Genomic DNA, 72,089 nt, shown 5'->3' with positions numbered 1-72,089 from the left:
TGGACAGAGATGTCCAGGATGACAGCAATGGCTGCCTTCCATCCCCTGATATTATCATCATATCTTCTTCACAGTTTCATAGTTGGTCGGGTCAGAAGGGACCTGAGCAGATCATCGAGTCCGACCCCCCGCCATGGCAGGAAAGAGTACTGGGGTCACATGACCCCGGAGAGGTGTACATCCAGCCTCCTCTTAAAGCCCCCAGGGTAGGAGCCAGCACCACTTCTCTTGGAAGCTGGTTCCAGACCCTAGCCGCCCTGACCGTGAAGTCGCGCCTCCTGATGTCTCGTCTGAATCTCCCCTCTGCCAGCTTGTGACCGTTATTCCTGGTCACTCCTGGCGGTGCTCGGGGGAACAGGGACTCCCCCAGTGCCTGCTGGTCCCCCCTGACTAGTTTGTAACAGGCCACTAGATCCCCCTCAGCTTCTCTTGTGGAGGCTGAACAGGTCCAGGTCCCGTCGCCTCTCCTCGTAGGGCCTGCCCTGCTGCCCCTGACCATGCGAGTGGCCTCCTCTGGACCCTCTCCAGGCTGCCCACATCCCTCCTGCAGTGCGGCGCCCAGACCTGGATGCAGTACTCCAGCTGCGGCCTGACCAGTGCCGCACAGAGGGGGAGGATCACCTCCCTGGACCTGCTCGAGATGCATCTGTGGATGCAGGACAAGGTGCGGTTGGCCTTCCTGACCGCGTCCCCACACTGCCGGCCCGTGTTCATCTTGGAGTCAATGATGACCCCCAGATCCCTTTCTGCCTCCGTGCTGACGAGAAGGGAGTTCCCCAGCCTGTAGGTGTGGTGCTGGTTCCTCCTCCCCAGGTGCAGCACCTTGCACTTATCTGCACCGATAAATGCAAGGTTCTCCACCTTGGGAGGAAAAACCTGCAGCACCCTTATAGGCTCGGCAGTGCTACGTTGGTTAGCACTACAGAAGAAAGAGACTTGGGGGTCATCATTGACCACAAGATGAACATGAGCCTCCAATGCGATGCTGCAGCCAGTAAAGCGACCAAAACGCTGGCTTGCATCCATAGATGCTTCTCGAGCAAATCCCAGGACGTCATTCTCCCCTTGTACTCGGCCTTGGTGAGGCCGCAGCTGGAGTACTGCCTCCAGTTTTGGGCTCCACAATTCAAAAAGGATGTGGAGAAGCTGGAGAGAGTCCAGAGGAGAGCCACGCGCATGATCAGAGGTCAGGAAAACAGATCTTACGACCACAGGCTGAGAGCCATGGGACTCTTTAGCCTGGAAAAGCGCAGGCTCAGGGGTGATCTGATGGCCACCTATAAGTTTCTCAGGGGTGACCACCAGGATCTGGGGGAACGTCTGTTCACCAGAGCACCCCAAGGGATGACGAGGTCGAACGGTCACAAACTCCTGCAAGACCGTTTCAGGCTGGACATAAGGAAGAATTTCTTTCCTGTCCGAGCCCCCAAGGTCTGGAGCAGTCTGCCAGCGGAGGTGGTTCAAGCACCTACATTGAACACCTTCAAGAGCAAATTGGATGCTTATCTTGCTGGGATCCTATGCCCCCAGCTGACTTCCTGCCCTGTGGGCAGGGGGCTGGACTCGATGATCTCCCGAGGTCCCTTCCAGCCCTGATGTCTATGAAATCTATGAAATCTATGTGCTGAATCCCATCCTGTTCTCATCCACCCACCCCTGTAACCTGTCTAGGTCTGATTGTAGCCTGTTGCATCTTTCCAGTGTGCCCACATCCCCCCACATCTTAGTGTCATCAGCAAACTTGAACTGGTGCTTTTAACCCCCTCATCCAAATCACTGATGAAGATGTTGAGCAGTGCGGGCCCGAGGACCGAGCCCTGGGGGACCCCACTGCCCACGTCCCTCCAGGTCAAACATGCCCCGCCACCACCGCTCTCTGGGTGCAGCCCTCCCGCCAGTTGGTGACACATCTGACCGTGTGGGTGTCGACACCACAGCCCCCAGTTTCTTAATGAGAACGGGGTGAGAGACCGTGCCGAAGGCCTCCGAAAGTGCAGGAAGACGATGTCCACTGCTCCCCCTGCGTCTAAGGATTTGGTGACCTGGTCGTAGAAGGCCACCGGGTTGGTCTGACAGGACCTGCCTCTTATGAACCTCCTCATCATCATCATTTAGATTTATATCCCGTAAAACAAGGACATCCACTGCATCATTCTAAATTCCAACAAAAGAAATGCAAAAGGCATGAGGTATTTGTCATTAATTATCACAATCCAGCCTACACTGCCCTACCTCACCTTGCTCATACAGGTCTCTATCCAGTGACTAGTTGCTTTGACCAACATACATGGAAGGGAGCCAGAGTCTCGACTGTTTGCTTCTGTTCAACATTGGTCCATATCACGCTCTTTGCCTAGTGACACTGGTGGGAGGTATGCTATGGGAGGAAAGGAACGTATCACCAAAGCACCCTGGGATATTATGGAGGATACTGCCAAAGTGCACGGCACATTGGATTGCATTCTTACATGCCTATGTTGTCATTCATGTCTTGGCATGGCACAAAATAGCTACTGCCAGCTCACCCGGAAGCAACTGTACAGTAACAGTTTGCATGGACCATAAGTGTAAAAACAACAACTTTCTTTGGTTGATATCATTCATCTGTTGGCCTTGTCAGATCATTAGGAAAAAATGTTGACTACTGTCATTTAAAAAAAAAAGAATTTCTATGTAGGGCTGCTCTGCCCTTAAATGTTGTACCTCTGTTATTATGGTAGGATTTCTTTACTGGTATAAGCTACGTATTTTTGGTATAAAAGTGCCTTATACTAATATGGTTGATCCCTTTTCCTTACCTAACATAAGCTACAACAGTAGTTTTCAACCTGTGGTCCGTGCACCCCACAGACTATGCCTAAGTGACCCATGAAAGATGGCTATGATCAGCCAAAAGTATGTGAATACCCACACTTATCATTCAAAGGGGTCCACACCTCCATTTGAATTTTTTTAGCGGTCCGCAAATGACAAGATGTTGAAAACCACTGAGCTATAATAGTATAACCACTGTTATAGCAACCTAATTGTGCACACACTGCTGGGTGAAAGGGGCTGCATTTGAACCATACCATTGCAAAATGGTCAAATATCCCAGGGTGGACCAGTCCTTACATGCTACAGGTTTGAGGGACAAGAATTGTATTTTTGTTCTGAGTTTGTACAGCACCTAGCACAGAAGCTGCAGCTCCAACTAACTTTCCAGCAGTTCCCAAAGCCAACATGGTTTATTTCTGTATCTTGAGATAGGGCCATGGGCCTGGAAGAAGCCTGCTGGATCCCCAAGTCCAGCCCTTTGCTGTCAACCAAACAGATTTATCGAGAGGCAGGGCTGGAAGGGACCTCCAGAGGTCATCTAGTCCAACCCCCCGCCAGAGGCAGGATCATCTTAAGCCAAATGATCCTATACATTGTCTACCCTTGTAACAACACTACACACTACATGGTCAACACCAGCACAACACAGGACCTAAGACATGAACTTGCCACAGAAAAAGCAGGGGACTGCAGTGGGCAACATACTGGTGCTGCAAAGGTCGTGAATACATGCGTGAGAGCTCCTTGGTAGAGAGCCATTCCTGCCACCACAGAGGAAGACAAAGATCCCGCAGTCCATACAGGAAGGGGTAAAATTCCTTCCTGACCCCAAATACGATGACCACTCTGACCCTGGGTGGAGGGGCAAGACCCCCTAGCCAGGAGCATCTGAGTTGAACTCCCAGCAGGAGCATTGGCTCACCCCAGTCAAAATCCACAGCCTTGGCTGCAGTCAACAACCGGTGCCTTTGAGGAAAGCTTAGAAAAAAACCCTGACACATGTAGTAGCAAGGCCAATGTTATATGCCAATGTCGTGTGCTCAGTTAAGTACCTCTTCTTCTCCTTTCCAGGTGGGATGCACAGACTGCAATCCTAGCCCCTCTCAGCCTCCATTTTGCTAGGCTTATAAAAGCCAAGCTCCTGTAATCGCCTCTCACCTGATAACTCTTCCATTCCCAGGATAATCCTAGTGCCTCAGCACCTATTCCAGTCTGGGTGCATCTTTCTTGACCCTAGGCGAGCAGTTGTGTACGGTATTCCAGGTGAGGTCTCTCCAGTGCTTTGTACAATGGTATTAATACTTCCCTACCTCTGGGCATGGCACAGAAGCAGCGTCGACAAGTCTAGGCCGTTTTTGTCCTCCAGCATTCACAGCCACCCTCTACCAGTCAATAGTATTATGATTCCTGTGGGGATATATTGATCATGATTATTAAGGGAGAGGTGATTTTTTAGGGAGCAGTCTTACCGAGGGGTCTGACTGGCGTCATAAGAGTACAGGAGTGATGACCTAGGAGGCCCCTTCTAGTCCTAGGTGTTCCTGGTGGTGTATTACTAAGTCAAGGGGGCTTCTGTGTTTTGTTGCAACTAGACATTATCATAGAGGTGTGACTTCTTTGTTGTAACTCTTGTAAAATATCATATGAGTTGCAATAAGCAAGCCTGGAGGTCGTGGATAAAGAATGACGTGGAGCTCAGCCTGAGGGCTATATTACGACACAGTGGGTGCTTCTACATGTGTGCATTTACTGCACAGTAACTGAAATTACTGTGCAGTATAGGCACACATCTATACATGCACGCCTGCACTGTGCAGTAAATATGGCAACTTACACCAACTGGAACATAAATTTGATTATGCAGATATAAAATTTACACCCGCATAGTTACTGCACAGTAACGCACATGTAGACACTTTACTGCTCAGTAACACTCTGTGTGTGGACTGCCTTGGGACTAACTTTAGTCCCCAGTCAGTTCACACACAGTGTTAATGCACTTTAGTGCCTGCACCTGTAGACCTACCTATTCCCACTCACTGAGCAGTAACCTACTGCGCAGTAAATTTAAGCCAGCGTAAATGCACATGTAGACATGTCAGGTGACTATCTGGATATTAAATAAAGGGGCTCAGGCCAAAAGGGCCCCCCAAAGCTATGGCTTATCTGATGCAGATCCACTTCGTATCAGGAGGATATAGTAGAAGAGGGAAGTTCTCTGCAAAGTTTCCCTCCTCCTAGGCAGGAATCAAGCCGGTGTCACTTGGGTTCATCTTTATCTGCCTGTTTTTCACCAGGTGCTGACGCAAATATGCCACTGCTAAATTCGGAAGGCTATTCTTGTGGAGTGAGATGGAGCTGCCTCCATGATCCAGGCTGTGCAGTTCTCACTAACGGCCCTGTTAATAAAGTGATTTCCCTTGCCATGAATCACGCAGGCTGTCTATATTCACATCTGTCATAATTACCTGCTATTACCACTCGCTCTAATGATGGCTTGGCAGAAGTTGACGATGAGAGTGAATAAAGCCAAACACTAATGTCATTTATTCCATCTTTCTTGTGCAGCTAAGGGATGCATTTTTATTCCAAGCCGACTCTGTATCAAGGATTTAATAGCTTATTGTAGCAAAAGGTGGAGGCACTTTCAACTGACCTTTCTACTGTGCCTTCATTTTTTTGCTCTGCCCCAAACACTATATAATGCATGTACACATCATCTGCTAAGAGTATCTCTGATTGAGTAAGCTTTGGATCAGCCACAGCTATAGCAGAGGGCGTTATAAACTTGAGACCGGGAGATTCATCCTGATTTAGAAAAAAGAATCTCTCTTTTATCCTGTATAAATCGTATAGCATTTTCCCTTTTTTAAATAGACGGCGGCAAGATACTGAAATCGTGTGACTTGGCTCTGAACATCCAAAAATCCCTAATTTCATCTCAAACATCTTTTGCATTAGATGACCTTCAAAACAAATCAGAAGGTAAAACCCAGATGGCATATTGGTTTCATTGACTCCATCAAGAGCTGAATGGCTTTAGAAATACATTATCAGTCAACAGCAGTTTTTGATTTTTCCCCAGTGTGGAATTGTCGACATGGCCTTCATAGCAAACCAGAATCTGCTCATATTCCAACCGCTGACAGCTACATTTATATTAAGTTGATTCCCTTCTGAAATTATTACAAGTTTAAAGAATTATCTTTCTGAGGGGAAAAAAAATAGTACACGCCATTGCTGGCTGCACGGTATGCTGGTCTGGGTTTGGAAATTCACACGTATTTAAGTCAATAAATGGGTTTGGGGAGGAGAGCAGAGGAAAGGTAGGGTCTATAATTCTTAATCATAGCTTTGCAGAGCTTAGCTGTGCTCCCACTGTTGAAAAATGTTTCAAAAAGCAAAATAAATGATCTTCTAGTTACAAAAGTATTGATTTTGCCTACATCCAGTAATAAAGAGCAAGTCACCTGTAGGTAAAACTCTTGTAAAATATATTTTATACTATAATAGTCTGGAGATAGAGTTATATGCAGCTGAGAGAAAGAGAGGGATGACAAATCTTTTCTAATAAGGTATTTGCTCAACATATTTCATGTCATGCGTTACCTACCTAAACTTGTTTTTATTCCCTCCCACCCCGCTCTCTTGTAGAAAGAAACTTCAGTGGCGAAAGTTTATGGGGATTGGGACATTAGGTTTTTGTTTCGTGAATGCTGGTTGGTTGTGTCCTGAAGCCCACGGAAACTTCCCACTGACTTTTTGGGTGGAATAATCCTGCTCTAGAGGCTGAAAACCACCTGTGCCGTGGAGCCTCTGTGTTAAGGCAGCTCTGGCAGCCGTTTCAGGGACACCTAGGAAAGGGTCCCCCAGGCTGGCCCCTCATGACCCAGTGTGGACCGCAGCCATGCTGATAAGCCAGGGGGAAGAACCACATTTCCCGGTGGTTGTACACAAGGACTGGAGCCACTGCTCAGACTCGTATAACAGTAATAGGGGCTAAGCTACAAACCTGTGCCATTGCCCTGAGTTACAGCCTAGTTTTCATCTTCCCCGGCCCACCCGAGTCCCCCACACTTCCCCTGTATCCAGCCCAATTTCTCAGACTTTGTTCGTGCAAAATGGATTTTACCCAAAGGAAATATATCTCATATTTTGCTTGGGCCTAGATGCAGCCCAGCTACAAGCACTGGAACTATTTGCCAGTGATGGATTCGAATAGGAGCTAGCAAAGGGACTGCTGGAATTCTCCCTGGCCCGGGCATAAATCCAGGCCAGTTTCACTGGTTTTGATTAAATTGTTTTGGATTTGCACCAGAGCAACAGAGCAGAATTGGGTCCTACCAGCCTCTAGGAAGTCCGAAGCTGAACTTTTCTTGAGGTGAAAAGAGACTGAAGGCCTGATATAGACTAGATTAAGGCTGGTATAAGGCACACCAGTTTTTTTAAAGTGAGGTTACATGTTACGCTTAGAGGACTCTAAATCTGTGCAGCGTTAGGTGGTGTTAAAGGTAGAACATGCTGTAAGCAGTTGCACATTAAAGGTTCATGTTGTTTCTTGCCTGCATGGCTCTGACTTGCCACTAGAGGGTGGGACAGCAGGGAGCCAGGACACCTGGCCTCTAGCCCTCTTCTGGGGACAGGAAGAGGCTGGGAGAAGTGCATCCTGGGATGCTGTAGGGCTACTGGCAGTCTGAAGTTACCCTAATATGACCTAGGTAGCACAACCCTGGGTTAGTCCTCGCCTGAAGTGGTGTAACTTTGAGATGCTCAGAATGCACTTAGCATGGGTTAATGAGCTTTAAAGTGTGGACACTCATGCTTTAAGTGCCCTTAGTGTGGTCTAAATGTAACGTGTAACTTTACCCTTACATAAATGCAAATTGCAGAGGACGACCTGCTCTTCCAGAGTGTGCTATCACAGAGTCTTATCACGAGGGAGCAGGTGAGTGGGCAATAGCCTGTTTGTATCAAACAAAAGCCTGCCCCAGGGGAGAAGCAGACGCAGAGCACCAGCGGAGTTTTACCCGTTTTCCCCCCCAGGGAGAGTCTATGCTGGACTGAATCCAATTAAACCAGTACAGGGCTATGCATTGTGGATCCACCCCCTTTCTACACTGGTAAAAGGCTGTAGACATGTCATGGAGCCAAGCTCCGTGACATGTTTACCTAATCAGGAAATAACTTCAAAACGTGATAAAGCTCCGTGATTCCAAATCTGAAAAATTATGGAAGTTGGGCCAATTCCACATGTGGTCTGGCCATTAAGGGTCAATTCTTGTGAAGTCAGTGACGAAATTGCCTTTGCTTTAGTGAGAGTACCTTTGAGGGGGCCTTGGATATACTGCAATAGTTAGACATTCCCCTGAAGCCAGCTTCCCTCATCATTTTTACTATGTCGAGAAGGTGATAGCCTACAGGTGATGGCCCAAAGTGATAGCCAACAGGTGCTCAACCAAGGAACCAAAGCTCCCCTCCACTTCCCTGGTTACAAAGCTAGGCCTTAGCAGGTGTGCTGGAGAAAGCCATGGCCTGCAAAAGGAGAGGAACTGTAGTGCAATGGTTAAGAGGCTAGTTGGGGATGCAGAAAACCAGTGTTCAAGTCACAGCTCTGCCTCATTGTGATCAAGGGCAATTTATTTAGGCACCTACCTCCCAGTTATAGCAAAATCTGGGACTTAGTGGTTTGGTTCTCATCAGTGACAGGGGGACAATACCACTGCACCCCCTTCCTCCCCCCCTTTCAGGGGGACATTAGGAGGATAAAGACAGCAAAGACCTGAAATATTTGCAGTAAAGGTAGAACCAGCTTAGTGCCTCAGATATAAAAGATAAAGATCTGCTGGTCAAGGTAACTTCCAACTACCACAAATTTAGCAATCCTCGGTCTGTAGATACTACCAGAAAACCTAGACATCTGGAGGGGGGGCTATAACTCTTCACTGGTAAAAAAATGGAAGAATGATTGCAAAACATGACTGACAAGAACCGTTACGTGCCAAATCCTAGAAGCCAGGTTACATTGCATCCTTGGCCGATGAATGTTACAGACCTAAGAAGTCAAAGCCAAAAAGCTATTGAACATCGAGGGTTATTTTTCCCACAGGTACAAACAGAACTGACAATGTCAGTCCAGGAGTGGAAGAGCAATGCTTAAAACAGCACAAACATCTCATCCCTAGGCCTTTCTTCACCCTCATTTTTTCTGCCAAGTCCCTTCAAAGAGTCAATAACAATACTGAAATCATCAGCCATGAGTAGAGCTGCCCACCTTCAAAGGCAGCTGAATCATTTTCTAGGGATGAAATGCTTTTCACAAGCCAGCCCGCCTCCCACAGTGTTTCCAAGGAGTGGGGAGACTACTCAAATCATAGGGAAGATGATGCCTTTAACGAATCCTTGGAAAGTGGATTTGTTCATATGGGGTCTAACGATTAGAAAGCCGGTCGCTCTTTCCCCATCTGAATTAATCCATAGAAGAACATGTTAGAACAAAGGTTCTCCAGCCACGAGACTAGTCCTGGGGACACCGAATCAGGGAATAACTTCAGAACACGGTTAGGTCCATCTTTCTTGAGCAAAGGGTATGTTTAACTTTAAGCATATCCCTTAAATCAGAGCTAGACTGACTGACGTGGCATTTAATAGCAAGGTTGACCAAAAATTACCATATAGGCTGCTTTGCAACAAAAATGTAGGTTTTCGACAGAATCAAAATGTTTGCCTGTTCTGCGGGGTGGGGGCGGGAAATCTGATTTTTCAGGAAAAAGAAAATGGAACAACAGATACATTTGCATTTGGGAAGCTTGCCGTGGTGTCTGCTGTAGTTCCATTATCTTGTGACCCTTGCGCCTTGGAGCAAGCTCTCCAGCCAGACTACATGATGCACCACTTTCCTCCTCTGCCAAGGGAAAGGCCCTGGTGCCTCATGGGAAAGGCAGCCCAACCACAAAACCCAGCCTAAAGAAGAAATGGAATATATTCAGCAACAGAACTACAAGCCCCATGGAGCACCATCCATGTTGAGTTTGGGCTGAAATGTGCAAATTCAAATCTTTCTACATAAATCAAACATTTTCTTTTGGAAAACCCCTGCTTTCGAGCAACCCTGTTTCATGCGACCATCTTAGAATCAATGAGGGCTGAAGGGAGCTCAGGGGGTCACATCTAACCCAACCCCCTGCTCCAAGCGGGATCATCCCAGCCAAGGCTTTGTCAACCTGGGGCTTAAAAACCTCCAAGGATGGAGACTCCCCCACCTGTCTGGGTGACCTGTTCCAGTGCTTTGCCACCCTCCCCATGAGAAGGTCTTTCCTAATATCCACCCTCAACTTCCCTTGCTGCAGCCTGAGCCCATTGCTCCTTGTCCTGTCATCTGCCCCCACTGAGACCAGCCCAGCTCCGTCCTCTTTGCAGCCCCCCTGCAGGGAAGTAAAAGCTGCTATTCAATCCCACCTCGGTCTTCATAACCTTGCATAAGGAAATAAGGACATCTCCAACCAAGCTGTAGACTGAGCAATAAATACAGGTATCATTAATTGATGAGCAGGCCAGAGCATCAAGTGCTCAGAGGTGTGAGGGAAAACCCATCTGGGTCTATGTCAGCCGTGCAAGGGACTTGAGATGAAACCGTAAATCAGCATTCAGGAGTTCGTGAGTGGGAAACCATCCTAGAGGGAATGCACGTATTCTGAACCTCCTAACTTCTATTCCTCCAAAGCAGCCCATTTCTGATCTGCTTGTCTGCAGCCTATAGACGGACGATGCATTAAGCAAGGAAAGGACGCAGTGGAGCTCCCTAAGCAGACTCTTCCCCGAGGTACGTGGAGAGATGTTTGAGGATCTGCCACTGCTGAGCTGGAATCGCTGATATACACGGGCAGGACTTGCCTGGCGCTCATTGCTGAACAGCATTGATTGTACAGACAACCAGTGCTCCCAGCTCCGCTACTGGGCTGCTATGAACCCTTGGTCCAGTTACTTTACTCCTCCGCCTGTCCATTTCAAGACCGATTTCTCACTGTGTTTCTACAGCGCCAAGCACAAATCGAGCCTCAGTCCTCTGAAGAAGACCAGCATGCAGCAAATAAATAGCAGCAGCATCTCCTTATTGTACCCAAACTTGAAATGCCATCCATGCTACAGACTTCCCCTTTACATTTTTTCAGCTAACACCTTTACCAGGAACCAAACAGTGAAAAAAATCAATCTCTTTGCCTATTTTCCCCTAATGCTCTTGGTATATTTGATTCCTACAGGTATTTAAAAAAAATAGGATAAAGTAACAAATGGTCTAGTTCTATTACAGACCAAAGTGAATGGCACAAATCTCCTTGACTTCAGTGGGGAAAAGAGAGGCCCATATTTTGAGCGCTGAATAAAGCGTGTGGGGAGTGGTATTTGAAAACAGAAATGCAATTAGGAAAAGGGAGAGAGAGGCAGAAATGTGGAAAGGAAAACCAAGCTTTCTTGGTGTGTCCTGCCTGACAGTTCACTTAGCACATAAAGATCAAATGATAAGAGTCGTGACATTGTGGGGGAGGCATAAATTTTCTGCAGAGAGACTGAAGATGGGTTCGATCTCTAGCCCTTGCCACAAATAAAAGGATTTGCAAAGACTCAAAAGCAAGAGAGAGAAAGAGAGAGAGAGAGAGAGGCAGAGACAGAGGGTTTGGTCCCTTTAAAGCAGGTACCCAAGTCTGAGTTTTAAAAAAACCTCTTTAAGATGAAGGCTCTGCTAATAACATGTCCAGAAGATGGCTCCTGGCAAATTGCTTTGTTATTCTTGTCAAAAAAAAAAAAAAGTCCCTTGGAAGCAGTCAATTTTAAACCATATATCAAAATGATTAATTGCCCTTAAATGAGCAGATGTTGAAGTACCCTTGAATAGAGGCAAAGAGGCTAAAGCCTTTTTGGATTGCAAACATAATGTATGCATGGCGTTGGAAAAATATCATTAGGGCTATTAATTAGCTATAAGCACCAAAGCTTTAGTGACTCCAAGGTGTTTTGCATTTTTCCCCCCTTTTGAAGGCTTAAGGGGGAACAACTGGTTTGCTTGGCTCAAGGAAGCAGGTATTTGATGCTGTGCCGAGAGCTCGCTTCAGAGTTCAGCCGTTAGAAAACCGCAGCCTAGCCCCGCTTGCCTGCGAGGACGGGGTGCCCAGAGGACGCGGGTTCAGGAAATAGGATGCAGCAAAGAGACATGCAAACTCGAAGGATTCAGGAGTGGAAGAGAAAATAAAGGGCCAAATTCTGCCATGGCACTAGGCTTCTTGCAGCCGTAAACTATGTATTTCTCATTCACAGCCAGTAAAACGCACCACCAGACCCCAAGGAGAAGCAAATCAGCCCAGAGAGTTTAGGGAGGAACTGTTTGGTTGTGTATGCATGCCCCTTTCTCCCACAATTAGGGATTTTTATTCCTGAGTGGACCCTGGGAAAAATATATCTATATGAATTCTCTCTCTCAGTAGTCTTAGCCCTTTCTCCACACCTCCCAGAGGAAAAGAAGAAATACAGCAGCTCTTGACTTTTTAGCAACAGAAACCCCTTAAAATGAGCCTGTTCATGGCTCTTTCAAATACTTCATCAAATATATTTTCAATGAATTCATGGTTAAAAAAAAAAAAAAAAATGGAGGCAGGGAAAGAAAAAAAAACTTTTTAAATCTGTTTAAGTTTATAAACAAGATTAAAGAAACAATGTCAAGGGTCTTATGGAAATGGTGATAGTGGCCCTTTAAGTAACAGCAAGTGGAGATTTTCTATATCACTGTGCAGTTTAAATCTTTCTTGATGGAGTGGACATTAGTCCTTCTTAAATCCTTCAGAAAGCTGCTTTCAGGAAAAAGGCTGAGAGGAATTTCTTCTCGCTTTAATTGCTTAAGAAACGGTTCCCACAATGAGCTGTGGCCTAGATTTGCCTCTCATTTAAGTTCTGATTTTTCAAAGTTCACAAGTTAATCCCCTTTCAGTCTCACACGAATGCAGTTGGCACAGGGGACAAAGTACTGGACAATGTCTGGAACATTTCAAACCAAAAAAAAGGAAGGGGGGGAAATGCCCTCATATGGAAAAAAAAAAATCAAAACAAAACAAAACTAAGTGGCCTTGATTTGGTTAAGTCGCTATTTTAAGACCTTGTTACCATTAGAATTTGGGGTGACAATAAATCATCTTTCCCCCGGCTCTGCCATAGATCCAGGCAGGGAAGAGAGAGCTTGCAACTCTCGGTGCTTTCCAGAGTGAGCCTGAGGATCAAAATGTAAGCGGGGTAGAGTAGATCACATCTGGCTTCCCTGATTAGGATGCATATCGTTTTTAAAATATATAACTGGTGTGTGTGTGCGCACGCATGTGTGTGTTACAATGCACCAACTGTTTCCAACTTAAACAGCTTGGGGTTTCTTTTAATTGGCCTGAATCAGTCACACACTATTTTTGCCCGGTGGGATGTCTAAATGTGATGAGTTTAAAACAAAGCAACGCCCCCCAACCCAAAAAATCCAGGAAAAGGTTGTTGCAATTCCCTGACAAATAAAATGGAGGCAGCAAGGAGCGGGGGTGAGAAATTTCCCTCAATCTTATGCAGTACTTATTTCCCTGGAGTGTTTAAATGCACCAGTTTCCCCAGGAGAAGAATAAGCTGTAGCTCACATTTCATTTTTCAGGTGAGTGCTGGCAGAGATTTACACAGAAAAGAGAGGCAACAATCTAGACCTACTTAGGGAAGATATCAGTCTTTAGAAGTGAATATTATGCAGAAAAAGGCTGGATCCCCTCATGGAAATAAAAATATTTGGGTACATCACAATATGTATAATCAAGTCAATATAGAGATCTATCCATCTGTAATATACATATATATATGTGTAATATCTATCTAGGGAGATAGATCTCCACACACACACACACACACACACACAATATACACACACGTATATATCTCCATACACACACATGTGCACTGTCTATCTATGAACTATTCTTTATAGATAGATGGATAGATAAATCCATCCATCTATTTATCTATCTATCTATGGACATGCACACATACACATACATGTATAAATTTACTAGATAGATAGACAGATGGATAGACAGATAGGTAGGTAGGTAGGTAGGTAGACAGATAGAAAGAAAGGAAAGAAAGAAAGAAAGAAAGAAAGAAAGAAAGAAAGAAAGAAAGAAAAACTATTCTTTCTGCTTGGTGAATTAATCATTCCTCCCCGCTGCTGAGCCAGAGAAGCCGCGGAAGGCTGTGGGGTGTCTTGGCTCGGTGCTGTTTCGGGCCGGGCCGCACACGCGTGCCGTGAGACGTCCCCACACACCTCCGACCCGCTTCTCCCTCCCCGGTCTCCACACCTCGCTGTCTTCCCCGGAAAAGCAGGGCTGCGTCCCACTGATTTGCCAGCTCCAACTTTTTAGAGGAGCGGGGGGGCTGGGTTTCAAGGATTTCCACTAAATCAACCCCCCCCCCGCTCCTCTCTTGTTGTATTTCATTTTGCCGCGCGGAGCGGCAGCCGGGGCGGCGGCGCGTGCGGCTGCAGGGGCCGCTCCCGCGGGCGGGGGTCGGGGCGGGGGGGCGGGTGCCCCGCCGGCCGGGCTCGGGCCGGCTGCTCCGGTGCGGGAAGCCGCGTCGAGCCGGCCCCCTCGGACGTGCGGGGCCGCGCAGCCAGGCCCGGGAAGCAGTGCATTTACCCGTTCTGGTTGCGGGGGGGGTGGGTGTTGATTATTTTATTTCGTTTAATCGGGTGTCGGTCCCGGGCCGGGGCGGGAGGGGCACGAGCCCGTTTCCGCGTCTTTCCCGCGAGCGGCGCCGTGCGCCCCGCTGCAAACTCCCGCCCCGGCGGCGCTCGGGGGGGGGGGGGCGTGCTGGGACCGGGGCACCCTGCTCGGGCACCGCCCCCCGGCCGGGCACCGGCGGGGCCGCCCAGGTGCGGGCTGGCGCCAGGCGGGGCGAGGTCTGGAGGGGGTGAAGCGCGACCCCCGGCCCCGGCCCCTCGGGGCTGCAGCTTGGCCAAGGGGGGGAAGGCGGGGGGGCAACTTCGGGACCGGTCCTGGCCTGGGAAGAGCTCGTGCGAATTACCCGGGGGCGGGAGGCGGGATGCGAAAGACTCCCCTTTCCCCCGCACCCCAAACCCGCTTCCCCTGTTCTCCTGGGGGGGCTGATTCGGGGCAAGCCCCTGCTCTTTCCACCACCCCCCCCGGCGGAGGAGCCCCGGGCCCCCCGGCCCCGTGCTCCGCCGGAGCCGCGCGAAACAGGAAAGAAGAAAATCAAAAACCCCGAAATAAAGACGGTGCGGGAAGGGGGGGGGTGCAATTGCCCCCCCCCCCGTGCGCACACACGCCCCGCTGCAAAGGCCCCGATCCTGCGGCTCAGAACAGCGTTTAGCATTATAGCAATCATTATTATGTGAATATGATATTGAAGCGCACCCCCGCGAAGAGGGGCTCCGTGGCCGGCCGACCCCCGCCCCTCCGCCCGCCGGGAAGGTGCCCCCTTCTCCGGGGCGTCTCCCCGCTTCGCCCCACTGCCCGGGCAACAAAAACCAGACGACCCCCAAAACCCCTTTCGGGGGCAAGTCTATTGCCCTGCCCAGGCGCCCGCTTGCAACCCCCCTCCCTCGAGCCCTCCCCTTTGGGGCTCGGAATTGATACACAATATGCCAGCCCAAATTAAAAGGTTTCCCCCCTCCCCACCACCACCCCCCGCTTTCTTGTTCCCTTAATTCCTGCCTAAACGGTTTTGCTCTGGGAGAAGAAATCTTTTCTATAGGAGGGAGACGGGAGGGAAGGGAAAAAAGCCCCCTTCGAGAAGAGAAGGGTATTATTGTTTTAATCCTCTTACTCGCAGTCATTTTAAACCAGGGTGTTTCGGAGCCTGAAATGGCGTCCCGGCTCCCCGGCCCCGTCCTCCCCCCCCCGGCCGGGGCGAGCCGCCCTCCGCGGGGGCTTGCGCTGCTCCCGCCGGCCGGCCGGACAGACGGCCCGGCGGCCCGGCCCGGGGCAGCGGGCCGAGGGGCCACGGCAGCCGGCAGTAAAGGCAAGAAGTGACGGGAGACGAGCTGCCCCCGACGAGTGCTTGCCCCCGGGACTCGCTTTTCTCCCCCGACTTGCAAAACATGAAAAAGTCAGGGACAACCCCCCCCCCCGCAAGCCCTTCACGCCCTCCCTGACTTGCGGCCGGAGCCCGGTCGCGACCGGGGGGGAGCTGGGCTATTTCCACCCCCGACCCACTCACCCATTCCCCCCGATAGCAAAAGGAAAAAACAAATGTGATTTTCCCGGACGAAGCGCCTTTTTCTGGGCTGCAAAACGTGCCCGGCTTGCCCCGGGACAAGGAGACCCAGCCCCGGTGCAGCAAGCAAGAAGCCCAAGAGGTTTGGGGGGGTGGTGAAGTGTGGGGCTTGATCCTTGACCCCTTACCCACACACCCCCCCATCCCGAGTCAGCCCTATGGTGGGCTGCAGCCCCCCGCCCCAAGCTCTCCCAGGGAAGGAATTAGGCGTTTACACCTGGCTGGACTTGGAGTAAGTGGCTGATCAGGAGTCTTAGGGGAAGGGGGGGGGGAAGGGGGTGTATCTGCGAGCCCTGGTTTGATTGACAGGACGAGGGACCATTGAAAACCGCGCAGGGGAGCTCCTAGGTCTGTGTGAAGCTCCTTTTAAAAATCCTTCCTCAATCCTCTGCCCCCAGCAGATGGCAGCTCCCCCGCACCGGCCTGGAGTAAGGCGCAGGACAGACGTAGAGGCCGGCTCTGACCCGGCGCCTCCCGGCTGCACCCCATCCCATCCCATCCCTCCTCCTCGCCGCCCCGCACCGACCTGCCCAGGTAAGTCCCGCGTCCCCTGGGCCCGAGCCCGTGGGCTCGGGGGGTTGCAGTCAGGGGGGCACCAAGTGCTGCGGGATCTGCCCTGCAAACTCCTCTGCAGGGAGCGCCCCCCCCCCCAAAAAAGGACATAAAACCCCACTAGAAACGTGCGGCTCCGGGCGGGAGGTGGGGGGGCAGGTACCCCCGCTTTCCAGCTGCTCCGGTTTGGAGTCGTTGAGTTTGCTCCGAGGCACGGAGGAAATCCCGTCGAAGAGAAAGCGGGGGCTTTTGCAAACGGCATGGAGGCACCGTGTCAGTCTTAGCAGAGGGGCTAAAAACTCCGGGCTCGGGGCAGGGGGGCGTTAAACGCACCCCCGCTTTTCTTGTCGAGTCCCCTTTTTGTTAACCCCCAAGGGGCAAACCTGGCCTCCCCCTCTCCGCACGGCTGGGGCTCAAAGGGGGCAGAGGGGCGGCAGGACCCAGAGCCCCCGGGGGCTCCAGGCGGGAGCAGAAGGAGGGGGTCGCACCCCCCAGCAGCTCCAGGTGTGTGTTGGGGGGAGGGGGGATAAACTCCGGCCCCGCGCTGTCAGCCGGGGCTGATAGATGAAAGGCTCCGCAGTCGAAACCTATTTGCGCCTCCATTACAGGGACGAGCCGAGTGGGGATCCGCGCGCGTATTTTACCGCCGGAGACCTCATACATCTCAGCCGGAGTCACCCCGGGCCAGGGGAGAGCAGATGCGGCGGGGGGGGGGGGCTGCATCCGTCCAGCCCCGCTGCCCGGGCGGCAGAGTCGCTGTTTAGACAAGTGCCCCCCCCCCCCCCCGAGCCAGCACGGACCCGCTCCCTGCAGGCTCGACACACGCGTGTCGCGATGCAAAATAGAGCGGGGCCGCGGACACACGGGGGGGAACGCGCGCTAGGGCTCGGGCGCGCCGGCGGGGCTGGCGGGGGCACACTCACGCCCACAGATACACGCGCACACGCTTTATTTTTTCAGGTGCAATTCCTGCAAGGAGGAAGGGAGGAAGGAAGGCGCGTGAGAGAGGCAGAGACGGGGCAGGCGTGTGTGTGAGTGTGAGAGGGAGACTGGGACAGGTGCGTGTGGCGGAGGCAGGGGCGGACAGGTGTGTACGTGTAAAGGACGGAGAGACCGGGACAGGTGTGCGTGTGTAGACGAGGCTCTTCGGGTGCTGTCTTGGATTAGACCAGCTAAACCGTTGGGCACAGGTTCTTGGCAAGCTTGCGGGTGAGGGAGTGCGGGACAGGTGCGTGTGCGTGTGCGTGTGCAAGGGAGGGAGAAGGGGACAGCCCGCCAGAACGGCGTGGGCCCCCGCTTCCTAACCCTGAACGGGTCTGAACGACCCTTTATTCCGGCCCCCTTCCAGTTTCCCTCTGCGAAGCCCCCGCGCCCGGGCGGCGGCGGGGGGAGCCCTAAGAAAAGTTCTGCCCTAAAAGCCCGGGGTGGGACCGGCCTCCCCCAGCTCGGGGTCCACGCCGCGGGGTGGCTGGCTGCTTCGTGGTCTGGATCAAAGCCTCGCGACGGGATTGGCGGGGCCCCCCCGTGCCAAAAAAAGCCCCCCTTTTTGTTGCTCTGCGACGCGGTGGCGCGCGGCGCGAACTTGTGTCCGCGCCGGAGTCGGGACGGCTGTCGCGTGATAAGTCCCGCGGACGCGGGATCGGGAGGTGCCCACCCGGCCGGGGGAGGGTGCTGGGGGGGGGTCTCCTCTCCCCTCCCCCCCGCACTGCGTGTTGCTCTCGAAACCGATGTGGGAAGGGGGCTCTCCTCCGGATCCCGTGCCAACCATTTCTGCCCTCTCTTAAATCGACCCATTTGGTAATACGCCCCGTCCCCCCCCCCCGGGGTAGGGGTTTCCTCCTTCAACCCCCCGCCCCCCAGTCTCTCTATACAGGCATATATTCCGGTCACCCGCCCCCCGGGGCTCCTCTCTCCGTCCGGCCTGCGCAGCCCGGCGAGAGCAGCACGAGTAGTAGGAGATTAGGAAAATGTGCCCCCCCCCGGGCCCTGCCCCTGCCCCCCCCCCCGGGCACTGCTCTTCGGACACCCGCGTGCAGATGTTGGCCGGAGAGCACAGCTGCCGGAGCCAGCGGCGGGGGGGGGGGCTTCATCCCGGGGCTCGTGGTCCTGCGGCGGGGGCGCCTCTTCCTGCGCCCCTCCCGCAGCTGACGCTCAACTTTTATTCCCATCTCAGCACTTTTCTGGAGCGGAAAGAGTATTTCCCCGCGCCTGCAGCCCCCCCGGGGCCGCCCCGAGCTGACCTGATGTCTATTGTTTAACCCCCCCCGCCCCGTCTCCTCCCCCTCCCGGTTCCGCTCGGTCGGATCCTCAAGTTTTCCATGTAAATGACAGTAATAAATATCTAATCATGTCCCCCAGCTATAGCCGGCTCTGAACAGCCCTCATTAATGAAACATCAAGCCGATGGGGGGGAGTTTTTAAATTTTATATATATATATATGTGTGTGTGTGTGTGTGTATATGTCATGCATCTGTATATATAAATATATATGTGTATAAACTGCGCGCGGACGGACACACAGATGGACGGATAAATAGACTGGCTGGCTAGGTAGGTAGGTAGGTAGGTGGATCTCCCAGGAACGATTGTGAGGCCTCCCGGGGGGTGTACTCTCCTAGGCCGGGGAGTTACCGGGGAGCCGGAGTTGCCAGCAGCCGACGAAAGGCAGGGGCATTACAGCGTCGCTGGGGCTGGTTTTTTTAAACAGGAAAACACGCGCTGTTTTGGGGGGTTTGTCGTCTTTTTTATCCCCCCCCCCCTTCCGCGGCCGCGAGGGAGCGGCGCGCACTTAACTCCGGCACGGGCCGGGACATCTTTGACTCATTTAGGGCGCGACAAAGCGCCCAGGCTTCCCCGGCCGGGCGCGGAGCAGCTCTGCCCCAGCCGCCGTCGGAGCCGGCGCGGCCCGCGGGCACCACCGCCCCTCAAACCTTGGGGGGATAACGCCTTCCCCCCGCCCCCCTTCTCCCGATAGGTTTTAACTGACGCGCTTCCCTCGTTTTTGGGGCGGGGGAGCTGTGCCAGGCGTCGGGGTGCACACATGGGGTGTGCCAGGCTGCAAAGTTCATGAGCAAAAGAGAAATAATTCACATGGAGGCCGGCCGGGCCGGCGCCGCAGTCCGGCCGGGGGCTTGCCCACGTTTCTCCGGCCCCTGCAGGCTGGGGCCCCCCAGCACCTAGCAGCGCCGGGGAGGGCTTCGGAGCGGCGCTGAGAGGGACGATGAGGCAGAAATTAAACCGTGAGAGTTGGATTTGTTCTCCCAACGCTAAACAAATGGAGTGATTACATTCTTTCCAAACGCATCAGTCACGCTACATTAAGTCGCAGAGAGCTAATTATCCCAATTAGGAGCCTGATTTATAATTAATGGCTTGGACCAAGTGATAATTGGATGTTAATGGATAACAGTTTTGTCTGGGAGTAGCCTCCCCCTTCCCCAAAGGCAGGGCTGGAGGGAAACCTCCCCTCCTGTTTCCCTCTCACTTCTGCTAGCAGCACAAAAGCAAATGAGGAAATAAATCTGTTATTAGCTGAATCAGTGAGAGAGATCATAACGGAAAGGGCTGGGGGGATTTTTCAGGCGGCTGGGTGGTTTGAGAGGCCTCATTTAAATGTAGGGCAGCATGGACCAAGGAGCTGCTCTACCTGGGACAGTCTCCAGAGCTGGGTGAGGTTATTTTAGGCAGTCAAGAGGAAAGGGAAAAGAGGATGCCTCCCCCCGTCCAGTCCTGCAGACGAGATGGTTTGCTGGGCAGTTTTGCACCCTCCTCATTCTTGCATTTATTAAAAAAAAAATTACAGGTGGAGGCAGGAAATGAGTTGAGAAGGTCATCAAAGTTAGGCCTGATTCTTTCATGCTGCTGTACATCTGGAAATGCTCCACTGACGTCCGTCAAGGTGTGTTGGTGGAAAACCGGTACAAGAGGAGAATGGCCCCACGACCTCTATGTGCAAAACTCATTGTAGTGCCAAAGGTACCAGACAGGCGGGCACCACGTCTGGGTGGCACACGCAGACTTTACTTCCCACTTGATAACCCTGCGAGATGCCTTTCCTCTGAAGACACATCTGGGATGCTAAATGGCGCCCTTGTCACCCCTCGAATCGCTCGACTCCCAGTCGAGGAAGACAGTGGGAGTTTAAATGCCAGAGGACCCATGCTGATCTTGCTTGGACTTGTCTTTGCTCTACACTTTACAAGAGGGGGGTTTAACTCGTTAGCTCCCTGCTCGAAAGCCCGCGAATGCAGGTCCGAAGTAGAGGCACAAAGCTGGAGGGCCCGCCGGGTCTGGAGCCTGGCGTGGGGCAGATCCGAATCCGGGGGAGGGCTTCTACGCCATAATAGAGACCAATGCTTCAGGAACCTGTTGTTGAGACTTTTCCCTCCCCTAAGCACCCCCAGGGCCAGATCCTGCTTCCGCTTGCAGTTACTTTCCAATGATATCCATGGAACTGGAGCACCACATCTGGTCCCCAGTTCCCAGGGCCCCAAAATCCGGCCTTTGGTGCTGCTCCATTGACCCATATACTGTGCTGGCCAGTCACATGCTGTACCAGGCAAGTGAGAGGGGATCCATAGCCTGGATCAGGTCCACGAGCTGGATCTAGCCTGTGGATCAGCTCCCCACTCCTCTGGCCCATGAGTTTCACCCCAGAGCTTTCTTCTACCAAAGACTGACATGGTTTTATTTAACGACACACACACAGCCCTACTTTAAAACAAGCTTACGGCAGCCACATAGACGGAGTGGGGCCATTCTCCTCTTGTACCAGTTTTCTACCAGCGCACCTTGACGGACGTCAGTGGAGCATTTCCAGAGGTACAGCAGCATGAAAGAATCAGGCCCAACTTTGATAACCTTCTCAACTCATTTCCTGCCTCCACCTGTCATTTTTTTTTAATAAATGCAAGAATGAGGAGGGTGCAAAACCGCTGGAGAGGACAGAGGGCTGATGGAAGAAGAAGGGCTTTGAACTTGCCTTGTTGGAAGACGTAGCAGCGGGTAATATTCATCTATACCGCTGCACTTTAATATTAAAACGTATCAGGAATTATACGTTACGTCTAGTACCCTGAGAGCATATTAGAGGGCCCCTTTCAAGCTTTTCTAATTCATCTAAATAAATCCAAGTGTCCCAGTGAGAACCTTGCCTTAGGACTTCAGGAAGCCAATTGTTACATTGCAAAACCCAGGGCACCCTGTTGTAGCCAGAAAAATGATGGAGCCTTATTTGTTTTACGTAGTCAATAAAGTTCTCTCTTTTGCTGGCATTTAACTCCTCATCTGCATCAGAAAGGAACAGAACCGTATATTAGCAGACTGGGTAATATAATGGATTTTGTGCCCAATGCCACCCGTCTCTCCTAACCAAATGTGCCCTAACAGAGGAGCTGAGAACAGCGTCCAGACCCAACTGGGATTCCTCCGGTACCTTCAGCTTTGTCTCACCAGACAAACCAAAATCATCACAACCCATAAAACAGCTGCTGGCTTTATATTTCAAACCTCCTGGCTTAAAGTTCAGCTTTTCAATCCACATTTAGGCTCCAAGAAGCACCGACCTACTGTTCAAAGTTGCCAAATTTCCATCAATCTCAACTAGATCTGGAGGTGGTCGGCTACTCTTTAGTAGGAGGACACCCCTACTGAGATGCATAAATACGGGCGTCGGGTTTGAAAAGCTTAGCTTCGGGTGATGAATGAGAGACTTTCAACTGGGAGTGTGCGAAATGGAAGTATTCAAGTGATGTTATTCGATACCTTATTTAAAGCAAAAAAAAAAATCACTGGCAGCATAGAGAAGGCAGAGGGAAAAGAGACTGAACAAAGCCAACACGTTCCTGTTGTGATAGAGGTACTAAAAGGCTGGCCTGCTTTTCTGCAGCACTCGTTGAATCGTGATGGTTGTGAGGATGTGTGGGGGACAGGGTGGGAACATTGCAGCTCTTAAAAGAGGAACATTGCAGCTCTTAAAAGAAATGAACCGTCCACTGAAGGAATTTAACTTTCACATTTTCGTCAGTCCGAACCTGGAGCTTTCCTGCGGAGCCAGCTCAAAGCCTACCGAAAGCTGGGGGAGGTCTTTCCAATGCTTTCATTCAGTTTGGGGTCAGGCATGGCCACTGTATTGAATTGCTACAACCGGGGGTTTCTGGCAGGTTTTGGTCCTTTAGGTAGTGGTGGGGGACAAAAGAATAGGGTTGATAGCTTGATCCTCTTTATAGTCTACGGTGTTACTATCTGGAAGGTCTACGCCGTTCCTTTCAGACCAGCCTAGAGGTTTCCTCTGAAACCATGCAAGGAAAGACAGAATGGGTAGGAAGGGGGATATCCTAACAGATCGATCCGTTAAGATAGAGAGCAGTTTCCTAACAGAAGGGGCAGACGCCTTGCCATCCAAGCCTTTTAACAGGAAACTGTAGGCAGAAGCGGTGCAGAGTCCGATGGCAGCGGAGGACTGAATCTCCGAGGTTTATTCCTTGTCAAATGCACGTGGTGCAAAACCGATCAGAGCAAACATGCCTCTGAGACGGGGGGAAAAAAACCCAGCATCATCTCCTTGCACGATGCGAACGAGGCAGGGCTGGTTATGCTTGTTACAGATGATTTCTTGCGGAGTTACCTGCTGATGGCGAGACCGTACCTGCAGAGCAAGGTATCAAGGCTGCATTCATCAAAATACCCCCGTGCTCCCAGGAATAAGGAAGCATTGGATGCATCTGCTGTTATTTCCAGCTACGATATCGTTATCACATTTTTTCCTGCAAATCGAGACACGCTACTCCTGTAATGGCCTCCATTTTTCCATACTGGTGACTGAGAATTTGCCGTAGAAGAAATAGCTCATTTCATGAGTGGAAGGGAACTAGCATTAATCTAAGCTAAGGTCGAGAAATCAAGCATGGAAGAGTCAGGAAAGTAGTTAAATATGAAAGCTGCTTCTCCCCGGGCATTAAAACGCCCTGGAGTTGTAAGGCTCATTGGATGTGTTACATTCTTGAAACATTAGAGTAAGGTAAAGCATATACCAGCATCCTACTCATTCAAAACCGCGTTAGTCGGAGCAGAAACACCTAGCAGCAAAGTCTATGGTGCATTTATCCTCATTTTTACAGTCATCAGACCAGATCAACACAATTGAAAGCCTGGGATCCTGGGTGGCACATATGAAAAAAACTTTCCTGTGCTCACAAGCTCTCTGTTTCTGGGTCACTGGTTTGGGGGTTTTTTACTTCAAAACTGGCTTAGTGCTCAAATCTCAGTGAGATCTAGAAAATAAGCTCAGCTTAAACAACATTGCTTTGGCTGCGAGCGAGTTGTGCACTCACATTTTCTAACTGGGACGTACATATTATTAAAAGGATATGTTTGTAACATAAATGAGGCCAAGCTAAAATGTTTAAAGGCCAATTCGTATTTCACAAGGAGAGACGGGCTGCTTTTTCTTGCTTGGCAGACACCGGGTTATTGCAGTCATTATTGCTCCAGTGAAATTAGAGACCGGCGCACACTAGTAAAACCTGTCCTTGCCTTGCTGATGCTTTCAGAGAATTAGCCTTTGTCCTGTTCCAGCTGTGAAAACGTCCAGCTTGGTTAATTTATCTGCCAGTGTTATGAACCCCAGTAATAGATGCTACCATATCTACTACTCCACAGTGAATCATGGAGGCTATAGATATAATCACGACAAAACCAGCCCCGAAATAAGGAGCACTGAGGCTCTTTTCCCATGATATCTCTTTGAAACAAAGGTCTTCATTGAAAACTGGTGCCTAATTCATGAGTCTCTTTTCAGGGGGCTCAAATGCCTATTTGAATTATCTTTTAGTCTTTATGGGACACTTATACGGTGTTGTCCTGCCATCCAGGTGACCGTGTCCTCAACACCTGCTCCGAGGATCAAATACTAAGTTAGACCATCATGTTTGATCATCCTGGGACTAGTAGTCAAATGTGCTACAGACCAAACTAAGCCACAGGTATTCTCAAAGAGACTCAACAGATAACATCTAGCCCATTTTCCGTTCCCATCCCAATGGCCTGTTTACAGATGGGTTGGTAGGGAACTGCTTTTAACACCATGAAAAAGGTCCAGCCCCATGCTCCAGGGCATTGAAAGGCAAATGACATTACTTCTGTTTTACTTCTTAATAACAAAAAAAGACTGCTAAAAATACATTGGTGGCTTGTTGAGTTTTTTTTTTTCCTTCTAATAAGCAGCCAGACTAAATGCTTGGTTTCCTCTCCGTTTTGTATCATGGCAAATGAATTTGTAGCAGGCATGAGCAAACTTCCCTATCTCAGCTCTTGGTAAATTTGGTGGTTTGATTGCATGGTGTTTTTAAGACTACTTGGATCACGGTGTGGCTTTCATGTCAGATATGAAACCACAAAGGTGTGATGGTTTCTAGATTAAGGACCTTGAACTTCCTGGCAACATGTTTGTGACTGGCCTGACCACTGGAGTCTGCTGTTCACATCCATTTAACTGGAGAATGAAGCTATAACAAAGCCACGCCGCTGGCATATTATTCAGATGCTCTGGATTGGGGGTATCCAATATCCCGCAGAGCCCCATAATTCAGCCCTTGGTGTTGCCCCATTGATCCATATACCACATTGGCCGGTCACGTGTTGTATCAGATGTGCAAGAGGGGATCCATAGCCTGGATCAGGTCCGTGAGCTGGATCTAGCTGGTGGATCAGCTCCGTGCCACTCCTGCAGCCCGCGGGGCCGGATGGGTTGGACATGCCTGCTCTAGGTTAATCTGACTCCAGCACTGAACTGCCACTTTGGTATTGTTCGTAAGGAAAACATCCTGAAACAATTCGTTTTTACAAGTGGAGCCAACGACGGTTCTGCTGCTGATCTCCACGGCCCTACGTCTGGGGCTGGCGTCGAGTCCATGTTACGTTTAAATTTCCTTTAGCAGATAAACCCCTGCTGCTTAAGTGTAGCATATTACTTCTGGAATAGGATGGCTTCTGTAGTAATATATCTTTCCATTCATGCAGACATCTTTCCAGTAAGAATAAAGGGGGGTATTTTACACACCCGCACTGTATCGGTGGAGTCCGAAGGATGTGTGTCACTCACCAGCAATATGGGCCCGATTAGCAGAAGGGACCAGGACTCAAAGCATCCCTTGGATGCTAGTCTCGCCTGTCAGCAACTTGTTGCACAGAACATGGGCTGGGATGATCGATGTGTTTGGGGCTGGTCCGGCTTGGGGCGGGGGGTGGACTAGAAGTGACCTCCTGAGGTCCCTTTCACCCCTCATTTTTTATGATTTCTATGAACTGTCAGTATCAGCACCATGACCTATTAGCACCGGACCAGATGATCTACTCAGGTCCCTTCCGACCCTAGAAACTATGACCCTGACCAGTTTAAACCAAGCCTTTCAATTATATTTGGAGTTTTTTTATATTTCTGTCCTGTTGGAAAGCCTTCAGAGCCCTCTGATCATATTGGCAAGTGTTTTTCTGCCGCCGTGAGCACTCAAAACTAGCCTTTGTTAATGGAAGCTGAAAGTCTCACCTAATCGCTTGACCCTAGCAGCTGGGGATTTGCAGGGTGGGGAGGGGGAAGGTAACAAATACCACAAGAGTCCTGATAAAATCAAAAGAGTTGACCCAATGCTGGCTCTGTTACTTGGTTCCCTCTCCATTTTGTAACATGGCATATGAATTTGTAGCTGGTATGAGCAATCTTCCCTACCTCATAAGGGTGCTGCAAGGTTTGTTTAATAAGTGACCTCTAGATCCTGAAAATCAGGATTACATATAGACATGCTCCATTATTATTAGGGTGACAGAGGGTCTAAAAATAGTTAAATTACATCGTTAAGCTTCATCTACTTCATATTTTCTTCTGCATTTGTATGCAAGAGATTCATAGTATTGAGCAAATTCTGCAAAATACCATAATTCAAAAGTTGCTTGCTAAAATGCTTATCTGTCTCATCATTTTTAGGGAAAGGGTGGGGAGAGCTTTAATGAGACCTCAGAAATGACTCTGTATATGTGGTGGTTACGGCAGTGAACAGAGGTTGTACTAAAATCATTTCTAATGACTTTGAATAGAACCGAGGAAAGTGCACCTAAATCTGGTTTGATTTTACATAGGTTTATATTTACTCAGATTAGTCCTAAGTCTCAACTAATTTACATGAGCTACAATAGGGATGTCACTCGGTTTAATTCTTTGGAGCCACGCAGGTATGAAAATGTTGTAGGTAGATCAGAATTGTGTCGCTGGATGTTTCGGAGCTGCTCTCACTAATACCTTCATTCCAGTATTTTAGAGAAAAAATCCTTAGATCCTTATTTTTACAGTGCACGTAGCTTCCAGTCTTTAACATGAGGCTGAGGAATAGCAAGCTGTTGCAATATTTCAAATTATTTATATTTAATCAGCTACAAAAACGAGCATTTCCTTTGAGGTTTGGCCTCACAGTGGCAACAAAACTGATTTAAAACTTACTGTGTGTGATCACATGCGAATTTTGGACCTTCTAGGTCTTAAAAATTTAAGGAAATAAAAAAAATTACATTGAGGCATACGTCCAGCAGGGAACATTTATTTATGACTCATTTAGATTCACTTTAACACTAAACACATGCAACTTATTTCATCAGGATGGTGTCCTGAGTCACTGTCATACACATATAGGCAGCTTCATTATTTGTCTTGCCAAATTTAAAACATGACTATGCAGTGAAAATAGACCCGAGACATGCTATGCAAAAAAATATAGATATAGATATAGATATAGTTATATCCCTGGTTTTCAACATACAATTCTAGGTTTTAATGAAGCACATGGACTTGTTCTAATTATAGTAAAAGCAACTGTCATGTGGAAGCATTTGCTTTTACTTTAAATAGCTGATGGTATATTAACAAAGTTGTGTTAGTTTTGTTTTTTTTTAATTTGTTTCTCCATTTAGGAAAATTCCCAGCTGGGGAAATACATGGCCATGGTAAAATCCTCTACATAGTAAGAGAGTCCTTTGCTCTGCTGGAGGTGGATATTGCCCCCCAACACGCATCTGACCTTCTATATGCCAAACCCATTTGCCATCAATACAGTACTGCACTGAATTGTGATCTACATCCAAGCTACATTTGGAGACCATGAAATGCTTTCACAGTTTGTATCACCTTCTGCAAACTGTACTTTCCTAAGAGGGGCAGCCTGAAGTGTTCAATTTTTAATCTGCAAAGGCCAACTGGCCTGGCTAACTCCCCCTCATAACCAGGAATCCTGGTTTTCTCTGATAAAAAAAATAATCCCCAATTTTCAGATAAAAGAAGTAACCCCAAATCCACATTTTTCCATGATCAAAATGAAACACCACTAATAGATAAATATAGGTATATCTTTCTATATCGACAGATAGATCGATAGATAGATTGATAAACATTAGTGGTGTTTCATTTTGATCACAGAAAAATGTGGATTTGGGGTTACTTTTTTAAATCCAAAAATCGGGGATTTTTTTTTTTTATCATAGAAAACCAGGATCCCCGCTCATTGCACATGAACTCATGTGAGATGCCTTCACCAGCAGGGAAAGCCCAGTGCAGGTGCAGCTCGCGGATTTATTCCTGCCGTTGGTCCATCAAACGCAGAGTCTAACCTTTCAACCCTTGTTTTATAGGCATTAGCAGGGCTCTCCTCTGACCACCTCATTAAGTGTCAGTGGATTAGATCTTGCAGCACTACTACAGATAGGGAAGAACTAATTTATTTTTAAAAAGAAAGATGTGGGGGAACAGAGATGCCCAAGACCCCGACAATGCTCAGACGGCCTGACTCAGGGCACAGCCAGAGATATACTCAACCTGCTATAATTTCCAAAGTTTTCAATACCATTGTAATAATACCAGGGTCAGGACTGGACAGACATTCAGTTATCTTGGGATAACTCGCACAGTCAAAGCATTCATTGGCCTTCACTGCTAGACAGGAGGAGGAACAAGTAATACTTGCCTGTTTGCTTTAAGCGGCCTGGGATGGATGTGAACAGATGCAGCTTAAACTGAGGTAACTAATTCAATTCATGGGTTATTTTGCTGTCCAGGTTTGTCTGGTATCCACTCTTTTTTTTTTTTTAAATACTTTAAATTGTTAGTCTGTTTATGCCCTCCGTAGTGTGCTTAACCCCAGACTCTTTCCTATCTAATTGTCAATATTACAAGATTTCTTTCTTCAAATCAGGGCTTGTCCATTTGGGAAAACTGACCAGAATAAGTGATCTCAGGCGATCTTCTCACGGAGACAAAATAGATTCAGGAATAAAACTCAAGAGAAACTATTCGGGAATACAAGTAAAATTTATTCCAGACTATAATATCTACACAAGATGCTCTTGTGAAATAGCTTACTCTGATTGATGTCCCGTGTAGAAAAACCCAGAGATTTTGCATGAAGTTGGTAACTTTAATCAGTGGACATGTCATTTCAGGCTGGAAGGAGGATATATTAATGCATTTTTCACTATTTGATGCTTTAAATTACTGTAATTTTGTATATAGATTGAACATACCCTCAGATAGTCTACAATGGGAGAACTTGAATCATAGAAAATGAGGGTGGGAAGGGACTGCAGAAGGTCACATGTAGTCCAACCCCCTGCTCAAAGCAGGACCAGCCCCAACAAATGCAAATTAAAATAAGAGCAAGTGCCCAAAAATATTCCTAAATGCCAATTCTGGATGTCCATCTTTATTTCTGGCTCTCCTCCACCATGTATGGAAAATCTCAAGCTGCTGCTGCAATGTATGCTCATCTATCTACAGCCTGTTTATGAACATGCTTTGTAAAATAGCCACGTTTAGTATTAGAAAAAAAATACTTGTATTAAAACAAATGCAGACAACCCATAAAGCCTTTCAACAGGAATGCCAGGCTTTTTGGTCTTGCACTCATGCTTTTTGGAGTTGCACTCATGCAAGGTCACCTACAGAAAATGACCATTGATGTGGATGGGAAATTTTGGCCTGTGTTTAATGAATGAGCATAAAGGGTCAAGCTCCTCAGGGGATGCAGAGCAGCATGGCTAAAAAGAGACAAGAAGATTTAATCAGGATTTGATTGCCCTGGGTTTTGACCAGCATCAAAACAGGCCCATTTTAGAGACATTTGCTTGAATTAGCCTTGATTGTGTTAATTTGGGTACTCCACAGGTACTTAAAGTGGGACAATGATCATGTACCTAGGATCTGAGGATAAAAGTCTTTGTTCTGAGAAATAATTGTTCTCCTGTAACTCTGATTATACCGCCTGAGGGCTCGGCCTTATGTGTTTGTTCAATTGAGAAGGCTCAGACCCTTGGCCGGGGGGAAGGAAACTACAGTAAGGACCGGCAGCTGAGGCTCTTGCTCTACACGACCTAGGGAAACCGATGCTGCACACCAGAGCTGGGTAGCCTACAGTGATTGGGCTGAAAACGGCCCATGAAGGTCTGATTTGGCAGCACGGGGGACAAACCTGGATCTAAAGAGGCCTCGTTAATGCAGTGGCTTAAAATCTCCTGCTTTCAAATTTGCCATTCCTGTTGATATTTGACATGGTTTTGGGGGGTACCCAAGGAAGCAAAGCAGGGCATAGAGCAGGGAGGGGATTGGCAGCCCAGCCTGCCACTCTACAGGGGTGCCAACCTATGTTGCATACTCTACCTTGTACTGTAAATACACGGGACCAAACCCACTCGCACGTGGGCCCTGCCAGTGACTGGAGGCGAGATTTACTTGCCCAAATGAGATGCATTTGGGTAGGAAACGCTGCAGAATCAGGTCCACTAGAAGGTGTCACAAAACTCAACTGTGCAGTGACTGAGAGGTGTCCTACCATTGACCCAACCCCGCCCCCCCCCCCGAGCTGAAATCCGCTTGCAGGAGGGTGATTAGGACCCAACAGCAAGGCCTACAGAAACCTGGGGGCTGCTTGGGTTGGCCAATGGGACTGCTTGAAAGGCATGGGGCCACAGTCCTTGGGCCAGAGAGAGCAAGGGACTCCAGGCTGGGAGCTAAGCCACTCATTTAGGAGAATGAGGTTCAGTTGCCAGCTTGCAAACATTCAAATCGTTTAGGCTCAGTAGAAGGGAGTCAGTGGGAGAGACCATGACACATCCATTCCTAACCCCCTGGCACTGGTGGCTAGGTTATTTGCCTGGGAGATGGAGACCTTTGTGCAAACCCTGGTCCGAGATCAAGCAGCGAGAAGGAGCTGAACGTGGGTCTTCCATGCCTCAGGTCAGTGCTGCTCTACCATGGGGCTACAGAGCATCATGGCACCACCCTCTCCTCCTCGCTTGCTTTTGTGGTGGCTGAACGGGGTTGGGTTTCACTGCAAGGGAGATGGGGGATGTCTGGTTTGCTGGGGTTTATGGGTAAGTAAGGACTCCATGATGCACATGGAGGCACGAGTAGATGCAAAGTTTGGGCAGTGGGAGCATGTAGGTGCTTTTAGGGGCTGACATGGGGGTGCCTAACTGCTGGATTTGATGCTAGTTGGCATTTAAGGTGCCATTGGGCACATCTACATGTGCATTAATGCACCGTACTTACTGCGCATTCAGTTTAGTATCTGTAATGCAGGTAATAACTAGTCTACTGTTCATTAGCGTCACTTAAAAGACATGCACTGGCACTACTGTGCAGTAAGCTTAATTAAGCTTAATGCATAATAATCAGTGTTACTGCACAGTAGTGCCAGTGCACGTCTTTTAAGTGACGCTAATGAACAGAAGACTAATTCTACTGCGCGTTAGCATAGCTTTTGCTATGATCCACTAATGCGCAGCAGGATTAGTCTCCTGCTTTTTTAGCATCTCATGTAGACGCGCCTACTGATTCCTTTGTGGAGTTAAGCAACTGGAGCCCAAGGCTGAGCAGCCTCTTCTGTAAACCCAAATCAGTGAGCTGGATGCCATGATCACCTGGTACAATGGGGGGATCAAGACCTGGTCCAACTCCTCTAGAAGCAAAAAGCAGGCAGTACAAGGGGCCCCATGGAGATCCACAGCTCCCTGGTCTTGGCAGGGCTGGACACAGGCATGGGTGAACTGGGCGGCCGCTCAGGGCCCAGACAGAAAGGGGGCTTGAACATTATGATTATTTTATTTTATTTTCATTATCTCTGGTGAAAGGGGGCCCGATACCAAAAGTTTGCCCGGGGCTGCCAGGAGTCTACGTACGATGCTGGTTGTCGGCACAGCAAATACTGCAGAGCAGTCCCAGCGGTCAATGGATGTACAAGAAATGCAGATATAGCCCTCTGCAGTTTCCATTCACTGCAGATAATGCATTATCCCCACCTTCAAATCCCTCGTCCTTTCCTCTCTAACCCTCGTCCCTCTTGGAGTCTCTCATCTACACACAAGAGCCGTCTGCGAAAACTACAGGCCATTACGATGACACAAGGTGAAGCTTCCTTCCCCACTTAATCAATGACAACTTAGGATAGGTTCCTTCACTTCGCAATGCTAATTTATACAAAGTAACACCTAATCAAACTCTGCTTTTATTCTCTGATTGGCGGTGGTTATTAACCAGGCCCTCCAGCCACCGGGAGACATAAAAGATGCATTTGCAGATTTTGAAAATTAAAGCCATCTATACAGCCAGTGGGGAAGATCTGCTTATTTGGTTGCTTAATGAAATATAAAGATTATTTTAACCAATGTAAGCACAATTCGACAGCTTGTGAAACACAGCGGTGGTTTGATGAATGACCTCCTCTGCTTTAAAAAAAAAAAAAAAAATTGCTGCATGGTGTCTTTTAAATATTTAATTTATTTGTTAGGAAGACGCATTGAATTAAATGACATCTAAACCAGGGTGCTGTGCAATCTCGGTTAACTCTTGTCGACTAGGTTAAAAAAAAGCGCCACTTGCCCCCGAATCCCTGGATCGGTGCCGCTGTATGTATTCTACCAGCTACAAAGAAGTTACATCCGTCATCTGCAGTGCAACATGCCAGACAATTATTGATAAAACTGCAATGTATATCGATAGGATTCATGTTTCCTTAATTATTTTTAAATCTCTTTTTTTTTTTCTCCAATGAATGTGTTTTCTACTGGCCATTAAGACTTGCAGAGGGAGTGAGGGTGAAAGGCTTTGTACAACCAAATAGAAATCTTACTTGAGAAATGAGGCAGCAATTAGAAACAAGCTATGCTTGGAGATGGCCCATCTCTGATACTCCAATAGGATTGCACTGTGCTCTGAACCTGCTAGTGTGGGGATTTTAAGTCACAAAGGTGTGCACACTGCATCAGAAAAGACAGCCCGATCCACATCACAGTGCTGCAAATTCCCAACCCTGACGGGGATTGAGGAGCAATGGGCTCAAGCTGCAGCAAGGGAAGTTGAGGCTGGATATTAGGGAAAACTTTCTCACAGGGAGAGTTGTGAAGCACTGGAGCAGGTCACCCAGGGAGGTGGTGGCAGCCCTGTCCTTGGAGGTGTTTAAGACCCAGCTGGAAAAAGCCTTGCCTGGGGTGATGTAGTTGGGGCTGGTCCTGCTTGGAGCAGGGGGCCGGAGTAGACCAGCGTTTCTCAACCTGTGGGTTGCGACCCAGAAGTGAGTCACATGAATATATGAAAGGGTCGCAAACTTGAAAAATGGATTCTTCTTTAAGGGAGAAAAACAGCAGTTTTTTTCTTGCAGGCTGGCAGAGCTTCATCCTGCAAGGGGATGCTTGGGGGCCCCCCGCCCCACACACCGGGGTCCGGGGGCAGTGAGTCGAGAGTGAGGGGCACTGGGTCACGACTGGCCATTGATGTTCACAAATGGTACGAAAAAGGTGAAAAGCACTGGACTAGATGTGACCTCCTGAGGTCCCTTCCAACCCTCATTGTCTGTGATTCTTAACCTGGCTCGCGTTCATTCACAAAGACGGGTCTAGATGAGCCACATCCCACCGCGGGGTAAAAACTGTACTGGCTCCATTGACTTCACTGGAGCCATGTTCATCTAAACCGAGAGACAACCTAGCCTCCGTCCTGATGGCAATGCCTACTCTTGGAAACCGAGCCGCTGTTGGCAGCATTGCCAGCGGCTGGGTCTCTTCTTAACTGCGACTGAAAGCAATACAAGGTCTGGAAGGGTGCTCTAAAAAAATCCAATTAATGCTTTGAAGCAGCAGAAAGGTCAGGCATAGCTGGTGGTTAGATATACCGGGGCTCTGGAGTCATTGTGCCGGAGGTCAGAGCACACCTGGGTACAAGCATGAAGGCAACTTTAGCAGTGGCCAATATTTCACTGGAAAACCAGGAACTGAATGTAGAGGAAAGGGCTAGAAAAGCGTCAGAGCTCAAGAGGTTTGTGGCTAGAAAAGACTAAGAGCCAGCCTTGCCTTTCTTCCTGGGTTACGTGGGGAAAGGCATCGGAGGCAATGTTCATTTCGACCTGCAAATGAATCAATGAAACCAGCTACCATGAAGCAGATGCTGCATTTTTCAGCCCAACATACTTCCAGCTCCTGGCCAGACTCCCCAGTATACCCCCAAAACCCAAGTGAAACCTCACCGAGGCCAGTTGCGCTCCAGGCATGTGCACGACTGGCAGCAACCTGGAGTATATTGGCAGTGGCAGTGGAGATTTTGCCCATGGACTAGTGGCTTAGTTTGCTATCCTCTGCCACTGCCAATATACATCAGGTTGCTGCCAGTCGTGCACGTGCCTGGAGGGGGACGCAGCACATGGACCGCTTAAGCCAAGCTACAGGCTTTTCTGTTTGATGCCTGGAAAGTGAGCGGTGTCTGCCAGGGTGCAGGGTTGCGCTGGAGCATTAATTAGCTGCGTGCATATGCTAAGCTAAATTAGGCTTGTGAGCACCCGCTAAAGACACTTGCTACCACTCAGCACCAGGAGGTAATTTCCAAAACCATTTTACATTAAAGCCAAGGGAGTGACTTTTGAGGAAAGCAAAACACTCTGCACCAGGAAAAAAAATTAGAATTTATTTATTATAATAAAAAAAGTTACATATTTTGTACTCGCACTAGACCCTTGCATGCCTGAAGTGAGGGTTATTAGAGATTTTCCCAAGATAAAGGTCTTTGGGACAACTCAAGCAGGAGGACTCTAGTACAGGTGAATCGTTCAGCAAGTTATATGGAGAGAAGGGTCATTTATCCCATGCTTTACGTGCCGATGCTGCAAAGAAATGTTTTGAAGATGGAAATCTGATATTGGGCACTAGACCCTCTGGGTCAGGTTTTCAGAGCTATCTAAATGAGTTTGTGCCACCAGACACTCACTGCTTGAGGGATTTTTCCTATACCAAAGATAAGTGAATGTCTTCCACCTTTCACAAGTCCCTCTCCAACTTTACTTTGTAAGCATAGGATAAAACCCCTGTGATGTTTTTTCTTCCAGCCGACAGCTGACCTGGAAAACACCTGCTTTTCTTATCAATCCTACCCAGAATGATTTGTTGTTTTTTTCCATCCACACCATCATCAAAATGAAAGGTTGAGCCAAACCTTGCTTCATGTTTGGATGTTTTACCTTTTGAATTCAGCCACAGGTTGAAACGAACCATTTCAAAACCCCCAAATGGAAACATTTTAAGTCTACAGCATTAAAGCAAAAGCATTCAGGCCTGGGCTTATCAATCTTCCCCCCCCGCCACTTTGGCTGAAGTTATGTGCATAATCAATTCAAGCAGTTTTGGTCAATCTGAAATTGTATTTCCAGAAAACAGGCTATTTGCACACAGTTTCAGCCAGCCATAGCTTGAAGCAGCTGGTAGACTTGGTATGTGATCCCTGTGCAGAACAAAATTTCTTCTCCCCTAATGATCTCCGGGCGCGATCAAGTCGCACTAGTCTTTCTGTGGAGTGGGATGGGTGTTGTAATAATACTTAGGCTAGCTTTCTTCAGCTATAAGACTGGGGACCTGGTTAGGAGTGAGTCCAGAGCTGCTGATTATAGAGCCTCTGATAACCCAGGTGGAAAGTAGACGTCATGTACAGAAGGCGGCGTATCAGATTTCCGCGGCGAGATGAGCCCAGGGCACTGCAAGGGCCATTCTCTCGATAAAGACAACCGGGTGGAGGCAACATATATGGGCTTTGTGAGAGGGGAAAGCGGGTCTTTCCCATTCCTAGGGCTGAGAGTCAAAGACACTTGATGCAGCCAAAAGGGCGTTTTCCATAGACCTTCCCATAGCATACCATGCCTCCGTTAGCTCGCGAGGGACAAACCCCGGAGCCCTGTTATCGGTGTCAGTGGTTGCTTTCACATCGCGTGCACCCTCCTCCTTGCTGAGACTCTTCCCTGGATAGTGGAAAGTCTTCTACATGCAACAGTGAAATCCTGTTAGGAAAGCAGAGGAGATGTGGACGGTCCCCCACCTCCCTCTATGATTAATGGCAGTTAATTTCCCATCACCGCTTCTTTGCAAAATTAGGATTTGGAGTCAAATATTCCCGTCGGATCCATGCAAAGTCTTGCGGCTGCTAGCGGACTAGTGGATGTGCCTCTTCAGTGCACAGAATTGAATTTGGGGTCAAATGCTCCCGTCGGATCCAGGCGAAGTCTCGCTGCTGCTAGCGGACTAGTGAATACGCCTCTTCAGTGCACAGAATTGGCTCCAGTTGTGTGGTTAAGTATTTATAAGGCAGCCAGCTAATAATTTTAGCAACATTATCTTGCCTCTCGTTCTTATGATAGTTTCTCCACCCTGACTTCACAGGCAGTATACGTCCGTCTCAACGTAACGCCTTCTGCCGGAGGTTTTCTAGGAACACAGATGCAGGGCAATGTCCCAGCACCCACCTGAGACGGGTAGCATTAATGCTGTGGCGCAAATGCAATGCTCCCCAGCTCTCATCCGTCGGCAGGCAGTTGAGATGAATGCATTTCTAACGGGGTCTTTTCTGCTTGGGGCTTTCCAGGTTGATGTCGCCATGCAGCACTATGGAGTGAATGGGTACTCTCTTCACGCCATGAATTCTCTGAGTGCCATGTACAACCTCCACCAGCAGGCAGCACAGCAAGCCCAGCATGCCCCCGACTACAGACCCTCGGTGCACGCCCTCACCTTGGCAGAGAGACTGGCTGGTAAGAACAACTTATGGATCTTGCCCTTAACGCCGGGCATGGCACGCGCTCACGCCCGTTGCGCTCTTCGCCCGTGCAGCACCTCAGACCTGTCTGAACGGGGCAGAGCAGCTGCCCTGTGTCTGCAGGACAACCCCATCTGAATCAGAGAGACTGGGGGTAGGACCTTCTCTCCTGGGCAAAGAGCTACTGCAATCCCAAGGGCAAAATAACTCACCCCAGTGGAAACACAAGGCACAACTCCTACTTAAGTTCATCAAACAGGACTTAAGTGGGTCTTGAGCCATCAATCAGACTTCTTCTCCTACTACCCACCGGGTACTTTATCCATTCAGGTGTCAGACAGGTGCGTGGTCAAGCTCTTCCCGTCAGGTTTTCTGCCATGATCTTTAAAAAGCACTGTGTTGTTCTGGTTAAAAGTTTGCCTTTTTTCCATCAACAGAAGCATAAAATACGTCTAAAAATATTTATGAAATACCCAATTTATAAGCAGTCAACCCATTCTTCAGGACCCTGGCAGTCTTGAGTACTGTACTGGCAGCATTTTTGTGTGTGTAATAAAAATTCCAACTGCTTTGCAGTTTTTAATATTTTTAGTGCATTTAACTCTCCTGTCCTCTCCTGTTTTTTTCTAATTCTCCCTCGGGATTTTTTGTAAAAGTAAGAGCACTTCAAGGTCTTTATCTGTTGTTCCTGACATATTCAGGGGAAAAGCTGGGTTTTTCCTCCTAAAATTAAATCTGAAAATGTGGCGTCAGATTTCTGTGCAATGTCAACTGATGATCAGAACGACATGGCAGCAACTCTGCTATCATTCGTGCAGGGCTCTTGTCCTGGCTGGAGAGTCTCCTGTTCTCAGTAATGCAGATTTATTCACGATGCCTCTTCTAAACATCTCCCATTTCTTGTCCCATCAAATGCGCCATCTCCCCAAAACACTCAGCTTCCCTAGGAACTTATGTTGACCTCAGCTCAGCTAATCCCTCCTGAACATCCGGTACCAGAGGGTAGGAGGCCACATTTTCATGGCTTTGTAAATCACTTTGTTCATTTAAAATGCTGCAGAAAGACATAATTATGACAGCTGAGGAGCAGCAGTGTTAGTGATTAATCTGGCAAGGTGATGTCCAGAGGCATAATCTGACTTTAGTAGGCATTGCAGAGACCCCATGAGTTCTTGGGAGCAGAAATATTTTGTACAGCTCCGAGCACAATGAAGGCCCTGACTTGCTTGAGGTCAGTGGGTCTCAACCTTTTTGGACTTGAGGCATCTCTAGTTAGACTCAAGCCCTGCCTCAGAAAATGCCAGCTTTTAGTTTTCACTCCTTTTTTTGTGACTATGGAAAAATAATGGAGCAATGTTTCTATTGCGGAGAGCTCAGAAAGACCACAGCTGGGCAAACTGGATTCCTATTTGAAATCTCTGGGTTTTGTCTTGCAAACCATGTGTGCACACCTATCCGCGCTCACATTGTGAGGTGCCCCACAACACCCTTGAAAGGGTCACAAGGCACCCCAGGGTGCTACAGCATCCTGGTTGAGAATCACTGCACTAGAAGCTGCTGTGATGTGAAAGGCTAACAGCCATAGCAATGGTGTGATGCAGCTGTAGGGAAGGGGATGAGGTCAGGGGTCTGGGTGGCGAGATATCCCGCTGGAGGGCATGAAATGGTGTTGAGAAGAAAAGGAAGAGGAGTCCAAGTAGGCAGCGATAAGCAACATGCAGGGGACGGATTAAACCAGGGTTGGATGAACAGCAAGAGCTTCACAGAAGCACCCAAACACATTGGGCAGGCTGAGAGACGGGATGCTTTGGACAGCCTGAGGGAGCTGGGCTGATTTAGTGTGGAGAAGAGAAGACCGAGGGGGGTTGAAGAGCAGCCTTCAGCTCCCTGCAGGGGGGTGCAAAGAGGATGAAGCTGGGCTCTTATCACTGGGGGCAGATGACAGGACAAGGAGCAATGGGCTCAAGCTGCAGCAAGGGAAGTTGAGGTTGGCTATTAGGAAAAACTCTCTCATGAGGAGGGTAGTAAAGCACTGGAACAGGTGACCCAGAGAGGTGGGGGAGTCTCCATCCTTGGAGGTCTGAAGACCCGGGTAGACAAAACCCTGGCTGGGATGATGGAGTTGGGGCTGGTCCTGCTTGGAGCAGGGGGTTGGACTGGATGTGACATCCCCAGTATCCTTCACACCCTCATCTTCTATGATTCAGCGATTCTCTGGTGCTCAAGAGGGTCTAATTGGGACTGGCTGCTTACAAAGACATGGAGGCCATCAAGGAAGCGGGGGGTCAGGAGGTCCAGACCACGGGCAGGTTACTTTCCCTCCTCTGTGCCTCTACATGCATTTAGCAAATAAAGCTTTTGGAAACAGGCACTCTCACTTGTGTCAACCCTTGCACGCCAGGAGAATTTTTCACCATTGGCTGCTACTGCTGTATACAAATGAATCAGCTTTCTTGGAAAGCTTCCCAAGAAAACAGCAGTTCTCGCATGCCACAAGGCAGCGACTCTTGAGCGGGGTGCCACGAGATCCTGTTAAGGGCACCACTCAGTATCAGCACTGTTGAGCGTGCAAACACGTGCCTGTGATTCACAAGATAAACCCAGAGGTTCAAATGGGAATCTGCAGTATCACAAATATACCGCCCTGCTGCGATCTTTCCGGCTTCTTGGCAACAGAAGAATTGCTCTGATGCTTTGTCCTCAAAAACAAAATGAGTAAAAGCTAAGAGCTGGTGTTTTCAAAGGCGGTCTGAAGTCTAACGATGGGGGGAAGCTAGACTCATGGCTATGGGGGATACATGGGTTTATATTTTTAGCCCTAGCCGTAAGCAAACAGGGAAATGCAAAGAGAGTTGAAAACAGGAAACCAAAAATGCCATTTGCATATTCTGAACGGCCAAGATTCAGTTCATTTCCTGGCATCTTCCCCCTGCCTAACTTCAGCCAATTCATTGAACTGGCCTCTCGTGAGCCAAACATGCCTTCCCCCATCCCAGCCGGGAGGGATCAGCATACCTGCAACTTGCACTGAAAGCGAGCCAGCTTTTACGCGGTTACTTGGTTCACATTTTGTTACCTCTGAATATCTTTCAGTGCAGAGTCATAGATCACATCTGCCTCCCAGGGACAGTTGGAATAAACCGGCGCAACCGCAAAACGACCTTAAGTCAGAAAACAGAGGTTGCAGATTGTAACGGCAAAGCCTCACCTGCAATTTATATTCTCCTCCTTGCGCTGAGCCTGGAAACATAGTTAAAGCATTAAAATAATGGCAGCCCAGATCCTTGTTAACAGTCCGTTCCTCTGGGGAGCTGGCGGGTTTAACTATAAAATGTGCGAAAGGTTCCTGCCTGCAGATAAGATATTAAATCAAGGTCTTTTCTCCCTCTTTCTGGAGCTACAGCAATACGCCACGGGACTTTGAAAACCACTTAGGGATACACCTTGTTTCTTGCCCGTAGACTTTACTTTCCTTCAAGCAGTGTCGAGAGCTATTTCTGAATGCATGAAGGAGGCTGCCTTTGCCCTACACAAAGGGCCTGCATTACGGATATCTAATTGCTCAAAGCACTTTTATTCCTTGAATACAAAAGTCCCTTATGCAGAACCAAACTGTTTTGTATTCCACTAACGACCTTTTAGCCTGCACAAACCTTTCCCCGGTCGCCAAAACCGGACCGCTCCGGCGAGAGTCTGGAAAGGCACCGAAAAATCGGACCTGGGCTAAAACAGCTGGAAGTTTGGGACAGGAATAGTCAAAAGGCACGAGGCTGATTTGCTACGCTTGTTAGCAAAGATATTTGGATCCAAAGCTATGTGGTTCTCCAACCGGCGTGACAGCAGTGGGGGTTCACATTCGTGCCATGGGACTTAGGACCAAAGCTCTGATAAAGAGCAACCATTGCAAAGAACAACCTTAATCTGCCTATGTCAAATCTGAAGCTGCAGCGTTTGTCCCTGTTCGGGTTATTTCCCTTGGTGTGATCGTCTCTGCTCCTGTTTGAAATCAGGTTCCAAATTACAGTTCGAGAAGTCTAAGAGAGACTAGTTAAGTCAGAATAGTTTTATTCAATCTAATTTCCTATCGATTTCCACTTGTTATTCTCATTTCTCTTCGTGAATGTGTCTGCCGCAGCTTTCTCCCTGCTATGCATGAGCTCAGTGAGCTTGGGTTCATAATATTTCAAGGTTTAAAATATAAAGAATAATCTGTTTTCACTGATTTCACCACTCCCTGTAACATAATGAAAATACAGTTCTAGTAAAACCCTTTTATATTGTATTGGGGCTGTACACTATTGGACTTCAACCCAAAGTTGTTGTTCTTTTTCACATCTCCAAGAGCCAAAGGAGCAATTTGTATTCCTAGAGACCTTGAATTAGCTCATCTACCCGGAAGGATAGGCTAGTGCTGGAGCATATAGCGTGGGACTTGCATTTGGGTGATTTGGATACTATTCCTAATTGGGTCATTTACTGAGATTCAACGAAGAATTTAACCATCTGACTTGAAATGAATGGGGCTCAAGCATACATGTTACATGCTCTGATTTGGAGACTTGAATTCTGTAATAAGCCACATACAAGAGGCCAAACGAGGGAAAATGGCCCGATGTCTTGGCAGCCGCACGCCTTACCAGGGAAGGTAGAAAACACAGACCATAGGCAGCTATGTCAGAGTTCATGCCCTGTTCCCACTAATCACCAGGGATCCTCATTTTACTCTGATTTTAAAAAAATCCCTAATTTTCGGTTAAAAAAAAGTAACCCCAAATCCACATTTTTCCATGATTTAAACAAAACACCACTAATTACACAGACACACACAGACACATATGTGGCTTCTTCTCTGTTTACAGTGCTGGAATCCATAGCGGATCCATATATGTATGTGCATGTGTTTGTATGTGTGTGCGCGTGTGTGTGTGTGTGTGTGTGTGTGTGTATATATATATATATATATATAGTGATGTTTCATTTTGATCATGGAAAAATGTAGATTTGGGGTTACTTTTTTACCTGAAAATTGAGGATTTTTTAAAATCAGAGGATCTCTGCTAATTACCCTCATGCTGGATTCTCTGCCTGAAGTCAATATACATGTTGCCATTGACTTCAACAAGCACAAGACTGGCCCCACCATGAGTTTCCCAGCCCCTATGCTTCCACACACACTTCCCTGGGTTTTTTCTTTTTTCTTCCATTTTTTTTTCTGGGTCCTGATGCCAAAAAAAATGTATTTCACATGTGGGCCTTAACACGCAAATTCCAATAATTAAATTGGCCACTTTTCTTGTCTTCCAACGGCTGTACATTTCAAGACATCATTTTGGAGGCCCGCTATGGATCCCAGCATCGTAAACAGAGAAGAAGCCGCACTGCCTTCACTGCCCAGCAGCTGGAAGCCCTGGAGAAGACTTTCCAGAAGACTCACTATCCAGATGTGGTGATGCGGGAGCGACTGGCCATGTGTACTAACCTCCCAGAAGCCAGAGTTCAGGTGCCAAACTTCTGCCTTGTTTGTACTAATGGTAATTTTTTAAAGAGGGATGCAGAGAGATGGCTTGGCTTGGTCTATAACTTCTTCAAGATTCCTCTAATGTGACCAGAGGGGTGGGAAAATGAGGGTAGGAATACACCGTATGGGCTAACTTAATCAGAGATTCATAAGTTTTCATGATTAAGGAAGCATCTTTTGCAGCAAAAGCTGGCAAGGAAGATGTCAACATCCACAAAAATCTCCGTATTTATTTTCTTCCAAGGCCATTTCTCTGGCATTGTCAGAGGAACAGGAATCCAAGCCATTCCAGCTGTTCCCTTCCAACAACATCAGTGGTTATTTCAGACCACATATTCAGTCTTCCTCTGGGAAAACACACAGCGTGATGTGCCATGTCTTCAATGGTGGCATTGGTTTTCTCATAAAATAACTCTGAGCAGGTGAACTTCAGTTGTATCAAATGGAGCACGTTGTTGGGAGAACAATCATGACTATATTGTACCCTTTGGGGGCAATTCATTCCAAATTTTGGGTAGAATGGGGCAGGGTGTTGAAAAACATCTTGGCCCCTAGCAAGCTGGTACTTTGAACAAAGGATACTTTGCTATTGGAGATTTCCCTATAGCATTACAGTAAGAATTTCTAAATTTGGTTCAGTTCCCACCAGTGATAATGGCTTTGCTACCACAGTACCCAAATCCAAAGCCCCCCTAAAAATATATAGCTTTATACATACATTCTTCTTTGAACGATCTAGCCACCAGCTACCACATATATAGACACAGCTCATTTTTAGCTAGTTGTAGCTAGTTACTATTAACGTTTTCATCTATTCTCCATGTTCCTGGACTATCTTGACAAATTCAGAGCCCCATGGGTGACTGGTGCCACCTTAGTCGGAGGGGGAGCTTGTGCCCCCCCACAACGTCCAGTCAGCAATCGGGGGGGAGGTCCCCCTGCAGCCGATTGCACTGACTGGTGCTCCTGTCTGCCCCCCCCAATGCCCACCCATTGCCTAAGTGGGGAATGCAGCCTGACAGAAGGTGCACCAGCACTCTCAGGGGTGCACATGCACCCCCGTGCACCCCCTATGTGTCACCACTGATTGGCCCGCACAAGACTTAGCTTATCACGGCCTGCACCTCACAGGAACTTTAAGAGGTGCAAAGCACTTGAGACCTGGTTTTGTCTGCCATGAGATCCTCCCATTATCACAACCCAGAGGTGCCATCAAAGCAGATGAGGTGAGGGGAATCTCATGCACCAATCTGGGATGTGAACAATGACAATCAGTTAAAATGCAGAGTGCATTGGTCTTGTACTATAGTAGGAACTTAGGACCTTGGGCCTTGACTATGGACTTACTTAGTGTTAGGTGCTGTCTACAGCCACACACACACAGACCCAGACACAGACATGGGCAAACCGGGTGGCCACCCAGGGCCTGGTGAGAAAGGGGGCCTGAAAACAAAAAAAAAATATTATAATTGCAAAAAAAGTTTTAATATTGCTTATAGATAGGACTGGCAACATTATCAATTGAGAACAAACTATTTAAGGACATTGATACCACAGATGTGATAAAGACTTTTGCAACAAAAAAATTATTATCTCTGGTGAAGGGGGACCCGAAACTAAAAGTTCATCTGGGGTTGCCAGGAGTCTAGGTACATCATTGCGCACACACACATGCTAGCTTAGCCTTGAACAACCTAGGATCTGGGGCATCATAGTAGACACTGGAAACTGGATTGGGACTTGAGAGATCTGGTTTCTTTTCTTAGCTCTGCTCCCAACATGTTGGGTGACCACAGTCCAGTCACTTAACCTCTCTGCACATCATATTCCCCTTCTTTAAAAATGGGAATAATAAGGGTGATCTCTTTTGTCATATGTGAAGAGGTATCTGTCCTTTATGAGACTTTGTCCCTATGTAGTTTATTGTAGTTTAGGTACAAATGAATGATATAGACTGTTTTGGGGTGACTAGTACAATAACAGCCCCTTGGCCTATCTGATGCCTGAGATCTGTAGCTGTCAGACATCAGGATTTAATAGAGATGCCTGTAAACACTTAAAATTAAAAGGTGTCTTTCAGGAAGCAGAAACACAGCTGGGGTTTTTAGAAGCATCTGAGGGGATGAGGTGCCCAACTTGTACTGGAATGCAGTAGGATTTGGGTCCAGAGGATTTCAAGTGTCTCATTCCCCTTGGTTTCCTTACAACTCCCAGCCTAAGTGAGTGTTGATTTGGCCTTGACTGAGTTTCTCACCTGACCCCCTGGTTTTATCTGTGGGTCGCAGGTTTGGTTTAAAAACAGAAGAGCCAAATTCCGGAAGAAGCAGCGCAGCCTGCAAAAGGAGCAGCTGCAGAAGCAGAAGGACTCTGAAGGGAGCCACAGCGAGGGGAAGATGGAAGCCCCCGTGCTGGAAACACAGGCCCCCACCCCAGATGTGGAGAAAGCCCAGAGCCTGCCAAGCGAGGTAAGCACGGAGCTCAACCTGACACTGTCGGAGCAGTCTGCCAGCGAGTCAGCCACTGAGGACCAGACAGACCGTGAGGAGGAGTTTAAGAACCCCTTGGAAGAGGCCAAAGCAGACAAGAGCCCTAGCGTGGACAGCAAGGCATTGAACTGCAAGCGAGCAAGTCCTAAAGCAGGTGAGGGGCAGCGGCACCACATGGTCTCGGGTGAGGCGGTTGGGAGCCAGGCATTCGCCATCCCAGGCATACCAATTAGGGCTGATTAGCTATTGGGAATGACCAATTCCCAGCTCTCATAAGGGTGGGGGTGGGGGGCAGTCTGGTTCAAATCATGAACAGGAATCCTGATTTTCTCTGATTAAAAAACAAAATCCCCAATTTTTGGTTAAAAAAGTAACCCCAAATCCACATTTCCCCATGGTTAAAATGAAACATCACTAGATAGATAGATAGATAGATCGATTTGGAAGGCCCTGAATGCTACTATAACATGTGGTCTCACTACAGGAAATGCTTGGCACTGTTTTTGATGCAGGATATATGTCAATAGGGGAAAACCAGTGGTCATTGGAAATCCATGCACGGGCTCATGAAAGGACAATTTTAGAGCCCACCTTTTCCCTCCTTGAGACTCCCTAATCCCTTCAGTGGGGCATGTATTGGTTGTACAATTGTAGAACCATAGGTGTGGAAGGGACTTGGAGGTTCTTCTAAGTCCAGCCCCAGAGCAGATGACAGAAACTGCCATTTCTAACAGTCCCAGAGCATGTGGTGTTTATTAGACATCCCAATGAGCAAGCAGGGCAAACGTGGCAGCTATACCTATGGCCAACATCTTATAGTGAAAGGCCTACAATCATACCTGGGTGCTGCATTTTAGCCACTTCTCTCTAGAATCTCTGGCCTGCCTAGTTGGTCTTGTACCCAGACAAGTCCTCTTCACAGGAGAGTTTTTCTAAGAAAGAACTGAGCAGAAGATCCCAAATCAGCCCTACTTAGCACTCCGTTCACAGAAATAGTTCATGGACAGGCACCAGCATCTCCTCTCTTATTGGATTGCCTAACACACTTGCAAAACACTCTCAGCTGAACATTACATACTTCTGTATATAATAATGCCCATTGCATCGATCTTGCCATCATTCTGGGAACATCCAACGCGACAGAAAAGCAGGCATGATCTCAAATACCATTTTAACCTGAATGAACAAGACAAAGCACCTGGGGCTGTCATTCATGGTAGCAGCTAATATCAAAACCCATAAGAGAATCAGGGCTATGCCCTGAACTCCTCACCAGAATTAAAACCAAGCTCTATCTCCTCAGTGGGTGGGTCTACGTGTTCAATTAATGTGCTTTAGGTAAAGTGCATTAAATCTAGTATCTTTAAATCTAGTACCTCCATTGTGAGGTACTAGAAAAATGCACATTAACCTATACTAGTGCTAAAGAGCATGGTTTTTTTGGTGACACTTTAATGCACATTAAAATAAGCTAATACGCATTCAAGTGCACATATAGATGCATCCAGTGATACCATATTTCCTTGCATACTACTGCTTCTCTCCCCATTGGCAGTGCAGAGGGAGGGGCAGAGTGCCATGCCTTGAGCATGGCAGCTACATATTTAACCCTTTCATAGCTGCTGCCAATTCAGCAGTGGCTGGGATGGGGTTAAAGCTTGAGCCACTGGCATTTGTGATGACTGAGTAATATGATGCTGAAGAGCAGACTCTCCCCCTGCTTTGCACAACAAGATGCATGTCTTTTGTAGGTGTACGATATGCGAGATAACATGGTATATTAAAACCCAGGTTTGCCAATACCCTTTTTGGCAATGTAGACATCACAAAGGCATCAGCATCCCTGGACCAAAGGAATCAGGACTCGCGGTAGAGGTGATATTTTTTATTAGACCAACCAGATATTTGCAAAAAAAGTTCTTTAAATAATTGAAATTCTTTAAAGAATTTTTTTTTTTGCAAAAATCTAGTTGGTCTAATAAAAGATATCACCCCTACCGCGAGCCCTGATTCCTTTTGCCTTTAGACCACTATGGCTACAACTGGGATACCTGATCCCTGGGCCAAAGGCTTTTGTGTCTGTGCCACCCCCCACTGCTGGTTAGAGGCACTGTTTACAAAGGAATGACCGCCCCCCCTTTCTCTTGCAGACTCTCCCATCAGTGCCACGGTGACCCCCTCCTCCAGCAGTGCCATGGCGCAGACCCACTCGTACTCCTCCTCGCCCCTGAGTCTCTTCCGCCTGCAGGAGCAGTTCCGCCAGCACATGGCAGCCACCAACAACTTGGTCCATTACTCCTCCTTCGAGATGGGCACCCCGTCGGCCATGCCCTACCTGGGCATGAACGTCAACATGGCGCCTCTCAGCTCCCTGCATTGTCAGTCCTACTACCAGTCGCTCTCCCACGCCCAGCAGGTCTGGTCTTCGCCCATCCTGCAGGCTTCCAGCTCTCTCCCGAGCCTGAACAGTAAAACGACAAGTATCGAGAATCTGCGGCTCAGAGCCAAGCAACATGCTGCCTCCCTGGGACTCGACACCTTACCAAACTGACCCCGAACGGGGTGGGGAGGTGCACCGTCAGCCCCAAGAAACAGGCACCGTGCCCCGTTAGTACTGAATGTGTTGCTCTTCTCGCAAAACATGCAGCTTCCCATCTCCGTCTGGATCCAGGTGCTCTCGTGCTGGGCCGGGGGGAGTGGGGCAGGGGGCGTGGGGGAGGGATTTTAGACGAGTTTCTTTGGTAGCACCGTTATGGCATCGGGCATTGCTACTCCTGGCTTTCACTCACAGCTTACTAAGGGAGGGAAAGAGGGCAGGCATCCTGCGGGAAAGATGAAACTGTCCTCGGGACACTAAGGAGGAATCGTGCCCAGAAAGGTCCTTCTTTTTCTTGATACTGTGATAACGTGCTGACTGTGATATATATATATTTTTTTTTTGCTTTGGTTTGAGCTGTTCTTTGGGAAAACCTAGCCCTGCTTCAGACTGTATATAGTTTATAATGTTGAGGGGGGCTGGAAAACAAGTCCTTCACTTGTGTGTTACTGTCAGTGTTGCAGAATTGTGAAGTCCTTTGTTTTTACCCCCGTTTCTTTCAGATTTCTAGTTGTGAGTAGCTAGACTTGAAATCACAATCCAAAAAGTGGGGGGGACCCCTAAGCTCTGAGCTGGCTGCTCCTGTTGGGTCAAACTTCTACGTGATGCTAGCAAAAAAAACCCAAAAAACAGAGGACAGATTTTGGACTCCTCAACTTGTCTTTTCCAGTTCTCTGCTAAAAAAAATAAAATGCCAGGAAATGATGTAAAGACCCATTTCCTGTTCAAGCACTTCCTGTGGGGGGGAACCTTTTTTTTTGGTTTGTTTGTTTTAAAGCACTTCTTCAAAGACAGAAAACAAGGGCTCTGCCACAAATACCCTTGGCTCTAGATGGAGCGCATGTGGGAGGAGATTTGCAAGACTATTCTTCATTTTTTCGATCCGGATTGTTGCATCTTTGTTCTTGGCTGCTGTGTAAACTCTGCTCTTTATAAACAGCATTGTTTTGAAAGTGGTTGGCTCTGACTTAGACAACGCAGAGCAAGAAAACGTCCATATGAGCTCCTGCTGTGTTCATACACCATTTGCATTCATTCTGTGGGGGCTTTGCCCAAGCAGTGATTAAATCAAGCTGTGCGTAGCAAAATTGTCTCTGTGCCAAATTTTACCCTCCGATGCAAGTGCTGGGGGCTTCCCACTGATCTCTAAAACTGGTTAGCTTAGAGACCAAATGCAATCAATGCAGCTGTGCTGGCAAAGGCCTGACTCAAATGCCTGGTCCGTATACTTCGGAGAAAGCCTGAGCCCACGTTTACTGGCAAATAGTACATTCCCCACAGAAATGCAACGGGGGGATCACCACAACTATCTGCAAATGTGGACTGGATTGGACTTTGCAAATCACTTCAGCCTCAAAACATGCTTGGAAGAGTCAAAACACGTCATTCCAATATTTTTCAAACAAAACATTTTGCGGTTTTCTTTTCTTGCCCCCCAGATGTTTTCATTTCCAAAAGAACTTTTTTTTTATAAAGGGTTAAATAGTCCAGAAACAAAATGTTTCTTTTGTTGTTACCCGATCGAGCCACTTGACTGCAAAAATCCATTATCCTCGCATCTCGGGCCCTCAGTCTGGAGAAGACTGAAATTCAGATCTGTGCTGGCTTTTGCAAGAGATCAAAATCCAAGCTCCAGACCCCTTTTCTGCCACTCGTTGTTGCTTAAAGCGTGTGTCCAAAATGTGGACGGACCAGATTTTCAGTTGATCTGCTCAAGAGAGTTGTATCCACCCATGCCAGCTCAACATCTGGGCCACATGCGATCATACCGTACATGTTACTTAAATGCGTCTGCATATGGACCAAAGACGTCAGATACGCTACAAAGCCTTTATGGTCTTGGTTTTGCCTTTGCTGCTACACCTGTACCAATGCAATTATACTAGTCCAGCAAGTATGTCCAGAGTTCATCTTCTCTAAATGTGGGGGCAGGGGGGAAGCTACTATTCCTTCTTCTGCGGCAGGAACCTGCTAATGCTTCTGCTAAAGACCGTTGAGAGAGATGAGTGCTCGTTGGGTTTTTTCTGGTTGGCTGGGTTACTTGTAAAGTAATGAGAAGTACCATTTGTCCTCTGTGCGATTTGATGAAACCATATTATCAACGGGAAGAGATCTGGGGAGTTGGGGGCAGTATTTCCGATTTGTCAATTTTTTTGACAAAGCTCTTTTGTAACGGCCCGTGCTGTTGGCAGCAATGGGCAGATGTTGCCTCCAATGGCAGATTTTATTATTCCAGATGGTCTTAAAAGATGTATTTTGACTGGGCACTTCCAAGGAACTATAAAAGACTGGCGCCACCTTAAACCCTTTTACCCATTATCTTCCATGGGTTCTCTTGAAAATCCCAGTTTCCCTGTCATCGTGTTTTCATACCGTGCAGACACCAAATATGAGCTCTAATATTCATTTCCCATACAACTACTTTCTACCTGGTTTATTTTCTCCCTTCTTCCAGCTGTCCATATAAGCAATATATATTGCTATTATAAGCAATAGCTAGGAGCAGAGATGTTTCATTACAGCAGAGCAACTGAAGATCATCTAAAACATCTCCGGCCAAATTCATGACCAGTGCAGAACAAATATGATGAGTTATGTGAGAAGTAAATGAGCAAATACAGAAATCTGGCCTTTGGCTTTTTTTTTTTGTATTCCCCCTGATGTTCCTATGGAGTTTGAACTAATATTAGCAGTGTCAGGCAGATAATGTAGGGTTAAACAGAGCTAATAGTGACATGACCTACATGGACATCCCCTTCTGGCATGATACGATTGCAATGGATGATATTTTCTCACAGATTGGGAGGAAAACTCACTCTTGAGGGTAGGGGGGAAAGAAATACAGCAGAGAAGATGACTGCAAGGATCGAATCTAGCTGTGACAGCCCTTCCTTCTGCAAACCCAGGAATTGGAGAGTGGAGAATGAACCTCCTAGACCCCGGCAATAAATTTCCCTCAACCCTTCAGAAGAAGGTGGAAACTTCCTTAAGCTTCTCATCAACGTGTCTCGGAAGGAATTACCTTCAAAGCCTCCGGGCAGCAATTCATTTAACCTGGTGCATGTTAGCAAGAATCGACAGAGCTAAATATCTAGTTCTCTTTAGATCCTGAGCTATCACTGGGATGGCATCAAGGTGTGCCTCCTGGCTGATCTTAACCAGCCTGGTTGCAGTGACCTGGGCAATGAATGAAGGGACCACAGTGGTCAAAGGCAACAGAACAAGTGACTTAAGCTTGTCTTAAATCTTTCTCCTTTTAATTGTAATTACACAAACTCACTGGCAAATTCAGGAGGAGAAAATGTCAAACTTTCATACTGCCTGGGGGGAACCCATTCATATCGCCCCTAATTGCTGATTTTTACTACTGTCCATGTAGCTATAATATGCCACAATTTATCAGAGTGCAGTGAGAACTAAAGCTGAGTGGGAAACGATTTCCCTAGGCTCAGAGTTTTTAATTTCGCCCATCCCAAAGCAAGACAAAATGTTAACCTGAATGCTTCTGGAAACTAATCATCAAAAAACAAACAAGGGTAGGGTCAACTTGAAAGTTGAATTCAAAGTTTCAACTTGCTCTTAATTATTTTAGTAATAAAGTTTGAAAACAAAAAGTTTTCTGGTGTTTAAAAAAGAAAAACCAGTTGCAAAAATGTCTCAAGAGGGCATTTAAACTTTTAACCTTTCGACCACATAAATTTGGAGTGTCATCAAAACCAACCCTTGCCCAAAAAAGCATCAACAGTTCCAAACTTTGGGGCAGAACAGTTTTGAATCATCTCGTTCCCAATCAGCTCTAGCAGGAAAGCAAAATATTGGGAGAAGCCAGAAAAGAGATACTGTGTCCACAAACTTTAAAGTCAGATAAATTAAAACTCTATTCCAAATCTTCCCTGACTTGAGTTTGGCAAACCTTGGTGTAATTATTCTCCCTTACATTAGAGAAAACTAGTTCGAATTTCAAAGTGGAAGTTCCCAACAACAACTTTGGGGAAACATCCCTTCCTCCTTTGTCACATTTTTGAATCATCTATGAAACCTGTCAGAACTCTTCAAAAGTCTTAAAATGTTCCTAACTTTCCTGTCCTGTCTCACAAGGTTCACGTTGGCCATGATAATTACCAGAACATGCCTATTGCAGCTATTCATCTCACAAAACGTCACCAGGGAAAAGATAATTGCAGCTTTTCAAAAATAGAAGAACGGCTTGGACTAATCCCTACATCATTAGTATTGTTTCATTCCTCTGTGACTGAACGTGGAGAAAGAGGCCGTTTGTCTCGGATTAGGAAACCTTACAGAAACGGGCAAGAGCTTTTTATATGGGAGAAGAACGTTCCTGGAACAAACGCGCGGCGTGGTTGTTGGAGAGACCCCGTTCATTATCCGTGCAGAGAGCCATGCAGCGGCTTCCAACAATTTCCCCAACTCCTATTCGGCATAAGCCACAAGAAGGATGCATGCCTGGGGTGTAGGTCTGCGTGGCTGTGCGGGACTCTTGCTCTGGTAGGTTTGCTCACTCCTTCCACGAACAGCTCCAGAAATGACCCTTTGTAGCCGTCCAATGGAAGATGCAACGCTGTGGGTTGCTGGCTGTCTCCTAAGAGAACACGGCACCTCGAATAATCAGATCCCCAAAAGGCAGAGTAAGAGCACACAGCAAAACGTATTTGGACAGGGCCAGTGTCCTGAAACCGAATTCAATCAATGGCAGGTGTAAAGAGCAGGGTTCGAGTTACAGGGGAGCTCAGGGGGGCTGAGCCCCCCCCAAAAAGACGAGATCGCCCCCTCTAAGATTTGAAAATCATAACCTGGGGGGGGGTCTCTGATTTTATTAGGGCATCATAAGGGGCAGCGCCATTTTTTTTTGCAGACCCCCCAAGAGTCAAAGAGTAATTCAAACCTTGGTAAAGAGTGCAGAGCGGAGTACTTAGAGAGGGGCGGTCTTTGAATCAAGCCAGCTAAACAGGATTCATTTAGTGCTGGGGAGAAGGGAGAAAGAAGGGCAAATTTTTAAATTTCTTTAAAATTTCTGGAATTTGCATACCAAAAGATTTCCTGCAAACCCTGCCCTGCCACCCAAATTAATATTTGCCATTTAAAAACAAAATGATGAACCGCTCCAGCCAGCTGTACAGGGTGGCTGAAAAAAATGCAAATACATAAAAACATAAATAAATAATATAAAATTGGTTCATTTAGAAATTTGGTTTTCAGTTCTGGTAACCCTAGAAGCCAAATAGACGTGCGCGTGTTGTCCATCAATAGCACCCCAGATAAAGAAGTTGAGGGTCTTCATGCACTAGATGATTGAAGTGTTGCCCATTGATGTGACAGTCTTGAATGAAGATGGGGGTCATCATTTCCATGTAAAACAGGCAAACCTTTATAACTGAAAACCCACAGCAGAAACACCACAACATATAGGTTTTGTAATACCAGCTATGAGATGCGAGTCAGTTCATAATTTGAGGAATTTTCCTTGTGGTCTTAGCCATTGTGTGTCTCTCTTACCCAACTTTACCATTCGTCTTGGCATGAAGCACGTTTTGTTTCGCACATCTAAAGGACTGTGTCTTGTGTGCGACTCAGGTTTGGATTGAATCAAAAGCAGAGGGGAAGACTAGAATAAGCCCAGGGAGAGGGAAGGACTTTGCTGACTTTTAAGCAATGTCAGGCAAAAAAAAAATATCCCACCATGACAACTGGAAGAGGATTTTCTCACTGTATTGAAAAGTTTTCTTTATATTTTAAATAGAAATTCCAGTGATCCGGTGTTTTATTCTTAGCTGCATTAGACAAACCCGTGCTGCTTCTGGGATAGTTTTGTCATTGAAACCAAATTCTTTGCTTGCATAGACATGTTTGCCTCTCCAACAGACTATATCAATTAATGCCAGCAATGGATCAAATCTAAAAGCTTCTGACTGGCCTTTTGCAAGAAACATTTTGGAGAATATTGTGGGGAAGAAATGTATGATCCACTGGGACTTGCAAAGGCTAGTACCCTCAGTTGCATCAAGGCAACATTAATAAAACATCATCAGTTTATCGGGTTATACCGGATTTCTTCTGCACAGCTGAAAACAAAACCTGACCCAAAAGTTTCTTCCTGAAGAATATCACTCACTAGCATTATTCTAACAATATCCCCTTTTGTCAGTCTGGGAGAGCCACAGTGTGTATATATATATATATATATATATATATATATGCGCTCGTTACAACAGCCAACTTTGCACTGTCTGATGAAGACATGAATTAAATCTACAGGCAGTTAAAATCGTATCTGGTGTTCTGTGATTGGCCAGATCTTTCACTACCTTTCTAGCCAGTGAGAAGGGCTGCCTTGTATTTAGATGCATCTTTGCAGTTTAATATTGCAGAAATTTGATTTCCACCCCCCCCGCCCCAACCGTACAGCAGCCCAGTTTTTTGGTTTTTTGGCTAATTGCTCACAGTTAGCTCCAAAGTGAGACTCTGTGTGTGTGTGTGTGTGTGTGTGTGTGCGCGTGTGTGTGCACACGCGTGTGTGTGTGTGTCAGGCACAACTTGCAAAGGAACAAAGATTTTTAAAAGGAAGGAAAAAAAAGTACTGTACAAACTGCTGTAAAATTAAGCTTTAGTGTAACAATTTGTGCTTTAGAACTTGCTGTCTACAAACTCAAACATGTGTATGATATTTATTTATTCCGGTAGGTTAACGAGGAAAAATAAAAGAGTTTATATTCATTTTGAAAGAACCACAGCATGAACTATGTACCAATTGTGCCAGTCTTGCTTTCTGTAAAGTTATTGCCTGTTTTCATACTCAGCTAATAAAAAAAAAAATGCAAGAAAACGTTTTCATTTTATTTTATTTTAGCAACTCATTCGGTGGAATTGATTGGGACCGATTATGGTGACCCTGAATTTTGGTGACCAGGGCTGTGTTTTGTCATGTATCGGGGGCGGCATCCTAACACAAAAAATGGCCAATATGGTAGAAACCATGGATAGGGCTAGTGCATGGACCATTCCCGGCCTGGCCACCAGACGCTCCCTCTACCTAAAGAAGGGCATTTGTACCCAAAAGCTTGCAAAGAAGAATTTTCCAACTATTTGAGTTGGTCTAATAAAATGTATCATCTTTACCCAACGAGCCTTGTCTGCCTTTGTCCTTAGACCAACACGGCCACAACCACCACCCCTGAGGATGGTCACCTCCAACACAATGCCCCAGCAAGCCATGTTCAGATAACCCAGCCGAGGAGACAACACCGAAACTAATCTGAATTTCAGCAGGAGAAATATGTATTTTTAAACTGATAATGATTTTACACAGATTCTCACCATCCTTTGAGTGTTATTATTATACTTTCGGCAGGAGATGTGGCGTTCGTCCTCTCTTGCTCCAAAGACGCTTGCATGGGTTGGTGATGGATGTCAAGGAAGTGAAGGGGAAACCTTCACAGGACTCTGTGTCTTTGCTACTTACTCTTCAGTGGTAACTCTGATACTACCTAGGCCAGTGAAAAGGTAGATGACAGGCAGGAAGTATGGAGGCTGCTCCTTGTTCAAAGGTTGAACCGGGTGCCCAGTGAATGCGATGATTTTTTCCAAAATTCCAGTCTTTCCCTAGCTAATTTTCTCATAATCACGTTTCATGTAAATTTTGTCACAATTTGCAATCCCAGCACCAAAATCTGATGATGCCTTCACAAAACCTTCGTTGTCTTTTGCCAGTTCTTCCCCTTCATTTTTGAATTTTGGGGGGAGGGGAAAAATCCCTTGACATTTTAGCACAGAAAAATTAATGTATTAGTAATACTAAATTACACCTCACTCTCACGTAGCGTATTTATTCAAAGATCTGCAAGCATTTGCTAAAAAGAAGTCATTATTACTGAGCATCATGTTACAAAACAGAGAAACTGAGGCGTGGGGAAAAGATGTGATTTGTCATCTACCATCTAGAAAATCAGACACAGTATCAGAAGTTCAAGCCAGGTCTCCTGAAGTTTGGTTCATTGTTCTGTGGAAGAGGTGAGATATTTTTTTCTTTCTCTCTCTCTCTTAATCCAGTGACCCTAGCACCTCTAGATCAGGCTCTGAATAGGCCTGCCTGAGTTTCATACAAGACAATATGTCCCAATTCTTTCACTGCTTTTGGTTTTTTTCTACAACTCCATCGACTATTGAAACACGCCCTCAATTACTGAAATTCTTGTTAGTCATCACAGGGGTTTTTTTTTCCCAAATAAATATTTTTTTCCCAATAAATGTGGCTATCCTGAAATGCCGCCACCTCTGAGGCCAAGTGTGTGCAACATGCCATGTACCGTGGAGATAAATGGAAAAATCAGCCCCAAGTCAACATGCCAAACCTCTATTCTTGCAAAAATGGCTGTGTGATTTCACAGGACACTAGGAGTAAGCCCTTATGTTCTACTTGAAGCCAACAGGACTTCACATAGGACCGTCAACTCTGAAGTCCTGTTGGCTTCAAGTAGAACATAAGGGCTTACTCCTAGTGTCCCATGACATCTCACAGCCATTTTTGCAAGAGTGGAGATTTGACGTGTTGACTTTGAGCTGGTTTTCCAGTCATCTCTATGATACATGGCACATCGCATACACTTTATACGGAACTAAGACCTCACTTGAACAACTGAAGTCATATAAGGGGATGTAGTTATAACACCACTTTAACACCATCTAACACTGTCCTATTAAGGTGTAGCATGGACAGGGCCTCACTGTTCACTTACTTGCTTGGGCCATGGTTTTAATGTGGTTGAGATCCTCTCTCCATTGATGGCTATGATGGTGTCAACTGCAAAGTACAACTGATTTCTCAGACGCTTTTGTAACTGTAGAATAGCCTAGGTCTCCATTCATTTATCTCAAAAGGACCAAGAGTTTCATCAGCCCCCAACTGACACCGAAATTTGTCATTCTGGGATGTTATACCTGATGCTTAGGCCATGAAAGCCATTCCCCAAAAGGTGCCTTCAGGTTTGTTCCAAGAAGACACAAAAACACACACAATATGAGAGGAAAAATAAGATTACTTGAGAAAGCCCAGAGCTTAGTGCTACCACCACATGTGTAATTCTGCTCCATTCCCATACAGCATAACATCATATTTGCTGAAGAGGTGGGAGGAGGGGAAGGGAAAAAAAAGATCACAGTTAATATTCTCCTCTGGTTGTCTCCCTCTGCTGATTATTATGTGTGCGGTGTGACTGCATGTCTCTGGCACTATGATGATGCGCCACAAACATCAAAAAAACAGTGCTATATTAAATCTGCTTTTCATAATCTCTCATTTATCCCAGACGTGAGACATTTTATTCAATTTTTCATAAGTAGATATGTAAAGCCATATAAACATACCAATGCAAAAAAATACAAATATATGTACATACATATGTATGTATATGTGTTTATGCAACTATATATAATTTATACATGCCTATATATTTTTATATCTATATAGATATAAATAGATCTATATCTATATATCTATATCTATCTATAGATATCTATATATATCTATATCTATATATAGAACTATAAATATAGATCTATATATAGATAAGTAGATAGAGAGATATAGATATAGCTATACTATATAGATATATGTAGATAGATATTTTCCCCATGAAGACTCATAAAAATGCACTCATTACCAAGATTTGCATGGTGTCTATCACTCTGTTACCACTCAGAGTAATGCAATTTTTGTAATGTGGCACTACCCCCGAGAAAGGTTTAGGGAGACCCACAGTATTCGTTTCTTTATTGCCAGTTCCACCTCAACATAGCACGGTTTGATTTTATCTGTCCCTGATTAAAAATCTTTCCTATTTGCATGAACAGCAAACACCTATGAAAAGTAACCAGAAAGTTATTCGAGAAGAAGGAGAGATACCAGGATCCTCTTACATGTCAGAGTTGCCTGTTTTCAGAGATTTTAAGGCCAGAAGGAGCCATTATGATGATCGAAGTCTGGTTTTCTGCAAAACGGCACTCAGAGAGTTCCACCCCGTTTTCCCACATCCATTGTTAAAAATGCTTAAGTGATTTAGGCGCCTGGGACGTAAGGGCAGGAGAGTGAAGGAAAGAAGAAAGCCCTATTTTCTCCCAGCTCCTAATTCCCTACCCAGTGGGCCATACTGCCTCTCACAACATGGAACATGGGGTCTGAGCTGCTGGGAGGATTTCCCCAAGTCACTATGCCCTTGTTTCCCTCTCACCCACTGCCTGCCTTGTCTATACGGATGGTAAATTCTTTGAGGCAGGAAACTTTTCATAATCTGTGTTCATACAGCACTGAGCAGAAAGGGGTCTTTCCAGTTGATGGATTCCACCCTCATACAAAGAGAAGATGAACCACCAAGCCCTTCAAAACCTATTTACACAGTGGCAGTCATGTAATGAAAGACACAAAAATCATTTATTCAAAAAAGACATTTTCTGTCATTGCCCGTATCAGCCCAGCAATGTAACCACAATGCATTCTTTCCAAGTGTTTCGTATTCCTCCTGTTGCATCATCTGAAACACATTAAGAGCATAAAAAGCAAAAGATCAGCTAATAAATGACATATTTATATAGACTCTTTTCTTCTGAAGGGTCAGTTCCCTTGTACTATAAGTTACCGAGCTGCAACCCTCATCAAAATACAGACCCCTTGGGACTGAAACACTTCAAACTCTAGCAGCTACTTTAGGGGAAGTAAGAAGTGAAAAAGGTATCTGGTACCCAACAGAAAGAACAGGGGGAGTTTCAGACAAACTTTCCTCAACTAGAAGTTGACCAAGTTGCCCTTCACGACAGCAGATCATCAGTGTAGTATTTCCTCTAGAAAGGCCTTGAGAAATTTTATTTAATCTAGAGAAGAGAAGACTGAGACTGGATTGAATACCAGGCTTCAGCTACCTGAATGGGTGTTTGAAGGAGGATGGTGCTGGACTGTTCTCAGTAGGAGCAGATGACAGGACAAGGAGCAATGGACTCAAGCTGCAGCAAGGGGAGTTGAAGTTAAATATTAGGAAGAATTTTCTCACTCGGAGGGTGGTGAAGCACTGGAACAGGTCACCTGGAGAGGTGGTGGACTCCATCCTTGGAGGTGTTTAAGACGCAGGTAGACCAAGCCTTGGCTGGGATGATGTAGTTGGGGCTGGTACTGCTTGGAGCAGGGGGTTGGACTAGGTGTGACCTCCTGAGGTCCCTTCGACCCTCATTTTATGTTATTCTAAATATGGAAGCCCTGAAGACCGATCAAGTTAGTCGTTCAATACCATCTGTTGGATTATCATTTCCACTTCATGTCTCACAGTGGGGTGGCCTTGGTGCCCTCCCATCAGTAGCTGGTGTCTCACTCAGGAAAAAATAGTATCAAGACAACCCTGTGTCATAGTAGGTAGCACAGTGCGTAATAATAATGCAAGACCAAATGAACTGCAATTAAAATGTTATACTGGTTTCTGTATTATTTCCCCTCCAAGGGATGCTAGAAGGTTTAATGCATGGAGGTCAGGGGTGCAGGCTTTTCATAGTATAAATAAGTGGTTTAAATGTTTCCACCGAATTTTTATGCAAAAAATGCAGTTTCCAATAGATCACGATTGTCCAGCTAGCAGCTTGCAAGAGATTAAGCTGAAGGTCCTGGGCTCCCAAGGCAGTGACCATGGCCCTCTTCTTCTCCTTGTTTGGCTAAACAGACTCTGCCGCTGGATCCACCTGGGACTCAAGAGCTCAGCGGGACAGGACACAGTGCAGTGAGGACCTCGTTGCTCACTGAGCTGCAGCCCCCGCTGGTACGGCCTGAAGGCTGTCGGAGAGCCCTGCAAGAGACACACAATTGAAGGTACACGTTTTTCATAGATTCATAGATGTTCGGGGCTGGAAGGGACCTCTCGAGATCAGCAGGTCCAGCCCACCCGGTGCTTGGGTAGGTGACCCCAGCAAGGTGAGCATCCAGATGTTGGGTATGTGACCCCCGGAAGGTGAGCATCCAGATACTTTATGAAGATATCCAGAGTAGATGATTGTACCACCTCTGGGGGAAGTCTTTTCCTGACCCTGGACACTCGAATTGTAAAGAAGTTTTTCCTTGTGTCTAATCTAAAGCGGTCTTCTAGCAATTTATGACTGGTAGTACTAGTGTTCCCGTGGGGAGCCCTGCTGAACAGACGCTGTCCCAGTCCCTGATATGTGCCCCCTTATATACTTATAGGCTGCCACCAAGTCCCCTCTGAGTCTCCCTTTCTCCAGGCTTAACAGACCCAAGTCTCTCAGCCTTTCACCATATGGCCTGTTCTCCAGATCTCTAACCATACACGGAGCCCTCCTTTGGACTCTCTCAAGCCTCTCCACACCCTTCCTGAAATGTGATGCCCAGAACTGGATGCAGTACTCCAGCTATGGCTTCACCAAGGCCGAGTAAAGCAGGAGGATGACATCCTTAGTCTTTTTTGAGATGCACCGGGAGGTGCATGCCAGTGTATTGTTTCCTTTGCCGGCTACAGCATCGCATTGGTGGCTCATGATCATTCAATGGTCTATTAAAATCCCCAGGTTTTGAGGAAGTCATTCAACTTCCAGCATTTTTTTGATGTCAGAATTCGAAGGAAAGTCAACCTTGATGCTTTGGTTGTAGTATTTGCCCCCATGGACATACCCTGCTAAACCAGAACAGTGCTCAGGTGAATTTTCTTTTAGCTTGACATGGCCAACAGTAGCCACGTGGGAATTTTCACCCTGCCCATGCAAGTTTTACTTGAGATGACCCTTCCAGAGACCACAAGCAATGAAGTTCATACCCCGAGGGAGATGATGTGCTGTAGACAACCCTGCAGTTGAAATGAGGGAGCAGGTTGATTGCTCTGTCAGGGCAATGGAGAAAAATTGCAGCTTCCTGAATATCCCTGCTAATCTATCCCAGCCTTCTCCCCCTGCCACCCAACCCTCCCCCCACAGCATGCTTACCTAAGACCCCCAGAACTTTGAAAAAAAAAAGGCATTTTGATTTACAATGAAACATGAGATCTCCCCTGAACCCACAGTGACACCTTTAATTTCCTCTACACACCTTTCTCCCCGCACTTCTTTATGCAGGAGCCTATTACTGAAGCAGGAATGTTTCTGTTGTAAGACCAAAACAAAAATTACATTAGTGGATAACAAGGGCTGGGAGAATCAATGAAGCAGAAGAATAAGTGAATTAGTTTTGCTTTCAGACACACACACACACACACACACACAGAGGAAGGTGTCGGGGTCACCTAAAAATAATACTTCCATCTTCTTCAATCAGCTTAAGCCAAGAAAGAAATGTCTCTTGGTTTCAGACATGTTTCCCCCACCTATGGTCCTGAGCATCGCAACCTGCCTTTCTGACTCTCATCCAAGTCAATCTTTGGGGCTCCCATAATAAAATCTATAAAATGTGACTAGAGGTCCCCCAGCCTTGAGGAGAATTGAAATATCTCAAGGTCTTGGGACCATCCAGAGGCCTAGTTTGCATGCTCCTGAATTGATGGTAAATAAATCCTCATGGCTGGAGTCAGGACAGGTCTGGCTGAGTTGTGCATATTTGAGGCCTCAGCTGAGAAAGGCCTAACTGCCATGATACCTCTGAACAGCCAAATTGGGAGACAAGGGGAAATATGGTCACTAGTCCATGAGGGCTTTAGCTTCTGCTCATCATTTTTTGTATTTAATTTTAGCTGAGCTAATTGCCACCTTGTTCGTAGGGGACCGTGTCCCTGGATGCTTGACCTGAAGGTCCCACTGATCAACTCTCCTATCTCCCTCGATGACTCGGATTCTTCTTTCTGGAAGATTATTTCTAAAATATTCTCTTTATAGCCCATTTTTGCCCCCATGGAGATGGCCGAAATTGGAGAAACTCAGCACCTGGAAGAATTGGTCCTCATATATAGACCATCTAGAATCAGGCTTTCAGCAGAGAGAGATCATTACTGGTGCCTGTGGTTTCAGTATCTCATAGCTAGGATGTGCCTTGTTAAACATTAGGTAAAGTCTAATCTGCTTTGGAAATCAATGACTCCCAACATCTTCGGCGAGTCATACTGGAAAACCCAACTCAATTTGGCTTTAGCAGAAGCAAGACCAGAACTGGGGCTTGGTGGGGTTTGGCCAATGGATTGCTAATAGCTACCAAAAGCCTTCCCTCTTCGTGCCATCATGTCCCACAACATTAAAACAATAAGCTGGCCTGATCCTCCATGCACCTACAAATGAGGGACAATGGTGCCACAGGCAATGGAGTTATCTCAGTGGGAAACTAGAGGGAAAAGAAGAGACTCCATCTCTGTCTTCCCTCCACCTCCAACTTCTTTGATTGCCCACCCCAAGGCCTGGCCTGTAGGAAGAGATCACCACCACATGCGTCATGTATGGGCTTGATGGCGAGACGTCTATAATTGCACTCTTGGCTCTGCTGCATGAAGCTGAACCGCCCCAGCCATGGGACTTGCATCCTGTATGAATATGCTTTATGTTAAATCAATAATGCCGAGCAGGGTCGAGTTACCGAGGGGAACAGGGAACAAGGACAATAAATAAACACAAGGGATGTGAACGGAATGAATTATGCCTCACGGAGGCCAGAGATAATCCCTTCTTAACGTTTCATTATGCCTCTACTTGGCTGCTAGGAAAACAGGTTTGACACACCCCTCCGCAGCGCATACAGCCCTCGTTGTAACTCTTCCCGAAGATGTGTGTGGTGCCCACGACCATAAAGTCTGGGCATCTTTAGATCCTCACAATGTCTTTGGGTGGCAGGTAAATGCCGTCATCCCATATGTGATAGGCACAAAGAGACCATATAGGAATATCTGGGGTGGGTGATGGGACATGACCCAAGCCTGTGGCAAATACACTCGTGCCAGGTCTGTGCTCCCTCCCCTCTAGCTGGTAAAGCTAACTGGGTCCCGCCTGAAGCCTACTGAAATCCATGATATTCTTCCTACAAAGTCCAAAGGACATTAGATTAGACCTTGATATACAACTCCCAGCAATGCTGCTGCATGATACAACCTCTCACAGAAAGTGGGGCATCACTGTACCAAGCAAGGTACCAATTTCATAGGCCAAATACCTTGCAGGTCCTTAAAAATAAGGCATGGGACCAGGGCCATCTTTTTGTTGCATAGTGGTGCAGCTCCTAGCATATGTGGGTCCTGATCCAAGAGCAGCACTGCAGTATGAAGAATAGCAGTGGTCTGGGTGGTCACAGTGTATGCATTGGAGGGATCTTTATAGAGCACTTCTCTCATGAACTGAAGATGGTTGCTGAGCTAGTACCCCATTTTCTCACATACAACTTGCACCTTTTCCCCAAAACCAGCTGGTAGAACTGGCAGCACACATTATATGTGATAAATATGGGAGCCATAGCAATTAATATTTCCACTGCTCCCCCTTCACCAAATCTCCAAACCACCCCGCCACCTTGCCTGCAGCTTCACAAGATGGATAGGGCCAGCTACACAAATACTTACCCGAGGTAGTAACCTTTTGTTTTTTCTGCATGATACCTTGTGAAAAACAGGACATGTGTTGCATTTAGAGGCAGGTTATATGCTAGAAAATATGGTATATTATCACTGGCATTGACAGGAGAATGGGAAACATTCAGCAGATGATGTTCAATAACTGGAATGAAAAATATCAAACCGAGGACCTTGCTGATACTACCAAGTTTACACAGACAGTGTCAGATGCTCTAATGACGGTCAGTCATACAGACCTCAACCCTCTAAGGTAAGACTGACTTTTTAAGCTATCATCTGACAGCCAGTTTTTGTAAAGGGTAGATGTTGAGGCTGCATTATTAAACCAATGTGTCCCTTTTTGATGGAGCAGTAGTGGTGAAGGTGGGGTTCAACGATGCACATCACTTCCATGTTCATGGTTTCCCATGCATCTTGTGCCCGGTCCTTTCTACTCCCACTTCCCCACATACTGCTGAACACCAGCTCAGCTCTGCCAGGGGCTGGATAGCCTGGTGTAGACAGGCAGCTATAGACCATCACCACCATTTTATGTCCAGAGTAAGGGCACTTTTCCTTCACAAACACTCTGCTTACTCATGACAGTGAGGCAGAAGCCTACAAGTGAGTATAGGAAAAACTCTCTCATGAGGAAGGTGGTAAAGCACTGGAACAGGTTACCCAGAGAGGTGCTGGGGTCTCCATCCTTGGAGGTGTTTAAGTCCCAGGTAGACAAAGCCTTGGCTGGGATGATGTAGTTGGGGCTGGTCCTGCTTGGAGCAGTGACTGGATGTGATCTCCCGGGGTCCCTTTCAGCCCTCATTGTCTACGATTCAATGATATGCATTTTAGATAATAGTATATTTGGGGGAGGTTATTCAAAGGAGAGGCCAATATTATGTAGGAATAGCAGGACTGCCCTAAACACAAGCCGGGAAGATCCGAGTAGAAGAGGAATGCAAAACATTGGGGTTGAAAGAGGATGGGACATCTCTGAGATCCTTTTCCATTTCTTCCACAGCCTTCACCCACCCTGCTCCCTCCCCTGTGACTCAGTTCCCCATCAGTGCAATGTGGATAATAGTCCTTTTCTTTGCCTGTTTGCTCTTTGGATGCTGTGAGAGCATCTGCTTTTTCCTTTAAGTCCTCACAGTCCCTAATATAATAGGGCCCTTATCTCAGCTGAGGTCTCTAGGCATTTCCATGATATAAATAACAAATGGTAAAGTCTAGTGATAGACTGGAGGAGAGACATGAATGGCGCAAGGAAAAGATGAGAACAGGTTTTATAGGTGACAGCAGAATAGCTACCCATCACTGATACAGAGTCAGCAGATATTTTAGCATCAACACATTTTTAAACCAATTTTCATTTTAATTCCTGAAAGATCTAGCAAGTAAAAATGTGATTTTTCATAAAAATGAAAAAGTATCATAAGAAACCTAAGGGGAAAGTGACATTTTAAAAAAAACCTTTGAAAAATATGACAGTGCAGAAGTGATGTTGTAGCCATGATGGTCCAGAAATTATGTGAGAGGCAAGGATTGCTTAGGGCAATATCTTTTATTGGACCAATGACGCTGTTGGAATAAAGTTAAGCAACTGATTTTACATGGACAAGTTTATCCCAACAACATTGTTGGTCCAATAAAAGATACCACTCGAAGAAATCCTTGCCTCTAGCATGAAAAATATGGGCACTTTCTGCTTGATAAATGATCCTTAATTTTGGCAGGTTGTCTGCCAGCAGATTCAGAATTCTGATCCTGCAAAACACTTGGAGAATTAAGCCCAATTTCTTTCACCGGGGAGAGGGCCCATCTACATGAGACACTTCCTGTGGAGCTGACTAATTAGCTCTGCAGTAAAGCATCAGCATCTACACATGCCGTGCTATTAGGCCGGAGTAAACTAATTAACTCCACTGTAGGATATTACTGCCCAACACAAATGCTATGCTATGGTGGAGTTATTTACCCTGGCGCAGTGCATGTGTAGATACCGACAGCTGGGGCACGAGGGTGCTTCAGCGTGGGGGCTGCCTGCAGGTGAGCCCCAAACTATGGCACTGTTGTGCCTCAACCAGCCCCTCTGCAGCCCATCGAGCCGGGTTGGAGCAGCCCTGGGCTGGCAAGCCAGCCCCCTGCCAGCCAGAGCTGCTCCGCCCCGGCTCAATGTGCAGTGGTCCTGGACACACGTGTAAATGCTACACCCCGGAGCAATAAACTCCAGAACGAATTGCGCTGGAGTTTATTGTATCAAATTAATTTCATGTGTAGATGCACCCAGATAGAGCATCTGCTGGACAAGAAAGGAGGCATGGTAGGACCGAAACTTTCTAAATTCTTGTTAAATTGGGGGGATGGAAGGGGAGGAGGGGAAATTTTGTCCAAAACCATGAAAGATCAAAAATGTTGCACCAGTTCATTTCAGCATTTTTTTAAAGCGAATATTTCATTTGGGAATGACAAACTATTTTGTCTCAACTTTTTTAAAAAGCAAAAGCGAGGTTTTGCTTTGAAATGGCCTTTATATTTTAATAGCTGACCTACATCAAAAGAAGAACGAATTTTTTTTTTAAAGGGTTGAAAAGATACATTGGAAATCAAACACAGCCCTTCATTCTGGAGTCAAATGAAAGATCTCAGGTTTGTCCCCAGACCACGGCGTCTTCTTCATTGTGTTTTTTGCCGCCGTCTGTTTTGTTTTGCTGAAACTCAGAAGAGAAAAAAAAATCTGTTTTGGTTCAACCACCCAAAAACTAAATCATTAATTTTTTTCCGGCTTCCCTTAAAGACATGCTTAAAACTAAGCCTTTCCTTAAATGTCGGGGGGGGGGGTTTAAGGGTCCTACATTCAAAAATGCCAAATGGATTGAAAACAATGCCTTTCACACTGTAACTGCACTGACAAGTGCCTCTTATCCCGTGAACTTTTCGTCTGTCAAGCTGAACAAAAATGAATGCAGTTTTCTTTTTAAGAATAAAGTGGAACACACACACCAGCCAAAATGTCTTGCGCATTGAAAAATTCCTCCATTGTCACGCTTAACTAATAAATCTTCATGCTATGTAAACAGTTCAAAAGAATTTGAGGGTTTTGGTGGAGTTTTTTTTTTTATCCGCATCGTTGGGTTTGTTGCCAAATGTATGTCAAGAGATAGGGGAGGGAGGAAAAAAAATCAACGGCAAATAGTTTAAAAAACAAAATAGAAAAACCCCAAATTGGAAGAAAATTGCTTTCTGTCAGCTATCACCTATTCCAAATGAGACAGAAATACAAGTAATCTTGTAAAATGAAAGCCAAAGGACAGACTTGTACCTGCCTTAGATGAATAAGTATCCCATTATCATGAAGAATGACAGCCCGAGGCTGTGATTATGCCACTATTATATTCTAAACAGCACGGTTTGTCAAATGGAATAAATCCTAGCAAAATAAAACACAAAAAGGATCCAATTTGAAGCCAAGCACACAATTTATTATTTTGCTTAATATCGCTCTCTCTATTTTACTGATTATTGGGCAAATAGCACCGTGTTTAAGCATGTGTTTAGAATCTGACTTACTCTTCGCAAACTCGGGAAGCCATCGCTCTGATTTTGTCCTTCCACCAGAGAGGAGCTTTACTCGAGTGAGTCAGTCGCCACTGAATTCAATGAGCCTGGTAGAAAGGCACATGGAAGTAGATGAGACCTGCTGCTTTCGATCCAGGGTTTTTTGGAAATGAAGTATTTTGGTTACTGTTCGTGCCTTTGAGATAACTTTGTTTCTTTTTTCTCAGTTATAACTGAGATAACTTCTAGATGCTCTGAGATCTGGTGAATACAGGGGACTGGACTTCGTTTCAGCACCCAAGCACGGAAATAAGGAGTACGCGAAATGAAACCTAGTTTGCAATGCGCTTTCACCAGCTGGGATGTAGAAGACAAGGATTGACCCCGACTTGTAACTCTCAGATAACTGCCCTTTATTAAAAGGTGCCTTCTTTCCTCTGAAGATCCATTAATATTGGCTAAAAGATTAATGAAAAGGCAAAAAAAAAAATCTTTACAGGTTCACGCATTCACGTCTAATTGCTATTAGTACTAAGAAACGTCAGTGAGGAGCCTACAAAGAATCAAAGCCGCGTTGTGCCTGGTGCTGTACGTACGTATAGCAAAGAAGAGGAAGAAACATCCTCCACTGTGGATTTAAAAGCATTTTAACACTTCTTTTTTTTAATGAGGGTCAAATTTATTCTGGGATGCCAGCATTAACTTCAAGACAGCAACTCAAATAACCATTACTTTCCTGAAAAAAACTATTTGAACAGTTGTCTATAAGTGGGGATCCTGGTTTTCTCTGATTCAGAAAAAATCCCCAGTTGTCAGATTTAAAAAAAGTAACCCATAATCCACATTTTTCCTGTGATTAAAATGAAATGACACTAACTATATACATACATATATATACACACACATATACATATACCCACGTGTGTGTGTGTGTGTGTGTACACGTGTGTATATACTGGTGTTTTATTTTAATCATGGGAAAATGTGGATTTGGGGTTACTTTTTTAATCTGAAAATTGGGTTTGGTTTTGTTTTTTACCTGAGAAAACCAGGATCCCTTTTCAAAAGATTCAAAATTCAAGTATTTGCATTGAGGAAAAGGCACAAGGCCAGATTTTATTTCACCTATTAGACAGGTAAGTGGATTTAGGAGCCTAAAGTGGTATTTTATTCCACCCTGTTCAAGTCCAGAAAATCCATTAATGCATCTACTTTGGTACGACAGCATCATCTTACGCTTAAGAATGAGTTACAAAAAAGCAGTGAGGAGGAGGAGGAGGGCCTGCCTGTCTGTGGCATGCACTGGTTTGTAGAGATTTGAACAGGCTGCCAGAGGCTCACACTTAGGCACTGAAGAGTTTTAAGGACACCTAACAGGTAGGGCAGAATCTGGCCCCTGTGTATAAGTATGACACAAAAAGAGTGGTTTGGATAGGACTTGTGAGAGTGCATGTGTGGGAGGTGGGGACACTAGTCCCAGCTCCGACACAGACTCACTGTCTAACCTTGATCAAGTCACTTCACCTGTGTCTTCCTCTCCATTCCCCATCTCTAAGATGGATCTAATAGTGCTTCCTTCTCTCCATATTATCCACGTAGTTTGTCATCTCTTTGGGACGGGAACTGTCTCTCCTTGTGTGTATGCACCAAGTGTGACACAAGGGGGAACAGTTATTGTAATGCAAATTATCATAGCAATAACTATCGCTGTTGGGTTTAAAGGACTGCAGTCAAAAGACAAAGCATCGGTTCAAACCACGCACAGACAAAACTTTAGCTGAAAGCAGTAAGAATTCCAGGATGTGGCCCCGTCTTTGAAAACAAATATCATTAAAATAAAATGAAAAAATCTGGAGACAACTATATGTTAAAGAATTTTTGCATACAATACACCGTGTCGCCCGGTGGTTTAATTTTCCTGCATTTCCACTCAGTTTGGGCAAGGAAACCAGACCAGCAAGTTTTGCTTGCTAGCCTACTTTCAGTTTACATTATCCCCAGCCACAAGCATTCAATAATTGTGAATCATAATCCAACAAATCATGAGATAATGAGGTGTAATAAAAAAGAAATGAGGAGTCATTTCCCTTTGCTAGTAAGGTGCGCTCCCAGTAAGTTTCCAAAACTTGGTGCTGTGACTACCACGGCTAGAAACGTGCTTTAAAAATTCTCACATCTTCACAAGACTCCCGGACCCAGATTTGAAAGGAAGCCATGAAATATCACCAGGCCCACGAACACTGTGTCCATGGGGGCTGTGTTATGCCATGCTGCTTTTTTCACATTTCTAACATAACCGTCATTTTTTTATCAACATTCCCCAAACCATTTTACCTGAAAATGACAAGGCACATTTCTCTTATTTCATCCAGTGCTTGTTAATAATGTTGTTGTTATTATTACTAGTATTATTAATAATAATAATAACTATTATATATAATTGTAATATAATTATATCACCACAATAACGATAGTAATTATTATAACAACAATAACAGCAACATTAATAACAATAACAATGGCAATAATAGCAACAACAATAGCTACTAGCACTATATAATAATTATATATTTTTCTAATATTATATTAGTCTATAAATATTAATGCTATTACATCATTATATAATAATTATAATAATTATTATTATTATCATGTGGTTAAACCAATGTTGTGATTAAACCGATGATGATGATGATGATGATGATGTCATTATAAACAAACTTTCCAGCTTCCCGTCAAAGGGTTGGCATAGTTTTATCAGGTTCTGTCCTTTTCCCACCTAATTTCTGCTGGCATGCCCTCTGCCTTGAAGAAATCATTTTTCAATCTCCCATTCTTTGAAAGATCTTTGATTACACTTCGTCTGATCTTGGATTCGAACACGCTGGTTCTGTGTGACACGGAGCAGACAAAGGGCTCCTTTGTTTCCCCAGCTGGTATAGAAAGGTGATAATATTAGCGCTGACCTCATGGCAAAATGCACTACACATCTCCCCTGCTATTAGGTCGGAAGTTAAAATAGACCTGAGACACTGCCAGGTGAGAAAAGCCTGTCTAAGGGGCTCAGACTGGGAACAAGACTTGAATATTGCATGGGTAAATTCCTCCCCGTTTGCAGTTGCCACTGCAGTTTCTGATGGGATGCATGTGTGCGCATGCGTACGGGTACCAAAAATCGCTGCCAGAATTCCTAAAATTTCAGACACACGTTCATTCCCCAAACTGACTTTTTTTTTCTTCATTTCCAACATTTTCCCTTCGTCTGACACTTTTCCCTTTTTTCCCCCCATTTTTCAGAAACATAACCGTCTTCGATGACAAACCAACCATGTGACGAAGCTGACCAGCCACACCTGGCACGTCCAAACACGAACCAAGTGCGAAACCAAGTGCTTGATCCCTCTGCTCTAGTAGTGCGATTCCCCACCAAAATTCAACCGGCCAGAGCTGGAGATTTTCCCAGAAGAGCGTGCAGATGGTATGCAGCGCCCCCCTAACCTTTCCTTCTCCAAGCCACAAGTGCCACATCCCCGTAACTCAACAAGTCCAGGTCCCTGGCCAAGGGAGCAGCATGTTGTAGACAGTACCCTTCCCCGGGCCTGATGCCTGGGGTGGAATTTCCAATATCACCTCTCCCCATTCAGGGCCATGATTATGCTTTCATCATTACACTGAAAGCTTTATGTGAAGGGGAGGGGAAGAGGGGAAAGAAATCCCAGCTGGGACAAAAGAGTCCTGCCACCCTGGGCCGATAAGGAACTTTAGCCCCATTCACGGTCTGACAAGCGCTGGTAGAATATGATCCTAATCCTGTTTCCAACATTCTTCTCGCCACTCGGCCTCTCTATTGCGTGCTGTATTCTTCGAACTGTCGCTTTAGCAAATCCCCCAAATAGAATTACCGGGGAGATAAACATCAAAGGGGATTCAGCGATCTACAGTAGGTTCACACAGTGGGGGGAAGAGGGGGCCGGTGGGGGCCGGTGCCTCGAGTCCTTTTGCTGATTGCATTCCAAAGCACGGCGGCTTCTCCTCTGCTCCCTGAAGAGTAACACACGGACCGGTTCCCTGTATATCTATCTATAGACAGATATATATCTATAGATAGATCTAGATGTATAAAGAGAGAGAGAGAGAGATTAGCTGGGAGGGGTGCCTCTAGGCACTCTACAACCAGTAAAAACTAAGAGCGGGACCTTGTGCTGCGAGGTGCTGCACATGCACATGATACAAGACATCCCACGCTACTTGCCCCTGTACACCCAAGTGCAGTGCAGGGGGGCTGGACCCAAAGATCTGTTAGGTCCCTTCCACCCCGAACAACTAGGAAATGATAATGAAAGGATGGTTTGTTTTTTTTTAAACTGGTAAGACACTGACACCGAGAGAGAGTTAGTGATTTGCTTGTGGTCATGCATGCGTCTACATGTTCATTAATGCGCCTTAAGATACTGCACATTTAGTTTATGACTTTCTTAATAAAGCAGTAACTAAATGCACAGTACCTAAAGTTACTGTGCAGTAGTGCTGGTGCACAGTTATTTAGTGGTGTTTACCAGGCATTAGTGTAATAACACTGCGCAATAGGCTATTAGCACGGTTTTTGCCATGACACGCTACTGCACAATGTTATTAAATATCTCATGTAGATGCAGCGAGTCTGAAAAATTAGCCTGGATCCTTCTTGTTCTAGGCCAGAGCTTTAACCACAGAGACCGCTGTTCCTTTCTATAATGGAGTTAGCCCCAGTGCTTCCAATCTGTAGTATGGCTTCATGGTGCAAGGCGCTGTACATACTCATGTGGGACCCAGATGAGTTGTACAGTGCAAGAACTGGTTCATTCATGTCCATGTTGTTGCTTTTTTAGTGAGTGAGAGCCTTTTTCTGAAGTAGTGGCCAAAACTCGTATGAGGGAGCAGCTGACTGTATGCAAAGCGCCCCAAAATTGTAATCACAGCCATTGCACTGAGCACTTTCCTTTCACGTGCCATCCCATACAGACCCCTTACATTGCAGGTGCCTCCAGGCAAGGGTGGTGTCTTGGGATGTATGTACACGGCTCCCTGTGTGGTCTTGAGGGTCCCCCATAACAAGCTTGGGTAACTGCCTTCTGATGAGAAGTAGTACCGAAACTCAGTAGCTGGCTCTCTGCCCCCACAAATTAAACCCTCCCAAATACTGCTGCATCCCACTGAAAGAGGCTCAGCTTTCCAGACAAGATCACACTGGAGGATCTCACTCACTGGATTACTTTCATGGGGTCACGGGCATGAATGCAAGTCCTCCCTCCGCAAATGCCATGCATAAATTCCAGGCTAGATAACAGTTTGTGTTACGTTTGGCCAAGACATGCACAAATAAATAAGTGCACGCGGGAGAGCTGGAAGGTGTAGCATATATTGTGAACATAAAATAAAATTATACATGCATTGGCATTAGTAGATTCAACAGAAAGTAACCTAAGATTCACGCATACAGATTCATCACGTCGACATAGCTCACAATTACCAGGTCCTGAGGCCATTAAGATAATATAGTACAACCTCCTGCATACTACAGGCCATACCTTCTAGCTGAAGTAAAGTGTCCTTTTGATAAAGACACTCCCAAATGTCTTCACTGATATATTTATAGGGTTGGAGTATTTTTGC

At 46.5% G+C, this 72,089-nt stretch overlaps 1 protein-coding gene across 1 annotated transcript; it reads left to right on the top strand.

Moving 5' to 3' along the window:
* Positions 1-16,629: 16,629 nt before the first annotated feature.
* DMBX1 (diencephalon/mesencephalon homeobox 1) lies at positions 16,630-47,370 on the top strand. The gene is made up of 5 exons (XM_090048493.1): positions 16,630-16,653; positions 36,597-36,762; positions 42,089-42,267; positions 44,571-44,925; positions 46,922-47,370. The coding sequence occupies exons 2-5, from the start codon at positions 36,609-36,611 to the stop codon at positions 47,320-47,322; spliced, it is 1,089 nt and encodes a 362-aa protein (XP_089904619.1). The 5' UTR covers positions 16,630-16,653; positions 36,597-36,608; the 3' UTR covers positions 47,323-47,370.
* Positions 47,371-72,089: the final 24,719 nt, after the last annotated feature.

Source organism: Crocodylus siamensis, chromosome 5 (assembly GCF_052110815.1).
Source record: "Crocodylus siamensis isolate JL-2025a chromosome 5, ASM5211081v1, whole genome shotgun sequence".
Classification (NCBI taxonomy): Eukaryota; Metazoa; Chordata; order Crocodylia; family Crocodylidae; genus Crocodylus; species Crocodylus siamensis.
Note: the sequence above shows the minus strand (reverse complement) of the source record. Positions and strands in the feature narration are given on the sequence as shown.

Coding starts and splice junctions, on each gene's coding strand:
- DMBX1 (XM_090048493.1), top strand. CDS start 36,609: ATGCAGCACTATGGAGTGAATGGGTACTCTCTTCACGCCATGAATTCT. Junction 36,763..42,088: donor CTTGGCAGAGAGACTGGCTG/GTAAGAACAACT, acceptor GTACATTTCAAG/ACATCATTTTGGAGGCCCGC. Junction 42,268..44,570: donor TCCCAGAAGCCAGAGTTCAG/GTGCCAAACTTC, acceptor TGTGGGTCGCAG/GTTTGGTTTAAAAACAGAAG.